Source organism: Acomys russatus, chromosome 3, assembly GCF_903995435.1.
Source record: "Acomys russatus chromosome 3, mAcoRus1.1, whole genome shotgun sequence".
Lineage (NCBI taxonomy): Eukaryota > Metazoa > Chordata > Mammalia > Rodentia > Muridae > Acomys > Acomys russatus.
This window is the reverse complement of record NC_067139.1, coordinates 37,906,252-37,963,074: the sequence shown is the minus strand read 5'-3', so window position 1 is coordinate 37,963,074 and position 56,823 is coordinate 37,906,252. Positions and strand designations below refer to the sequence as shown.

The following is a 56,823-nucleotide window of genomic DNA, read 5'->3' as shown; positions in this document are numbered from 1 at the left end:
TATTTTAATGTATACATACATTAAAGCATTATCGGTTTCCATCTGTAAAGGCATTTCTTTCTTTCTTTCTTTCTGCCTTTCTAATTTCTTTTTTTTTTTTTTTTCATTTTTCGAAACAGGGTTTCTCTGTGTAGCCTTGGCCATCCTAGACTCACTTTGTAGACCAGGCTGGCCTCGAACTCACAGCAATCCGCCTGCCTCTGCCTCCCGAATGCTGGGATTAAAGGCGTGTGCCACCACTGCCTGGCTGTAAAGGCATTTCTTTTTTTTTTTTTTTTTTTTTTTTTGGTTTTTCGAGACAGGGTTTCTCTGTGTAGCCTTGGTCATCCTGGACTCACTTTGTAGACCAGGCTGGCCTCGAACTCACAGCGATCCGCCTGCCTCTGCCTCCCGAGTGCTGGGATTAAAGGCGTGCGCCACCACGCCCGGCTTGTAAAGGCATTTCTAAGACAGTATAATCTCTAATAAATGTGCAATCTCAGAACCATCTTTTTCAGAATTCAAGGCAAAAGCCCGTTGGGATTCTGAATAGAAATCTGTGGCATGGTGCACAGTTCTTAGTTTTCCAAACTTTACAAAATGAAACATGTAAGGTATCGTATGACATTTCTCTAAGGTAACATCAGTGAACAGAATCTGTATTTTAATTCAGTATATAGATCTTTATCTAGTAATTGAACCTTAGCAATATAAATATAATATCTAGTCTGATTAGGATAGTTTATAGCTGAAGCTTTTTTATCTAGAATTTCTATGAGCTGCCATTCTGTGACTTACTTACACCTTTGTGGATTTCTCTCACCTGGAACTACTTTTATGCTGCGGCTGTATGTTCCAGATTGCATTCCTCTGAATATTTTTATTCTGATTAAAATAATCATCAAATCTCTGTTCTGTGGCCTCTATTCTAGCATTTAATTCTTCAATCTTTTTCTTCTGAGCTCTCTTAAAGAAGATATGTAAAAATCATAATCTTTATTGAACTAAAATTATTTCTATACTGACAGTCAAAACAAAATTATATAGGGCCCATGTGCCCTCTTTATACAGTTGTCCACTTTTTAGCACGGAAAATACTTTTCTTTTTTTTTTTTTTTTTTTTTTTTTTTGGTTTTTCGAGGCAGGGTTTCTCTGTGTAGCCTTGGCCATCCTGGACTCACTTTGTAGACCAGGCTGGCCTCGAACTCACAGCGATCCGCCTGCCTCTGCCTCCCGAGTGCTGGGATTAAAGGCGTGCGCCACCACGCCCGGCTTCTTTTTTCTTTTTTTTCTTTTTGGTTTTTCGAGACAGGGTCTCTCTTGTGTAGCCTTGGCTGTCCTGGACCCGTTTTGGAGACCAGGCTGGCCTCGAACTACTTTTCTTTTTAACATCTCTAATTTTGGTTTTTCAAGATAGGGTTTCTCTGTGTCGCCTTGGCTGTCCTGGACTCACATCCTTTGTAGACCAGGCTGTCCTGGAACTCACAGAGATCCGCCTGCCTCTGCCTCCCGAGTGCTGGGATTAAAGGAGTGCATCACCACCACCTGGCCATTTTCTCCTTTTTATAGAGACTTTATTATTTTAAACTCTGTATTACTTTTAAAAAATTTTTTTGGCCGGGCATGGTGGCGCACGCCTTTAATCCCAGCACTCGGGAGGCAGAGGCAGGTGGATCACTGTGAGTTCGAGTCCAGGACAGCCATGGCTAACACAGAGAGACCCTGTCTCGAAACCCCCCCAAAAAATTTTTTTTTAAATTTAGCCAGGCGTGGTAGCATACACCTTTAATGTCAGCACTCTGGAGGCAGAGACAGTTGTATCGCTGTGAGTTCAAGGCCAGCCTGTTCTACAAAGTGAGTCCAGGACAGCCAAGGCTATACAGAGAAACCCTGTCTCAAAAAATACATATTTATTTATTCATTCACTTTACATCCTGATTGCAGTCCCCTCTCCCTCTCCTCCCAGTTAGCCCCTCCTGCCTCTTTCCCCCTTGACCCCCCCCTTCTCCTCAGAAAAGGGGAGCCACCTTTGTACCAACACCCCCACCCCCACCCATCAAGAAGCCTCAGGACTAAATGCATCCTCTTCCACTGAGACCAGACAAGGCTGCATAGTTATGGGAAATTGATCCAAAAGCAGGCAGCAGAGTCCATGTCAGAGACAGCCCCAGCTCCACTAGCTAGGGGACCCACATGAAGATCAAGTGTCCCTTCAGCTACATATATGGCAGGAGGGGGGGGTGTTGGCCCAGCCCATGCACAGTCTTTGGTTGGTGTTTCAGTCTCTGTAACCCCCTGTGGACTTAGGTTAGTCGACCCTGTTGGTCTGGGCAAAAATATAGAATGCTTAACAAATTGGCATGTTGTCCTTGCGCAGGGGCCTTCCTAGTCTCCTCTGTATTGTTCCAATCTAGTCTATGTGCTGCCAAAGCAAGCACCTCTATTACTTCTGTGTTTAGTGTGTTTATTTTCTTTAGTATCTATGTACCTTAGAAAACATTTCGGTCTAGAAGTTTCTTTTGTGTGTTCTGTCTTTCTCTGCTGTTCTGAGCTGTGAATGGCCCCGCCCCTGTCTTTCAAGGGCATAGCTTTGTGCCAAGGTTAGGGGTGTGGGGGACCTCAGCTGGTCCAGTCGTTACCCACTGTTGTCCCCAGTCACATATCCCAGCCATGCTGGACTGGGCCAGCACAACTGTGCAGGCAAGCCCTTTGCCCTGCTGGGCTGAGTGGCTGTTTGAGCCGGAAAGCACTTTAGTGAACCTCGATGAGGACCCCTGGACTCACATCCGGAAACTGGCTTTTCAGATCTGGGAAGTGCTTCTGCCATCTGCCATTTGCTGCTGCTTGTGTTGGCCTTGGGCTGCAGCATCAGCATACAAAGCCTCTCTGAGCTCTCTTGCAGTGCAATGTCCCAAACCCCACAGAACAGGACTGGCCCGCAATTTTTTTATTTTTTTATTTTTTTTTTTTATTTTTATTTTTTTTATTTTTTATTTTTATTTTTTTTTTAAATTTATTTATTTATTATTTATACAGTATTTTCCCCACATGTACACCTGCACACCAGAAGAAGGCACCAGATCACATGATAGATGATTGTGAGTCACCACGTGGTTGCTGGGAATTGAACTCAGGCCCTTTGGAAGAACAGACAGTGCTCTTAACTGCTGAGCCATCTCTCCAGCCCTGGCCCGCAATTTTAAACTCTGTTCCCAGCTACATGAAGTTGCTAGGCCCATGATGTGGTCAGCGCTTCATAGAGAAGTTGTGGTGTAGCCCTGAAACGTCCAGTTGAGTTTGCTCACGGCTCTTTAATTGTTCCACTGTATAGCAGTGCCTCTTAAGGAGCTGCTGCTGTGAAATGCAGTCAGGTCTATTGCTCAATAGATGCTCCAAAGTAGCTCCTTTTGTAGGGTTTTCTTGACTGGCTATCCTAGCTTTCTCAGGCCCTAGGCTTGGATTTCTGTCTACGTTTGGGTTATATGCCCCATAAGGGGGCCATTTGTAGAGATATGGAGGGTCATTTCTAGTCACTGCTATAGCCCCAGATAACGACACAGAGACTTATTAGATTTATTCACCAAGCTTTAATACACTAGAGCTGGGAACATATTAATTCTATTCTAACCTGTGTATGCTAGTCTTGCTATTTTCCAGCCACATTCCCTGAGTTACTCGCCATATCGCTCTCAACCTGGGTTGCTTCTGTTTCATCAGACTGTTCCATCAGCCTTCATCACAAGTTCCCCATGGCCGTCCCCTTTCTCTCCCTCTTCTTCCTCCTCCTCTACCTCGGGATCCTTACCAGAGATTCCAAGACTGGGACCGGAAGTTCTGCCTCTCTGTCTCCTCTGCCCAGTCATTAGCTCTCAGCTTCTTTATTAAGCAGAGATAATAGGGAAGCAATGTTTGCACAACACTGATACAGGAGAGTCTTCATAGAAATGACAATACTCGGTCCCTGTGGCAAGACCTTCCAGTGATGTCTTAGTTGGCACAGCATGACCAAACAACGGCACAGTGAAAGCAAACTTTTCCCTCTCATTCCTCAAAGCATATTGAGAAAAATCTTTTAAATCAATTTTTTACATCAATCATTATAACAGGCAATATTTTAGGTAACTTTAAAGGGATTCCAGATTGTAAGGAAGCCATAGGCTAAATGACTTTATTGATTCCTCTCAGCTCTTTCAGCATCCTCCATTTTCCAAATGTTGTTGTTTGTTTTCTTTGTTTTGAAGACAGGGTTTCTCTGTGTAGCCTTGGCTGTCCTGTACTCCCTTTGCAGACCAGGCTGGCCTCAAACTCACAGTGATCCCCCTGCCTCTGCCTCCTCAGTACAGACCTGTTAAGCATTGTAGTGGTAGGGCAGTCGGCACTTTATCAGCAGTGGCCCTCCTCATAAATTTGGAGAGGCAATCTGTGCTGTGTCCTGTTTATGGATAGCTTGAACAGTCTGTAACTGTATTTGATAACATTTATTTATTTTTGTTTTTCGAGACAGGGTTTCTCTGTGTAGCCTTGGCTGTCCAGGAACTCACTCTGTAGACCAGGCTGGCCTCCAACTCAGAGATCTGCCTGCCTCTGCCTCCCAAGTGCTAGGATTAAAGGCGTGCACCACCACTGTCCGGCTATAACATTTTTAATATGTTCATCAGAAACATCTCCTACTTTATAGTTTGTGCCCGAAGCTAGAGACGTGCTAATCTGTGCTTCCCACTATTGCATTAGACCTCTTCTCCATAAATTCACGGCTATATCTGCCACATATGGCTTTAATTTTCACATCTGACCTTCTGGTCCTATACATTTAATCTATTTTAGACTTTGCTTTACCTGAGACAGCGTCCCAGTCCCTAGGAGTTGTGTAGATACCTTTTGCAGTGGCCAAACTGGACTCCAGGAATTCTGTGACATTATTGTTACATCTGCTCTAGTGTCAACTAAGCCTTCAACCTCCACTCCATCCACTTGTAATTTTAATTTTGGTCTTTTATCATATATATATATATATATATAAATAATCTTCACAATCTCTTATCTATGGGAGCTGCTCTGTCTCTGTTAAATGGTTTAGTTAAGTTTTGAGCAGCGCTATTTGTTCTCTCAGGCTTTAATTTTTCTAGTCACTTTCTTAAACCATTTTTCCTCGGATGTCGGAAACGAATGGCTCGTGTTGTTTTTTTTTTTCTGGGGCCCAAACAAAGCCCCTTAATTTTCCAACAGTAAGGAATTGCCTTGAGTAGCTGTATAATCTACATTCATAAACCCTGTGTCCATTCCTTCCACATCTTTCACATAACCCAAAAAACTTCCTCCCTGGATTATCATTAAATAAAGAAAAATTATCCTTAGGAACTGTCTGTCTACAGTCCTTTAGGTAATGACCTGACCTTTCATAGCCATAGCATTGGGCATTTTGACCTCTCATATCTTTGGTAATTGTCTGTCTAACCATAACTAAATTGTGAGCATTAGGAGAATTTTTGTCCAGTTGAAGCAAACTCCAAAATGGAGGTCATCAATTGATACAAAATTTAAAGTTTTTTAAAAAATAATTTATTTAATTTTATTTTAGTGTGAGGGTGTTGCCATTGGACCTGGTATTACAGACAGTTGTGAGCTGCCATGTGGTGGCTGGGAATTGAACCCAAGTCCTTTGGAAGAACAGACAGTGCTCTTAACTACTGAGCCATCTCTCCAGCCCCTTAAAGTTATTTTTTATAGTGTATGTTCCAACTCTGGTATAAGGTACTGGACCTTTACAACTAATTTAAAAATGCAAGGTTTACTTCCAGTTATTATAAACTGTTTAGGATGATTAAATCATACAGGTTAATGGTTAGTCAATTAGACTCATGGCCATATCAGATACTAGTCTAGTTTTTCACAACAGGGTTTCTTTGTGTAGCCTTGGCTGTCCTGGGCTTGGACTTGCTTTGTAGATCAGGCTGGCCTCAAACTCACAGAAATCTGCCTGTCGCTGCCTTCCGAGTGCTGGGATTAAAGGTGTGCACCACCACACCCAGCTGCAAGGAGTAATGGTAAGCACATGTAGTCCAAGCTTCTCAAGAGGCTGGGTAGGAGGATGATTTGAGGTAGGAGTTTAAGGCCAGTCAGACAACATAGCGAGACCCTGCTTCTCCAGATTATCCACCTGATTGAGAAGTGGTGTTTACCTATTTTCTTACTCTTGATCAGGTTTTTTTTTTTTTTTTTTAAGGTTTATTCATTTTTTATGTGTATTTTGCCCACATATATGTCTGGATACCATATGAGTGCCTGGTGCCCACAGAGCCCAGAAGAGTGCACTGGATCCCCTGGAACTGGAGTTACTGATGGTTGTGAGCTTCCTGGGAGTGCTAGAACCGAAACTAGGTCTTCTGCAAGAGCTGCAAGTGCTCTAAACCACTGTTCGTTTCCACAGCGCCTGGATTAGGGCTTTTTAATACATGTTGGACACAGGTAGTTGTACAGCATTGATAGTTGTTGGGGACAGCTTAAATTGCTACACAATGTTTTCAAAGGGGAAAAAAAATGAGAAATCCAGATTTTTAAAAAGTAGATCTTTAGAATAGGGGTAGGTGTGGTGCATCCCTCTAATTCTAGCACTCTATGACAGAGGAGGACAGGGGTGAGTTTGGGGTCAGCCTGAGATGTAAAATAGTTTAGATAAAAGCTGAAAAGCAGCTCCAGGAGAATCCAACACTAGTAGAATTATCTGGCCTGAATCCAGAGTGATGGCACCTAAGCTTTGAATAGCCTCTTGTCAGTGACTGTTATCTGAAATTTTATGGGGTTGTTCTTCTGTAGGAGTCTCAGGGCCTTTGCTTAACTTAGTTTCCAGACAGGCCTGGAAAACCCGGGAGTGGCTGAGGATTGCTGAGGTAACAATCCCCAGAGGAGATGAGATGTTTCGATATGCGGAAACTGACTTGCTAACGGTGCCTCCTGAGTACTGTTAAGAAGAGCTTGTAGCAGGCTGTCAGAGTCCATCCTTCAGAGGCTCATCTCCCTCTGCTGAGAAGCCTAAATTCCCACTGCAGCATCTCTTTTTCTTCGACCAATCAATAAATCATGCAGTGGAACCTACAACACTGACACAAAACCTCTTTCTGGCCTCGCTGGGCATCCATTGACCTCTAAATCTTCAGACTTTTTCCTTCCAATCTTTGGTTAGTGAGCTAAACAAACCATTACCCAAGGCCCGGGAACCTGTGCTTCTTTATTTCAGTCTTTTTTTTTTTTTTTTTTTTTTTTTTTTTTAGACAGGGTTTCTCTGTCAAGTGTAGCCTTGACTGTCCTAGACTCACTTTGTAGACCAGGCTAGCCTCAAACTTACAGACATCCTCCTGCCTCTGCCTCCTGAGTGCTGGGATGAAAGGAATGCGCCACCACCGTCCCACCTTTATTTCAGTCTTGTAGACTTCCTTTGTTAAAAAATTTCTGAGGCTCTCTCTGAGATTTCCTGGACCACTGCACCACATAGAGGAAGACTGGGTGTTACAGTGTGAAGAAAATGAATGTTTGGCTTTCAGCTGGTGGCACCACTTTCCAAGACTGTGGAGGCTTCAGGAGGCAGAGTCTTGCTGGAAGAAGTCACTGAGCTCATACCTTTGAAAGTTAATTACAGCTGCCCCACATTCTGATCTCTCTCTGCTTGTCCACCATGGTATCCACTATAATGTTTAGCCTTCCAAGTCCAGAAACACAGGGCTCAACAACCAGAGTCTGCAGCCACCAAGGCAGAAGCAAAGGGAATCTTCCCTTCCCTAATCCGTTCTGGTTAGGTATTTAGTCCTGTCATGAGAAAGATGGCCAACACCATCTCTTGTATTTACTTTCTCAGTGAAATACACCATAAACAATAGGCCATAAGATCACAAATATAGATTCAGGGAAGGCTGGCACGAGAGGATGTAAACAACGTAGTGGGCGTCCTGTTTGTGTTTTGGCTCTTGCTTAGAACCAGGCTACTTGTCATTTCCCCTGAGCAATGGTGTGCTGCTAGCCATATCTTACGTTAGAGCACGAGAGATCAGACAGCACGGTCTGATACTCACCTGCTGTGCTATGATCAGGTCTCCCATTTCACAGATCTCTGGAGCAAGCCAGGAGCTACTTCTTGATGCCGAAGGAGGACTTAACTTTACTCAAGAAGCAAATGCTACAGTGTAAGGGCCAAAGCTAAACTATTCTGCTATATGGCCCAGGAAAAAAACTCTTTCTCCATGTATATTCCTACCAATAATGATGATAACTCTCAAATAGCTCAGTTAACTATTCAATATGATGTTACTGCTTATGTTATCTCTTATATTCAAGTCTCGTCCATCCTTCTTAGTAGTACGGAATGTGATGCATGGTAGCTTGTCTTTCACTTTGAAGGGCATACTTTTACTTTTTTTTTTTTTTTTGTTTGTTTTTTTGAGACAGGGTTTCTCTGTGTAGCCTTGGCCATCCTGGACTCACTTTGTAGACCAGGCTGGCCTCGAACTCACAGCGATCCACCTGCCTCTGCCTCCCGAGTGCTGGGATTAAAGGTGTGCGCTACCACGCCCGGCTTGAAGGGCATACTTAAGTATATCTGTTATGGTTTGTGTCCACACAAGGTTCATATGTTGAAAGGTTGGTGTCCAGTTTGTCTGTACTAGGTGGTAATAGGACATGTTGAGAAATTGTAAGCCTGCCCATCCCAGTGCTCTGGTCCCGTCTCACCATGTAATTTTTCTGTGTGGTATGTACTCGTCCACTGAGGTGCTACCCACACCATAAGGCCTGTATTGAGAGTGGATGATGTCACCGAACCTCTAGAACTATGCGCTAAATACACATCTATAGTTTACCTTTTTAAAAAGATTTACGTATTTATTTAATGTATGAGTGTTTCATCTGTATGTACACCTGCATGCCAGAACAGGGCATCAGATCAAATTATAGATGGTTATGTGGTTGCTGGGCATTGAACTCAGAACCTCTGGAAGAGCAGGTGGCACTCTTAACCACTGAGCCATCTCTCTAGTTCTACTTTTTCTTTTTCTTTCTTTTTTCCCCTGAGACAGGGTTTCCCTATGTAGCCTTGGCTAGCCTAGACTCACTTTTTGGACCAGGCTGGCCTCAAACTCACAGCGATCCACCCGCCTCTGCTTCCCAAGTGCTGGGATTAAAGATGTGTGCCACCACGCTCCGCTTTTTTTTTTTTCAAGACAGTTTCTCTGTGCAGCCCTGGCTCTCCTAGAACTGGGTCTGAAGACCAGGCTGGCCTTCTACTTAGAGATCCACCTGCCTCTGATTCCCATACATGCTGGGACTAAAGATATGTACCACCATGCCAGGCTAAACCTGTTTTTCGTTTTTCGTTTGTTTGTTTGTTTTGTTGTTGTTGCTTCGAGATAGGGTTTCTCTGTGTAGCCTTGGTTGTCCTGGACTCTGCTTTGTAGAGCAGGCTGGCCTCGCACTTACAGAGATCCACCACACCCGACTTGTTAAACCTTTTTTAAAATATAAGTTATCAGCCTCAGGTATTTAACAGGAAACAGACAAGTATAACACTCCAGACCACTAGATGGTTCACAGAATAAACAGACCCATATCTATTTTATTTTATTTTATTTATTTTAGACAGGATCTCTCTATGTAGTCCTGGCTATCTTGGAACTCACTATGTTGACCAGTCTTGAACTTACAGAGATCCACCTTCGTCTGTCTCCTGAGTGCTGGGATTAAAGGTGTGTGCCCCTGCACCCCCTGGCTATTTGTTCATCCTCCAGCACATCGCGCCTTCCTAACTGTCATGGTATTAGAACATTTGCACTCAAATAACCTTTATTTTACTTGATAGCCCCAGACACAGGAGCAGAAATGCTCGAAAGCTTATTACAGTATAATTATCATGGTTCTTTTAGTGTTCCTCTCTTACCTAATTTTCTGAGATTTATTTATGTTTCCTAACTTATACGTATGTGTTTATGATGTGTGTACGTACCATGAGAGCAGGTGCCCTCCTTCAGAGGTGAGAGTATCAGAGTCCCTTGGAGCTAGAGTTACAGGTGGTTATGAGGCATCCAATGTGGGTGATAGGACTTGAACTTAGGTCCTCTGCAAAAGCTGTATGTGCTCTTAACTACTGACCCATCTCCCCAACCTTACATAGAAATACATAAATAAATAAACTTTAAAAAAAAGAAAGTGTACTATTAAAGACTCGCCTACAGACAAATCTTATGGAGGCATTAAAAAATATATATATATATATATACATATATATATTGCCATAGTATTTATCCCAGGAGGCAACATTTTATACAGGTGGAGGGGACTAACACTGTATATGATTTCAGCCATGCACTAAAGTCTTGGAACGACAAAGGATGGCTACATAGACTACACTATTAACGAAGTCAAACCTACTAATCTGTTTCAACAACAGTGCGTGAAATTAGAGTTCTTATCAGAATGCTCTGTCATTTCCCTCCATGGTACAAGACACTGAACCTAGGGCTTCCTGCATAGCATAATAGGCAAGTTGTCAGCCACTGCACTGTATCCCCTGCCCTTAGCTTTTTTAGACAGGGCAGCTATACTATGTGGCTCATGCTAGCCTTGAACTTACCTGCCTCTCCCCTTGCTTGCTACTACTAGTGGCTCTGTCATTTTTTATTTTTTGGTGCTTTTTAAATTTTTTAAATTTATTTATTTATTTTTTTGTTTTGTTTTTGTTTTTTTGAGACAGGGTTTCTCTGTGTATGTAGCCTTAGCTGTCCTGGACTCACTTTGTAGCCGAGGCCGGCCTCGAACTCACAGTGATCCATCTGCTTCTGCCTCTCAAATTCTGGGATTAGAGGTGTGCGCCACCACGCCTGGCTTCTTCTTTTCTTTATTTATTTTATGTATATGAGTACACCGTCTTCAGTCACACCAGAAAAGAGGGCACCAGATGGTTGTGAGCCATCATGTGGTTGCTGGGAGTTGAACTCAGGATCTCTGGAAGAGCAGACAATACTCTTAACCTCTGAGCCATCTCTCCAGCCTGGATTTTGGTTTTTCTAGACAGGGTTTCTCTGTGTAGCCCTGGCTATGCGGGACTCCATTTGTAGACAAGGCTGGCCTCAAACTCACAGAGGTCTGCCTGCCTCTGCCTCCCTGAGTTCTCAGCTGGGATTACAGGCCTGCACTGGCCCAGATTGCTCTGCCATTTTTTTTTTTTTTAAAGCTACCTTATCTTGGCCTCAATAAAGATATAATGGTTATATATAACTGGAATCTTTTAATTATCTGATAGCGGCACTAGTATCTGTAATGACGTTTAGATTTTTGGCTTACATGGTAGCACCCACGGTAATTGTCACATTTGGGAGACAGAAGCCAGATCAATGCAAGTGAATTCCAGGCTAGGGATGCTACTTAATGAGACACTGCTTCAAAAAACCAAAAACAGGTCAAGTGAGATAAAAGAGGCAAAAGACCTTGCTGTCAAGCCTGATGACCTGAGTTCAGTTTCTAAAATTTGCATGGTGGAAGAACTGAGTTCCAAAAGTAGTCCCTTGATCTCCACATGCACACAGTGGCACACACACACACACACACACACACACACACACAAATGAAACAATAAGATAATAAAATAGAATCATTAAAAAAAAATTTTTTTTTTTTTTTTTTGGTTTTTCGAGGCAGGGTTTCTCTGTGTAGCCTTGGCTATCATGGGCTCACTTTGTAGACCAGGCTGGCCTCGAACTCGCAGCGATCCGCCTGCCTCTGCCTCCCGAGTGCTGGGATTAAAGGTGTGCGCCACCACGCCTGGCTAAAAATTTTTGATTTACTTTTTTGTAGTTAAAGTGACAGTGTCCTGGCTGATGTTATCAATATAAATTCCACTTGTAACTACCAGATAGTTTCAGTTTCACCGGACAAGGCATAAGAGAGCACTGGAAATTTTTTTTTAAATTGTTTTTTGGAATGGAAGGATACAAGGGATGGGCTAACAATTGAGATATAATATGAATAAATTAATTTTAAAAAATCAAAAAAAATTGTTTTTTGTTCCATGTGCCTGTATTTTTCTCTCCCTCAAAAACGGCTGGAGATGACATTTTAACAATTAAATGTTTAACTGTTTAACATTTCTAATTCTGCTTTATGGGTTAAAGTCCTCTCCTGCACACACGACTTCCCTGCCATAATACGTGCTCTAATCATTTCATCCTTGTCACACTGACTGCACTATGTATTTAAGTGAGCGCCTTTCCCACCACACCAAAAAGGACCTGAGTCCTGCAGGTCCAAGTGCAGAACGCGGGAATCCCAGTGAACGATGCTCGTTCCCTGGGTGGCTTTCGCCTCGGGCTGACCACGAGCCCATCAGCAGTGGCGGGTTGATGCCTAGCAACCTTCCGTAGGCATTTTGCAAGACTCCATGTCTCTCCATTGCAAAATGGTAATAATTCGTACCTGTCTCCAAGTGCTGTAAGGAGGAGCCAGGCGGTGACTGTGAAAGTTCGCAGCAAAAATTACTTAATTCGCACATCATTTAACGGCCAACTAAGCTACTAGGCCCGCTATTACAGTGCCAGACGAGTTTCTCCCGCAGGTCGTGGCCTTATGGACCTGAAATGAAGGGGGGGGGGCGCATAAATCTCGCCTCCGGGCTGGTCTCCCTCGGAACGCAGCGGGGACGGCCTTATTAAAAATGGCGCCGGAGGCGTCGGAGGCGAGTGCGGCGGCGCGGACTCGGCGTGCCCTCTGACCTGTTGGCAGCGGGCGGGGAGGGGTGCCAGGAGCCGCCATATTGGCTGTTGTCCTGTGAGGGGAGCGGCGGTGGAGGCGGCGGCGGCGGCGCGAGGGGAGCCAGCAAGCGGGGGAGCGGCGCGAGAGGCAGCATGACTCGGAGGCGGAGCAGGCCGAGCGGCGGCGCGGGCCGGCGGGAGCGGGCGCGGGCTGCGGGGCTGCAGAAGCCCCAGGCGCCCGAGCCGCAGCCGCCGCCAAGCCTGGAAGCTGGAGCGGGAGCGGGCGCAGGGCCCCCGGAGGTGCCTGCGGAGCCGGATCGTGACGGTCCCAAGGAGGAGGACGAGCCCAAGCTGGCTCCAGGCCCTCAGGTAGGAACGGGCAAGACGATTCCGACTGCTCGGTTGCTCACACCTCCCCGGAGCGGGAGCGGGAGTGGGGCGGGATTGGGCATGGACCATGCTGTTGGTCTGGGGCGAGACCCAAGTCCGGTGCAGAAGCTTTCAACCCCCTTGCCGGGAATGGAGGCTGGACCCCCTCACCAAAGCCAAAGCTCAGTCAACCCTCTTACGACCCTTCTAAAGCTACCCGTTCAAACCCCCCACTCCGGAGCAAAATGTTCTGACCATTCAGGGTCACCGGGACTGGCTTAGGTCCTGCGAGCACGGGCTCGGTCTCTGCCCTCCCCTTCCCCTAGGACCCACCTAAAACCCCAGCCCCTAAAAGATCATCTCAGGGCGCGGGGGACCAGCAAGGCTGCAGCGTCTGTGCGTCCCCCGCCCCCCCAGCAGCTTCATTCTTTCCCCTGCGCTGTCTGGAGCCACTACCCTCAACAGCTGTACCTCTGCATCTGCCTTCTGGGACCTCCCTCCCTTCCCAGCGGAACAGTTGGAGCAAAGAGCCAGGCTGCCCCAAAGACTGTTAAAACAACTTCACTAAGGAGGGAACCCTTGCTCTTCTCCCACCTCCTGTCCCATAAGGCGCCCCCCACTCCGATCCCCTCCCCCGCCAGTCCACTAGTTTGGTGAATCCTGCAAATGTAAGAATATTCGGGAGGGTTCTCCAAAGCTTCCAGCTTGCCACCTGGAGGGTCACTTTCTTTTGAGCAAAAGAGAAAACTGGAGAGGTGGGGTGGGGGGGTGGCGTGGGCCACAGTTGCTCAGGGAGGGTTGTGGCACCCGGGGCTGGGTGGCTTGCCCTAAGCTTGCTCTGACAAAAGAGTTTTGAGTTGGTTTTTTGGCTGAGCCTGCCGAGGAAGGCAGGCCCCTGCAGGAGTCTTGGAGGGTCGGATGCAGCGCCCGGATGAGGATGAGGCGTGGCGGAAGATGCGTTTGGCTCTGCAGACACTGCATCGGGCAGCAGGGGACTCTGGGAGGCTGGTGCAGCCTGAAGGCATGGCTCTTGACAGCCTTCTAGTAGAATCTCTGGAATTGTGCATGTGAGTGGGGTTGCCATTTGGGGTACCATTCCTGGAAAGCTTTCCCTGACCTCCCCAGTTACACCAAGTGCCCCCTCTGTGCCCACAACCCTCTTTGCTCACCTCTGGTGGCACCGCTCCTTTTGTGATGAAACTTGTTGATGTGTCTGTCCCAAGCAAGCGCTGAATTGTAAACACAAGGGACCGGGGGGTGCCATTTTTGTGTTCTTCCATGTCTATCCCAGGCTTTGCCTTTACACAATAGAACTAACTAGGTGAATGAGAGAGAGAATGAATCAGCCCCGAACCTGTTCTTATTGTAACCCAGTTTTGATGCTGGTCTCCTTTGTGTCTTGTATCACGGTGAGATTTTTAATTAATGGGAACGTCACAGCTTCTGGAATGTCAGAAGCTAGCCCACATGCTGCCTTGGAGAGTAGGCTGTCACAGGCTAGACTCCATCCTGCCAGCTCTAGCTTTCAACCAAAGATCGCTTCCCCATGCTAACCTATTTTGAGCCCCGCCAAGAGTCTTGTCATCTAGAGGAGAGCCATGGAGCTAGCTGTCTGTTGTCTTCTTTCTTTCTCATTCAGACACACAGTACTTTAGGGTGCCGGTCACAGAAAGTTTGGGCGGTGTATTAAGCATTCCGTTTTCTCGAAACACAAATTTTCCCAAAAATTAAAACCTTCATTAATTCCTCTGATCCAGGTTTTTATAGATTCTTATCTACACTACTGCTTGACCTATGGATTCATTCCTTTATTCATGCTGGGCAGTTGGCATACCTTACTTCTAACCTTTCACCTCCTCTGTGCTTCTCCGCTGCACCTAGCACTAATATGATGCATTAACCACTGATACAGCTCTTCCTCTGCTTTTCCATATAAATTCTAGCATAAGAGCCTGGTCACCACTATCCCATCCCTGTTCTTAGTGATTAACAAACATTAGTCAACAACCTAGAGGACTTAACTGTAATTACCCTGTTTTTCAGATGGAGAAACAGAAACCCACAGCAACTAAATATTTAGAAAATGACTTCCACTTAAAGATATAAGGCAAAAAAAAAAAAAAAAAAAAAAAAAAAAAAAAATCCAATCAAATAAAAATTCACTCTTCGATACTCCAGGGAACCAAAACATCAGCAAACTCTTCTCTGACTGTACCCCACTCTTTGCTGAGTGTAGGCATGAGATTCAGGATGCAGCCTTTTGTGTCCAGGTCAAAAGTACCTAGTGTCAGGAAGGTTAAGTTTGGTCATTGGTCTGTCATTGGTCAAGGCATTGCCATGCCTTTGGTTGGTAACTCCTCAGTTCTGTTTGGATGTAGAGTGGATAAGGAAGGTGAAATTCCAAGTTAATGTATCCTGTTGAAGCAAGCCTGTGGGTGGCAAATAGACCACTTCCAGTCCACAGAGTTATTCTAAGGTCCCAAACTGATACTCTGTTTTATTTTTGTTCTGAATCTTATTGTAAGCTGATATTTTGAAGCAGCTGTGTGGCAAGGTGTGGTAGTTTGTGCCTGTAGTTCTAGCAAGAGGGGCCTGAGGTGGGAGAGTAGCTTTGAATTCAAAGCTAGTCTGAGCTATACAGCAAGTTGCAGGCCAGCCTAGTCTACATCGTCCATCACCATAACAATAGGAAAAAATGAAGTAAAAGACTTGTCGTACTTGCATTTGTGCCTCTTAGAACCCTAAGCTCTTGGTGACTGAGCCCACGTCTCTACAGCAGGCACTGTAGTCTGAACAACATGTGCTTCCCTTGGGTAGCTGTGCCCCAGCCTCCTGGGTCCCTCCAGACCTAATAACTCATTCTCATAACCTGTACACTTCAGGGACAAGCCCAAAAGCCCTTTCAGTTGTTTTAGCCCTGGTCAATTGCCTGAATTCCTCAACCCTCTTTTACTCTAAGATAAAGCTTAAGCAGGTGCTGCCTTTTTAGCAAAGGGTGATAGGAAGGCAGAGGGCGGTTGACTTGCAAAGCCTAAAAGCTGTTCAAGGAGGCACTGAGTAGTTCACCGACTTGACTTCAACTCCCCACTTCTCCTGCTTTGTGCCTTTCCCTATTTGGGCCTCATCAGCAAGAGACTTTGAAGCAGCCTAGAATGCAGTCTCCTCTGGGTGGCAGGAGCTGTGATGAGTGGCCAAAGCCAGCCTCACGTACTGCCTCTCCCAGCTGAGTTTACTCCCACACCGTTCTAGTAGCCTGTGTGCGCACTTAGCCCCTCGGGGGCTTGCTAAGGAAACTGGGTGGGTGGCAATGAGCTCATCCTATCCTCTCCCTCTCATCCCTCTCCAGCATCTCCTGGGACAGTCCAGTTTAGTGTCAAGGGCCTCAGAGACCTGGCTCTTCCAATGCTGAGTAAGTCTGTTCCCCTGAGAAGCTGAGGTGATCAGTCAATACCATTATTGAAACCATTTCATTATGTTTAATTCACTCAGCAAGCTTCAAAATGATCTCTGTAACCAGGGCCTTTGAGGTACACAGAAGGTCAAGGTAGTTCCTATCCTCAGGGACCTTCCCCTGCTGGCTCAGGCCTGCATCACTTTCATGGCCAGTGGGAGGAAATGATACGAGGGGGGCAACCCCACCTAGAACCACCGAGTTCTTTTTTTGTAAGCCAGAAAGATTTTCAGTGCAAAAATGCCAATGACCTTTGAAGATAAAGACTTGCCCACTCAGTTAAAAATTTTTAATTTCCTTTAAATGTCTCAGAATAGCTTAATGTCTGATAATAGATGGATGATTACAATCAGAACACCTTCACTTAATGTAGCTAGAAATTTCTAGATCAGGACCTTTTTAATTAAATTACCTTAAGGGTATAGATTATGCATGGTCTTTATTGCTCAATACATGGCTGTTAAGCACCTCACAGTGCTAGACTCACTGGTACTCATTCAAGCCAGCTACGACACATGTACTGTCACACCCAGTAGTCCCCTTGCCTAGCATTCGTTTGTTCTGCCAACACTAAGTGGCCCCACAATGCCAGGCCCTGGACTAGCTACAAAAGCAGAAGTGAATGAAACCTGGTTCCTATCCTCGGAGAGCTAATATTGTATGGCAAATCCTGCGTCCTCTTAAGTGGCCTTTGGAAGTGTTCTAGCACCCTCGGCTTGTTTACTTCTCTATAAAATAATGGTGAATCCAGGCTTTCTAGTTTAATGTTAAGGCCCAACAAGTCCTCCCTGCCAAGCACACAGCACAAGTGTAGCTATAATTGTAGGTGCTTGCTGCTTGGGATGGTGGCCCAGGGGAAGCTGAGGCAGAAAAGCTTCTCAGAGCCTGGTCTTCATGGTTGGCAATTTCCAGAACGGAAGGTGGCGATCTAGTGGTATCTAGAGCAGTGGTTCCTAGCCTTCCTAACGCTGCAACCCTTTAGTACAGCTCCTCATGTTGTGGTGACCCCCAACCATAAAATTATTTTCATTGCTACTTCATAACTGTAATTTTGCTTCTATTATGAGTGGTAATGTAAATATCTGGTATGCAGGGTACCTGATAAGAGAGCCTGTGAGGGATGGAGAGATGGCTCAGAGGTTAAGAACGCTGCCTGCTCTTCCAAAGGTCCTGAGTTCAATTCCCAGCAACCCAGTGGTGCCTCACAACCATATGTAATGGGATCTGATGCCCTCCTCTGGTCTGCAGGTGTACATGCAGGCAGAGCACTATATACATAATAATAAATCTTTAAAAGAGAGGGCGGGGGAGAAAGGGAGCGTGCACCTGTCAAAGGGTCATCTGACCTTCCAAGGGGTCTTGACCCACAGGTTGAGAACCGCTGCTCTGCAAGTGACCACTGCCTGCCTCATCTGGAGAGCAGGGAGAAGCCGGCTGATGTTCCAAGGCAAGTCGTTTGGGCACTTGAGGAATGAGTGAACAGCGTTAAGCAGGAAGGCACGCTTGGTGTGTTAGCCCTGTGTGGTACAGCGCAAGGAGGTGGCTCTCAGGGAGAGGCTCAATACCTCTGCTCCATGTCTTTTCACCCCAGCCTAACTAGTAGCCACCTCCTTTGTTCACTCCATCCCTGACCTATCTATCCAGCCAGGGCTGGACCCACCCAGGATCCAGTTCTGGATTATTCTAGGAGATTCTAAGTGTGGCTGGATCTGGGGGCTGCTAATTGAGGGAGCCCAGCGTTGTGTTTTGTTCTGTTTTCGGGGACTAGAGTTTTGAGGATGCAGCTCAATGGTAGAGACCTTCTGTAAGGTGTAGGCCTTGTGTCTGACCCCGCCATCACTTAGAAACAAGAGTGGGCTGCAGAGTGGGCTGCAGGCTTAGGAGCGCTTGCTGCTCTTCCAAGTGATCTAGGTTCAGTTCCCAACACCTACATGTTACACTGTAACATCATTTCTAGGGGATCCAGCACACACTTGGCCTCCATGGGCACCAGACATACATGTAGCACACAGACATACATATAGGCAAAACATTCATACACATACAATTTAAAAAACAAGTCAGGCCAGGTGTGGTGGCGCAAGCCTGTAATCCTAGCATTTGGGGAGGCCGAGACAGGCAGATCGCTGTGAGTTCGAGGCCAGCCTGGTCTACAAAGCAAGTCTAGGACAGCCAAGGCTACACAGAGAAACCCTGTCTCAAAAAACAAACAAGGGGGGGGGGACAAAACAAAACTCCACCTTCCTCCACTTTCCAGTTGACTAGTCAACTGCTAGTTTTTTGTTGTATATTACCCTATGTGTCTCTGCTGAGTGATTGGAATACAGAAACTCTTGGAACACTGTCTGTCTTTGGAAGTCCCATGATATTCTAGAGATAACAGATTTAAACTATTAAGATATGTGTGCTAGGGCAATGCATGATGGTGCATGCCTGGAATTCTAGCAGAGGCAGGTGGGTCTCTGAGTTTGAGGTCAGCCAGGTCTACATAGTGAACTCCAGGCCGGCCGGGGCTATGTAAGAAGACTCTTTTAAATATAGGAGATCACCTCTACTCTAGAGAAGTATAGAGCGCATAGGGCAATCCAGAACAAAGCCCTGTTCATTCTGACTATGGACTTAGAGCATTTGACACCCAAGTTGAGTCTTCAGAAAAAAGAGGAAAAGCAGTGCCTTATGAAACTGGGGACAGGGGTATTTAATGGCCCTTTGTGGACAGTAGGAACTAAGGAAAGGTGAACTTGTATCCTAGGAGGGGTCTGAGTTTGCACTGTTCATGTCATCCTTACCCTTCCACTTAGGAAGCCATTAGCTGAGTAGCAAGAGGAACATGCTGCGTTTCATAAACCGTCTGTCTCCCTTTATCCTCTACCCAAAGCTCTTGGCTCCCTTTTTTATTTTCCCCCATTAACATGAAAGAAGTAGGTATTTCTATCCTGAAAAAGGGATGTGGGGAAACTAAGGCAGAAAGAAAGGGCCAGAGGAACTGCAAATGCTAGAGACCCTTGTAGGAAATGAGGGCCATGTTGTATAACTTGGGGGTGCAAAGATGCCTTGAAGGTCACTGTTTAGTCTTCTGTCCTATGCTTCAAGTAATAAAGTTGGTTTGGGCAAGCCTCACTTAGTAAGTTTCCCTGTCGTTTCTTCCAGGGCAGAAGAGGAAAGAAACTAACGGGTATTGAGCACCTACTGTGTGCCAGACCCAGGCCAGGTACTTTACATAATTTATTTCCTTCTGTCCTCACAACTCTGTGAAGTATGGTGTTATTCCCATTTCATAAATTGAGAAACGTGAGACCCAGAATTTGAGTAATGCTGAAAATGGCAGAACAAAGAATTGAACTTAGAACCATGTCTCCAACGTTCATGCTCTTTTCCCCGTGAGAGACCTGTCCTGGACTGCAGGGTAGTAGAGCAGCAGCTGGCCCAGGGGCCTGGGTGAACGAACAGCTTGAGCCTTCCTTTGGCTACTCCCTACTGCAGTATTTGAGTGCGTTGGAGTCTTATGGGGTCATTAGTGTCAGACAGTCTTGCTACACTGTCCCTCAGCTTACACAACCAAAGAAGGCTTTCTACCTACTGCCTAAGAGAATGAAACTGTTTTCTGCCTCCTGGAAGGGCCACACTTGAGTAAGAATTACAGTAAAAGTTCCAAACCACTGAGCTGGGGCTGGTCAGCTCCTAGAGCCTTAACTGCAGCTCTGATTTCTAGCATTCTGATAGACTTAGTTCTGATTGTCTTCTCATCAGAGCCATGCCTTCAGCACAAAATGTCAGGAAGGGGACCTGTTTTGATGTTTTAAATTCTATTCATGGTGTTAAGTAGCTGAGACACTGAGCCATAAGGGCTTTAAAATTCCATTTATTTAATGAATGCCTGCTATGTAACAGGCAGCAAGCCATACTTGGTTTCTGAGCATATGTAAATGATCAACAGCCATTCCATGCCCCAGAGGGCTCCACTCTGCCAGGAATATGGCACAATGTGACAGGTGCTATACTAAAAGAACTGCTTAACTTAGCTTAGTACAAAAAGTTTCATTGACCTGCGACTAGGATCTTATGGGATGCTAGGAATTTACCAAGGAGTTTCCAAGCGTGTAGCATGATGGTTGACATAAGAAATTTTAGCTGCTATTGTCATCTACTTTGCCTTGGTGTCAAGGAAGCTCTTGGCGTTTGGTATCTTGAGAGGATTATACTCTCATGGGCTATTTCAGAATAGGATTTGGAGCCTGTTGCAGTGCAGCTGGCTAGATACAGCATGTATCTTGGGAAATCTGGTACAAACAGCCATGAACTCTGGGGACTGAGAGGAATTCCTGGGAGAATGAGACTAGGCTAAACGTTGAAAATTCAGCCCAGCTTCACAACAGATCTTGGCACCTGTCTAGTCTAGTGACCAGAGTTATTCTCTGACACTTGCCAACTGGATAGAAAGGCCTGCATGCCCCAAAGGCTATCCAGACACACCACAAGCCATATAATTGTTATAAGGATTATTGCCTAGCACATAGTAGGCCCTGGGTTTGATCTCCAGGACTGGAAAAAAAGACTAAGCATGCTTAACTTACCACAATAATGTAATTTCCAATTTTACTAAACATAAATAGTTGGGTGCTGGTGAGATGGGCCAGCAGATAAAGGCATTTGCTGCTAAGCCTGATAACCTGAGCTCAATCCCTGGCATCCACGTGATGAAGGAGAGGAAGACTCCTGAAGTTGTCCTCTGATGTCCACATACAGAGTGCAAGTGCATGTGCCCCGTGCATGGATCATGCGCGCGCGCGCGCACACACACACACACACACACACACACACACACACACACACACACACACACAGAATAATACATGTGCTATTTTAAAAAATAATTATTCAAAATTAAAATAGAAACTGGTCCTGTTTTCAGTTTTGCAGATTTTTTAATAAAGGAAAGGTGGGAGAGGAGGCGCTATATAAGTGAGGGTCAGAGTTTGGACCCTCACCACTCAGGTAGAAAGCCCATGTGGTCATACACACCTGTAGCCCAGCACGGAACTACAGTGGCCCGTGTGAAGACAAGAGGACTGCTGAGGCTCTAGACAAGGTTCAGTGGGAGACCCCGACCTGAAGGAGCTAAGGCATGCCTCTGCGTGCAGCTCTGCGTGCAGGCGCCTGCGTGCACATGTTTACATGCACCCTGAGTAGTCTGCACAAAGCCCTTAGTGCAATGTTAAGTCCTTGTATTCATTTCACGTTAAAAATTCATTGTCTAAGCCAGCAGTGGTGGCACACATCTTTAATTCCAGTACAAGGGAGTTCGAGGCCAGCCTGGTCTACAAAATGAGTCCAGGACAGCCAAGGCTACACAGAGAAACCCTGTCTTTAAAAAAAAAAAAATTCATTGTCTGACCCTAGCACAGTTATGCACATCTTTAATCCTAGAGGTAGACGGATCTCTGAGTTCAAGGCCAGCCTGGTCTACCTAGTTAGTGAGTCCCAGGCCAGCAAAAGCTATGTAGCAAACCCTGTCTCCAAACAAAAGCAAAAAAACCCCAAAACCCAAAAAACTGTTGTGCAGCTATCACTCCAGATAGATTCTTGACCAATGTATAATAATGTGAAATCATGCTTTCATTATTTGTAAATGGATTTCATTTATCATGCCAAAAATAACATTTGTTAATAACACCCCGGTTTCCTCAGACATATTTAGACACTAAAGCTTATGGTAAGTGATACAAGCGTTCCAAATTTTTAGGTTTTTGTTTGTTTTCGTTTCTTGAGATAGATTCTCACTCTGTAGCGTAGGCTGGCCACAAACTCCTGATTCTCTTGTCTCGGCTTTCCTAAAGTGCTGGGATTAGAGGTATGAGCCACCATGCCCTGCTCTCAAATTTGAATTTTTGATTGAAAGTTTGAATTTTTATTATTGGCCACAAATACTTGGCTGTTTTTTCTTGAAGTAATGGGCTTGTTCTGTTTGCTTGTTTGTTTGTTTGAGAAAATGTCTGTTAGTACTCATGTCTGGATAACAAAGACACTCTTTTAAGGTAAAACTGGTATTGCATGAAGAAAAAAGAACTTTCCCTTTGATCTGTTCATCCAGGAACATTAGTTACTTTACCTTAATGCTTCTTGGACCAAGCAGAAGTAGCTGTGTTAGTAAGGGAGCAAAGACCCCGAATTCAGTGGCCATTCCCAGCGTCCTGGACCTGGGCATTCCCCTGCCCTGGAGATGTGCACACTACAGCATGGGCTCCACACCAGCAAGCCCACTCTACAGAGACTCTGGTATCTCTTTCTTTCTTCCTTCCTTCCTTCCTTCCTTCCTTTCTTTTTCCTTTGGTTTTTCAGAGACAGGGTTTCTCTGTGTAGCCTTGGCAGTCCTGGACTCGCTTTGTAGACCAGCCTGGCCTTGAGCTCACACCTATCTGCCTGCCTCTGCCTCCTGAGTGCTGGGATTAAAGGTGTGCGCCACCACATCCAGCCGAGACTCTGTGGTTTCACTTGAAGAGGATAGCAATTATCTTGAAGTCTTTTTGGCAAAATAGAAAATCAGTGGAGCCACTAGAAATTTTTCTTCATATTTTGCTTAAGACTAAACCTATCCTCCAGAGGCTCTGGAGTTTAATCTCAGGTGAGTGGGACCAATTAGCTGCTGCCCAGGGACTCTGATAACAATAAAGCTTGGAGAACAGCAAGTTGAAAGCCTGGGTTTACCTATTCAAGGCGTAGGGGACCATGTTTGCCAGAATTTGAAAAAATAACAGGAGATTGCAGTCAGAAGGAACCCTTAGCCAAGAGCTTTTCTCAGCCATAGCATTGATTAAAAGGAATTGTAACATCTGGGAACGTTAACAGCTTGGCGGTAGTAATTTAGCTGGATTTCTGGACCCATACAGTAGAAAAAGAATTTGCTTCTGAAAGTTGTTCTCTGACCTTCACCCATGTGCCATTGTGTGCATGTACACACACATGCATGCATGTACTATATGTAATTTCAAATTTAAAGTTGGAAAGATGGCTTAGTGGTTATGAGCATGTACTGCTCTTGCAAAGGACCTGAGTGTCCATGTTGGGGTTGCTCACAACTGCCTATAACTTATACTCAATACCTCTGGCTTCCAAAAGCATCTGTAAACACACATACATATAATTAAATTTTTTTAATATTTTCAAAAATAAATGAAAATGTCAAGAGATAGTCAGCTATGGTGGCACACCTGTAGTCCTAGTACTCAGGAGGCTGGGGCAAGAAGATTGCGAGTTCAGCAGCAGCCTGCACCATGTAGTGATGACCCTGCGCTGCCTCTGCCTTTTCTTTTCTTTTTTTGTTTTTGTTTTTGTTTTCGAGACAGGATTTCGCTTTGTAGCCTTGGCTTTCCTAGACTCACTTTGAAGACCAGGCTGGCCTCACACTCACAGCGATCCACCTGCCTCTGCCTCCCAAGTGCTGAGATTAAAGGCGTGCACCACAATGCCCAGCCTTTGTTTTGATTTTCCAACACAGGGTTTCTCTGTGTAGCTAGTGTAGCTCTGGCTGTCCTGGAACTAACTGTAGACCAGGCTAGCCACCAACTTAGAGATTCATCTGCCTCTGCCTGCAGAGTGCTGGGATTAAACATGTGTCCTACCACTACCCCACCCCTCACCCCTGGCTATAAGACTGTTTCTTAAAAGAAGAAATAGAAAATCTCCTAGCCCCATGGTACATTGTATCCAGAGAAAGTCTCCAGAGCCTAGGGCTTTGGGGTTGGCCCTTCCAAACTGCATGGTCCTGAAAGCAGGATGTAAGTGTGCTAAAGAGAGCACTGAGGACAGCTAGTCCCTCATGTAGACTTGTTAGGAACAAAATAGCCAAAGGGCCTAGTTTATAAATTAAGTGCCGCCGGGCATGGTGGCGCACGCCTTTAATCCCAGCACTCGGGAGGCGGATCGCTGTGAGTTCGAGGCCAGCCTGGTCTACAAAGTGAGTCCAGGATGGCCAAGGCTACACAGAGAAACCTTGTCTCGAAAAACCAAAAAAAAAAAAAAAAAAAAAAATTAAGTGCCAACTGTCTTTATCCCTTTGCTAAGTGTTTTCCTACTGTTATTTAGACCTTTGGGCAACTCTGTGCAATACACACAGTGTCTGTGCTTCAGCAAAAGCTTAATTAGCGTTCCATGTCTGTTTTGTCCTTTATCAGGAAAGACAGCCTGCCCTATAGGGTGACTCTCATTAATGGTTAGTTTAATTTATGGCCTCACTTAGCTCTCGAGTCACATTATTTCCTTAGCTTGGAGCATCTTATTGTAATCCTTGAAGACTGCAGTCTCTCATCTTTCCATGTTTGAAATTGGAGCCATACAGGTGGAGGGGCAGGGTAGAGAGGTGAGGACCTGCTCTATAGGAAGCAGTACTTTCAAGGATGGTCTCACCAAGCTCCCTGCCAGCTATCATGGTATGAGGATGCTTCACAAATCTGATGAGTTAGCCTTGAGCCAGGCTTGGCTGTGCTGCGAGTTTGCACCCAATAGAAAGCACAAGATTAGCAAGGTGTGGTGGCGCATGCTTTTAATCCCAGCCTCAAGAAGGCAAGCGGACCTCTGAGTTTGAAGGCAGTCTGGTCTACACAGTGACCCCCCCCTTCCTCCCCCAGGACAGCCAGGACTACATAGAGGGCCATGTCTCAAAAACAAACAAACAAACAAACAAACAGGATATAACTGAAGTGCATGGCACAATGCATAGGTGGGCATAGGGGAGGGCGGTGATCAGAGAGGACCTCTGGTATTGTCTAGAGGATATGGGTTTATGCTGGGGCCTTTAAGGCCTGCTCAACTATTTGCAGGGAAATGGGAATGAAGGGCTCTTACATAGAAGATTCCCTTGGCAAAGGGAGGTGTAGGGAAGTGCAGCCTTTGTATTAGGGGACTTAAGCATTTGACTTCATGGGGTAAAGGCAGAGATTAATATGTCTAACAGAAGCCAGGCATGGTGGTGCACACCTTTAATCCCAGCACTCGGGAGGCAGAGGCAGGCAGATTGATGTGTGTTCGAGGCTAGCCTGGCCTACAAAGTAAGTCCAGGACAGCTAAGGCTACACAGAGAAACCTGTCTCGGGGGGTGGGGGCGAAGATCCTGTCAACCGCCAACCATTTCTCCCAAAAAAGATATCTCACAAGACACCTTGTATTCCTTGTATATGACATGGTCTGCATATAGTATTTAGTAGCCATTTATTGTTTTCTTAGTTCCTGCCATGGAATTAGTACCATTTGTTCAGCCAAGTATTATAAGCTTTGCATGGAGGAGGTTCTTCGTCACATTTCGTTCTCAAAACTGACCCCACAAATTAGGTCTTAATCCCATTTTAGACAAGCAGAGGGGTTAAGGGGCCTGGCCAGTATCACACAGCTCATAGATTATGGTAGCTCAGGGTGAGTACCAAATCCAGTATGCCCACTGCACCACAACTTTTCACAGTTACTTTTACTCTGGATACAAGCACATTGGTCCCATACTTAAAACTATAAGAATTCTGTGTTTGCTTTTGAGAGAAAGCATTTAAAAATTTTTATGTATATGAATAGTTTACCAGCATGTATAACTGTGTACCATGTACATGCCCAGTGTGAGCAGAGGCCTCTGGAAATGGAGTTAAGAGACTGTTGAGAGCTTCCATGTAGGTGCTGGGACTCAAACCCAAGTCCTCTGGAAGAATAGTCAGTGCTCTTAATCATTGTGCCACCTCTCCAGCCCTGAGAAGGTAACTTTTGTGCTGTGGGGTATACACTATGCACTTGAATTATTACTCAAAATCATATATTAGCCAGGAATGATGACACTTACATTTAGTTCCAGCGTCTAGGAGGCAGAGGCAGGTGGATCATTGAGTTCAAGGCCAACCTGACTTAAACAGTGAGTTCCAGGCCACCTCAGGGCTACATAAGCCCTGTCTCAAAACAAAACAAAAGAAAACAAAAATACAAAAAAAACCCTCTGTATATTATACTTTATAAACTGTATTAAAATGTTAAGTGCACATGCCCCTGGTTTTGATCTCTAGTACCAAGAGAAGGGGAAAAGATTGGTTTTAAAGGTGTTTTTACTTTTTTCAGACTTTTCTTTCTGGCCAGACTTGCTAACACATGTATATGCCCAAAATCCCAGCACTTAAGAGTAGATGGCAGGAAGGTGAGGAATTCAGAACCACCCTTTGCTATATAATGAGTTCAAAGACAGCCTGACCTTCATGAAACTCTGACTCAAAAACAAAATGAAGAAAACACCCAGTAACAAGCACCCCATGTAGTGACATCCAACCAATCACTAGCTCTGTGACCTTGGGCAACAAAGGCCTTTAGAACCCTTGTGTCCTAGTGAAGCAAGACCTGTGTGACCATCCATGGCGTTCTCATATGCCACTAGGGACAAAACCCTGCATGCTGGTGGCCTCCTCCTTCCTAGTGCAGTCATTGTAACACGGCTTTGAAAAACATCCTAAGTACTGTTCTCAAAAAGTTCCCCTTTGGGGCCTGTGAGATGGCTGAACAGCTCTAGGAGCTGTTGAGTTCAGCCCCCAGGACCCACACGGTGGAAGGAGGGAGAGTTTCCAGTAACTTGTACTCCAACCTCCACATGGATGCCCAAGTGTGTGCACACAGACAAACAGCAAATAAATACTTAAGTAAAATAAGAACGTCTTCCTTTGCCTTAATTTTGCTAACCTTCTCCATTAACCTTCCACACTTGGGAAATGACACAGATGAGTTCCGTTTACACTTAACATTAAGCAGACCCGCACTCTTTGAGACAGCCCCTTGGCAGAGTAGTTTGGCTGTGTCTCCTATAAATTCCAGTTGTCAAGTGTCTGTCTCTGGTGCTCTTTTCCATATTCTGTACACTTCTGTAAGTGTTCATTATACTGTTGGTGTTGCTTCTGGTTCCTTTCTTTTTTGAGAAACCAGGGACCCAGGGTAGCATGGTGACAACATGGCAGATTTAAGGACACTCTGGTCCCAACACTCTGAGAAGGTGGTGTCACATGAAACATTGACACCCTTACAAACACACTACCTAGTGGAGGGTAAAGTTGAAAGTCACCTGAGTTGTCTGTGGGAACAAACCACCCTACCTAGCGGCTTAAAGCAATACCATTCATTTACTGTTTCTCCTGAATCTGCTACTTGATGGGGTGTCACTGTAGCACTGAGCAGACCTGTCTGACTTCAGCTGGGCTCACTCCAGTCTGATCAGCTGACTGATGAGGGAGGAACAGTCCCATTTTTTCCAAGTCTCACAGTCAGGAGTCTGGCCATTCCCTCATGGTGTAGCAGAGGCACAAGATCATGCCAAGCCATCCATGCAAGGATACAAGGAGAAGTGCATACACGCTATTCAGATTGGTACTGCCTACATGTCTGCAACATCCTGTTGGCCCAAAGGAAGTGACAAGGCCATGTACAATGTCAGTGGAAGGAGACTAGAGTTGGAAAAAAGAGGAAAACCATTAATTGGGATTATAAATGTAAGTAGATTCCCAGTCAGAATCCCAATGTGAAAGGAAACCTTCAAACTGAAGTGATGGGGTCCGATCTGTCAAAGGGAGAAGCAGCAGGCCAAGTAACCATGGGGCCTGGGCTGTGGCTTGTAGCACTCTGCACAGCTCTAGAGTGAGGAGGAAGCAGAGATGTTAAATAACTTGCTCAAGGTTGCTGGCTGATTTGTGCTGAGGCTGAGAAGAGAGTGCATGTCCGTCTGACCCAGAGACCCGGTTTTTTCATCACCCCTACCCAAAAGAGCACCAGGAGCTGTCTCTTCCTGCTTGTTTACCATTTCTACAGACCCTTCTCTAAAACCCCACTGCAGTGCTGAAGGAATTGTTCATCTCTGGAAAATGCACATGTTCTTCCTAACTCTCCTTGGACAGAGAGTCCATTTTCCTTCCAGGTGAGGACTGGTGTGTAGCCTGCGTAGAGCTGTGGCCCTTCCTAGGCTCAACAGAGAGGGAAGAAGTGTTCTTTGCTGTTTGAGGCCATCTGAGCATGAGTCTTGGAGTCACTCACTGGCATTCAACCAATCACTAGCTCTGTGACCTTGGGCAACTCATTTAACTTCTTAAAATCTGTGTCATCTTTTAAAAATGGGAATAAGAACACCTTGTTTGCAGAGCTGTTACAAGGACTAAAACTAAATTACATTTATGAAGTGCCTATCCCAGTGCCTGGCACGTAATAAGTGGTATTACTAATGATGTTAGCATCATTTCTAAGGACAGCCTTCCCCCTCCTGGGAACCCTGTGTCTGTGTGTTGGACAGGTTCCCCCTACCTCCAGCCAGTCTGTGCAGACATGTTGCCTGCTGTGTCACCGCGAGCGCAAAGGCTGGGAAGAAGGCCCTTCACACAATGGACTGGTGTTGCAGGGTGAGAAGCTGCCCCCTGACTTCATGCCAAAGCTCGTCAAGAATCTCCTAGGCGAGATGCCTCTATGGGTCTGCCAGAGTTGCCGAAAGAGCATGGAGGAAGATGAAAGGCAGACAGGTCAAGAACATGCAGTGGCGGTAGGTAACAGCTGACAGGTGACCCCTGGATGCCAGGCTGCTTCCTCCCTGAGGAGGTCAAGCTGTTCCCCCTAGCCACAGGAGGCTCTGCCCAAGCTGCTCTGAGGAACCATCAGGCTGCACTTTGTATCTTCAAGTTAGGCTCAGGTTTGAGGGAAAAAGAGACAGGCCTACTAGTGGATGTAGATGGTCTGGATCCTGTCCCATCCCCGACCCTGACGCCTTCATCCCTGGGCCATTTGAAAGGCCAGCAGTATGATACACATAAGTTGGAGGTCAGGTGGGCCTCCATCAGAAGACATCGGCAATAGCTAGGAGCCTTGCAAGTCTGCCGTCTGTGAGTCATGTCAGCTGGGCTCCTCGCTTTTCCTTCCCCTATAGCCTGTCATTTACCCAGCATCAATTCAGTTTCAAGATTTCTTGCTTGGGGCTGGAAATGTAGCTCAGGGGTAGAATGTTTGTCTTGGGTGTACAAAAGTTTTGGCTTGATTCCTTAGTGCTGGGGTGGGGGTGGGGGGAGGCAGGGGCACCACCTGGGAGATGACTCAGTGGGAAGAAGCGTGAGGGTCTGAGCTTGAGTCGTCAGAGTCCACACAAAGCCAGGTGGGGTAATGCATGGCTGTAACCCCATGCTCCTGCAGTACACTGGGAGGCGGAGGCAGGACCGTCCCTGGAAGCTTACCTGATTACACAGTGCAAGCCAACAGGGTGGAAGGCAAGGACCTGAATCCAAGATCGCCCTCTGAGCTCTACTTGTACACCGTGGCACATAAGCACCTGCACTTACAGACATGCACAGATACGCATCATAAACAGAAGGAAGGTATGGTGGGACTCATCCTTAGTCCCAGTGCTTGGGAGGCAGAGGCAGGCAGGTCTCTGAATTTGAAGCCAGCCTTCTCTACCTAGTGAATTCCAGGACAACCAGGGCTCCATCGAGAGCCTTATTTCAAAAAATACCACAAAAAGCTGGAGAGATGGCTCAGAGGTTCAAGCACTGACTGCTCTTCCAAAGGACCCAGGTTCAAATCTTAGCACCCACATGGCAGCTCACAACTGTCTGTAACTCCAGTTCTAGAGGATACAACAACCTCACAAAGACGTACATGCAAGCAAAACACCAATGTACATAAAATAAAAATAAATTATTTTTAAAATTAAAAAAAATACAACATAATTGAAAGTCTGGGGCTAGAGAGATGACTTGGTGGTTAAGAGCACTGTCTGCCCTTCCAGAGCTCTGGAGTTTGGTTCTCGGCACTTTATGGTGGCTTATACCCTGCTGTTTCCGGCCCTAGGGGATTTGATGCTCTCTTCTTGCCTCTGTGTACTGTATGCATATGGTGTGCAGACATATTCAGACAAACACACATACACATAAAAATAAGGTCTCAAGAAATAAAAATAAAAGATAAACGAAAGGAAGGAGATAGAAAGAGGATGAGGGAGCCTGAGCGTTAAGCCACACTTCTAACGGACAGACCTTTCATCTCTGCAGTTCTTTTTTTTTTTTTTTTTTTTTTTTTTTTTTTTTTTTTATCTCTGCAGTTCTTTACACTTGAAAATGACCACGTTCATAGACAGCTCTGCCCTGGTACATGTTCTTTGTCCACTGTCCACACGGCCATGGAACTGCGAACACCATAGTCCTTCCCAGGGCGTGGCCTTTGTGTGTGACTCAGCTTGACCTATGCTTATTGTGCCTCAGTCATCACCTAAGGGCCTGATGGAACAGGTCAGCTCCACTGTTTGACCATAAGCCTTTTTCTTTCTCCTTTCCAGATTTCCTTGTCACATACATCCTGCAAATCACAGTCTTGTGGGGGTGACTCTCATTCATCCTCGTCCTCTTCTTCATCATCCTCATCTTCCTCCTCTTCCTGCCATGGGAACTCAGGGGACTGGGATCCCAGCTCGTTCCTGTCAGCACATAAGCTCTCAGGCCTCTGGAATTCCCCACACTCCAGCGGGGCTGTGCCAGGCGGCTCGCTTGGGAGTCCTGGTGAGTCTTCAAGCTTTGGAAAGTACTGGGCCCCCTTCTATGTAGCTAGCTGTTTGCCTTTCTACTTTGGCCTGGTCAGTGAGGAATTTGGTTATTAAAATAAGTAAGCATGAACTTGTTCTGATGGCAACAGGGACAACCTAGACCTTGACTATTTCTGGAAGACGTTCTGCAAGACTGAAGTTACAAAATACTGCCCATGGAGGAAACTTTGCCCTCGTAGTTGTCCTATACTGAGGAACAAGTAGCCTGGGAAAGTCTTTAGGGAAGTGAGTCTTAGATCCTGGACACCAACCTGGGCCGCCTCTCCTTCCTCGGCCTCCCTGGACCTCTTTTTGTCTACCCAAAGGAGAGGTGTACAACACTGTGTTTACCCCACGAGAGACCGGCAGGTTGGCAGACTACAGGAATCTCCCATAAACTGCCAATGCTCAGGACCAGAGGGAAAGCCTTTGGAGTATTAATGCTGGACTTGTAATGGAGGGTGGAGCTCTTCAAATGGTGCTGTCCTCAAATATGTGAACTGACTTCATAATCCATTATCTTGGTCCATGAGCTGAAGAGTTTTCAGAGCTTTTTCCTACTTCAGTCAGAAGTCTGGAGCCTTAGGAGTCAAGCACACCTTGACTGCTCTGGTCCATGTGACCCAGAGGCAGATCCCAAGGTTGCTTCCTATGATTGCCTTTCTCAGCCTAAGGAATGCCCAAGAATGAAGGACTCAGAGAAACTGTAGGGGCATCCGCTATTCATGCAGCAGCTCGGTTGTAGCTTCCCTGGGCTTGGGTTGCTCAAGCCCCGCCCAACAGAGCTCCTACCCACACACTCTTCAGGGTGCCTTGTGCTGAGAGGCTATGCCCTCTGGCCACAGTAAACAGGAAGATGTGGCAGTGAGCCTTCCAGGTCTGACCCATCTTTTTCCCCTCCACCTACAGGTGAGGCTTTCCCTGTCTCGGAGCACCACCAGCACTCAGACCTCACTGCTCCCCCTAACAGCCCCACCGGCCACCCACCCCACCCAGCATCTCTGATTCCTTCTCACCCTGGCTCCTTCAGCTCGCCGTCCCACCCACACCTGCCGCCCACCACCCCAGCAGCACCTTTCCCTGCCCAGGCTTCAGAGTGCCCTGTGGCTGCTGCCACTGCTACCCACCCCCCAGGGCCATGTCAGAGCCCCCATTTGCCCTCCACCAGCATGCCACTCCTGAAGATGCCTCCACCATTCTCAGGGTGCAGCCACCCCTGCAGCGGGCACTGCGGTGGGCCTCTCCTCCCACCACCGAGCTCTCAGCCACTCCCTAGCACTCACAGGTAAGTGAGTGGCGTGAAGGGCACCACTCCATGCTCGCTGGAGCTTAAGAGTTTGGAAAACTTGCCAAGAACACTGTTGGGATGGAAGTCACAATGTAGAGACTGGGCTGGAAGAAGTGGCTGTGTATTTAGAGCACAGTCTTAGCATGCACATGTTTGATCCTCAGCACCAAAAATAAATAAGTTCTAAACTAAGGGGTTTTTCATTGTTTTCCCAATTATAATTTTTTTAAAGCTTAGAACAATTCAGATATAAAAAAAGAAAAGAGTCTTCACAACCTAAAGAAAAACTTCCAGCACTGTGGCCTGTTTTCTTCAAGATACTTCTGGATGTAAATGACAGCATTTGGTCTATATTTGATAAACATTTTATAATAGCAATTTTTAATTTTCATTTTGAGATTGGATCTTGCTATGTAACCCAAGCTAGCCTTCTAACTGTGGTCCTCTTGGCGTAGCTGCCTCCTACTGGGATTACAAGTGTTTTTACCCCCTCTGACCTGTGTAGCAACACTTCTTAAATATCATGTTCATTTCTCTAATTAAAACTCCTTTTAAAACTTAAGTATCCAGCCAGGTGCAGTGGCACACACCTTTATTTAATCCCAGCACACAGGGAGGCAGAGGTGGTCTGAACGCTGTGAGTTCGAGGCCGGCCTGGTCTACAAAGTGAGTCCAGAACAGCCAAGGCTACACGGAGAAACTTTGTCTTGGAGAAGCAACAACAAAACCCCTTAAGTATCCTACATCCTACTGTATACCTGTAGCGTAATTTTATGTTCTCCCATTCCTGGACATTGAGGCATTGCCAATGGTTTTGCTTTTGCTTTTGTAGCCCTGGCTGTCCTGGAACTTGCTCTGTAGACTGGGCTAGCCTCCAACTCAGATCCACCTGCCTCTGCCTCCAGTGCTGGGATTAGGGTGGATTATCACACCTGCTCATTCCCAATGTTTTAACTAAGAGAACTAGTCTTGTGACAGGCCTGTATTTGAATAGATCTGGGCTGTTTAGAGCCCTAGAGAAGCTCTGTGGCTCTGCTAGCCTGTATTTGAAAGGATATGTGCTGAAGGCAGGTGTTTTGTAGGTTGGCACTGTCTGTTGTGTATCTGTATTCCTCAGTCTGAGGTCTCAGCACTCTGCTGCCACCACTCGACTTGTCTCATGTCTTTCACATGGTGTTGATGATGCCAGTACAGACTTGGGTCTTGCAGTTTTCATTAAGTAGTACTGTGTTCCCGTGTTTTATTCTTCATACTCAATATTTGGGGCTGGAGAATATTAGTAGTTCATTTTGCTGGTCTCCAGTTGCAGAACATTTAGGTCATTCCATCATTTTTGCATTATAATCAACATCTAAAGATGTCCTGGCCTGCCAGGTGGTGACAGCCCATGCCTTTAATCCCAGCACTTGGGAAGCAGAGGCAGATTATTGTGAGTTCAAGTCCAGCCTGGTCTACAGAGTGAGTGCAAGGTTACAGAGAGCCAAGGTTACAGAGAGACCCTGTCTTGGGGGGGAAAAAAAAGTCCTGACCTAAAGCTTTTTCCTTTTTTTTTTTTTGTTTTTGTTTTTGTTTTTGTTTTCGAGACAAGGTTTCTCTGTGTAGCCATGGCTGTCCTAGACTCACTCTGTAGATCAGGCTGACTTTGAACTCACAGATATCCACCTGCCTCTGCCTCCCAAGTGCTGGGATCGCAAGGGTACACCACCACACCCAGCTAGCCTGTTTCCTTCTTACCTTGGGGAAGTATCGTTTATAAGTTTCCCAAGTCATTGCTAGAGTCTAGGCGCAGAATGTAAATGAAGGAAGGATGACCTCTGTGCACAGGGAGCCTGTGGGACAGAGCAGTCAAATGCTCTGAGCCTGTGTCTCCACAGCTACTAAGTGGGGAGAATGGCTCTGGTTCTTACAGGACTTCAGGGATGGCTAGCTGTCATGCTGAGCATGGGTTCTGGATCCAAGCAAGAGTAGCTCTTGTGGTCTGTGGCCCCAGGAGATGCATCTGCATTTCCTTATCACAGAGCTCTTGATGCAGGAGCTCTGCTGACACAGATACAAGCAAGACTCAAGTGTGTTGTGAGGACCCTGGGAAAGTAGAAGAAACAGTGTTGTCTTTGGTCATTTGAGGCTTTACCGGAGGAGCCCAATGCCCATGAGTCAGTTCAGATTCCTGTTTACTGAGCACTTGCTGGTCAGGGTTGCCGTGTTGTCTGGTGAGACTCCAGAAGGCAGGTGGCACACTGCCTAGTTTTAAACAACAATGATGAACAGCCTGTGATTACATGGCTTGATAAAACAGCAAGCTAGAGAGGTATCCACACAGTGCCCTCAGAGAGGGGCATGTGGGAAGCTTGCACAGGGTCAGTGTTTGCACTTGCAATGCCAAGAGGCAGCGGGGACTCTTACCAGGCTCTGCTCTTTACAAGAGGCACTGACATGGCAGGAAAAGGGCAGTTGGAATGGTGGCTGGGGACTGGGGGACTTTTCTAGGCTCCTGCTGTATTCTCTGCCTACACCACCCACTCTCACCTCTGGGCCCTTCTCCCTTGCAGCAGGGACCCTGGGTGCAAGGGGCACAAATTTGCACACAGTGGCCTGGCCTGTGAGGCAGATGAGGGTCTGGGCGAGGAAGAGGATAGCAGCTCTGAGCGCAGCTCTTGCACCTCGTCCTCCACCCACCCACGCGATGGGAAGTTCTGTGACTGCTGCTACTGTGAGTTCTTCGGCCACAATGCGGTGAGTGAGCCTGCCTGGGCAGAGAGGGCTGGGCAGCCAGGGGGCAGAGGACAGAGCCCTGGCTCACGGCAGTGACTGCCATACTGGGACCCGGAGTCCTTGCACCTAAGTCTGCTTGCTTCAGCCTAGAGGCACATTTGTGAGGTTGGGACTTCTTAAAGTTTTGTTGGCCGTGCTCTTTTCCTGGTTTCTCTTAAGATTGACTTTTTTTCTTTAGGCAAAAGGAAAGGAAGTGGCAGAGAGAAAGCTATGGTTCTGATGGGTATGTGTACGTGTGTAATCCCAGAGAAGCGAAGGCTTGTGCAGAGTGGAAGCAAAAATTTCCCCAAGTGTGACAGTCAGCTGAGGGACAGGCCATGAGCACAGATGGCACCAAGAAGAAGGCTTGGGTCAGGGTACATGCTGTGTCTAGATAGGGGAGCAGCTCAGAAGTCTGATAAAGAGAAGAACAAAAGGCTGCTAAACGGCTGTTAGCTAGAGCAGAGCAGTTGAGGATAGGAAACGCGGAAGTGATTAAAAATTACTAGTCACCTTTGAGCTAGGCATTGCTATCTTCATTTTAGAGGTGACAAAATTGAGGTTCACAAAGACTGAGTGACTCACCCAAGGTCATACAGCTTCCAAGTGATGAAGCCTGGGCTCAAACCTGCTTCCCTGGCTCCCCAGTCCTTGGTCACCAAGCTCTGCCCTCGTCTTCCTACCTGCCACTGCTTCAGCTCAGGGCTTACTGAGGATGAAGCTGTTTGGCCTTGGTGGCCGATGTTAGAGACAATAATTATCTGGCTTCTCACCACATACTTGGTGCCAGCGGGTGGGAGTGCCACAGGCCTCCCAGGCCCAGGGAGTAACGTCAGCACCTCCCCTCCCCCAGCCGCCCGCTGCCCCGACGAGTCGGAATTATACTGAGATCCGGGAGAAGCTCCGCTCGAGGCTGACCAGGCGGAAAGAGGAGCTGCCCATGAAGGGGGGCACCCTGGGCGGGATCCCTGGGGAGCCTGCGGTGGACCACCGAGATGTGGATGAGCTGCTGGAATTCATCAACAGCACGGAGCCCAAAGTCCCCAACAGCGCCAGGGCCGCCAAGCGGGCCCGGCACAAGCTGAAAAAGAAGGTGGGTGTGGGGGGGCGGAGCTCAGCTCTACTGCTTCTCCTCCCTGAGGAATCCCTCACCTCAAGCCCTAAGACCTCTGGGGCATGAATGGTGCTGACTGCCAAAAAACCTTGGTGTGGCTCACTGCTATGGGAAGGTCTGGATGAATCTGGGAGGCATCAGGGTCAGGGAAATCCCAGGGGCAAGTCATGTGTCTCCACCGCAGGCTGCTTGCTGGCGTCCTCCAAGCTGAGGATTTGCTTCCGTAGGTCATTTATTCATTCAGCAAGTACTTCCACAAATACTGGAAGCCAAATCTAACAGTTAAATTCTCACCAGGAGAAATTCAGTCCAGTGAGGAGACTGACACAAAACTGAACAAGCACATTAGGATGTGACAAGTAACAGGGTGAGGGAAGTACCCTATTCGCCCAGAAATGGCTTTGCAAGAGGTTTACTTATCAACTGAGTCCCAGGCAGTAAGGGCAGCTAGCACAGCAATATGGTAAAGACAAAGCTGAAAACAGCAGAGAAATAGGGCAGGTAGTGGAAGCAGAGGAGAGCCTCAGAGGCCCTGCTGGAGATGAACTTTGACCCACCTCCAGATGAGCGGTGTCCCCGGAAGGTTGACGTGGTCCCATCTGTATTTTGATTGCAATGTGGTGATGCAGAAGCCAGATTGGAATATAGAGGAAAGAAAACTTTGAGTTTGATGCTGCAGGTAGGAAAAGACAAGATCAAGGGGGGAGATGACTAGAGAGAGATTTGAAGGCAGCAGAAGTGGCAGGCTTTGGCACTCTAATGACAGCATGGCAGGAGTGTTCCCAGGTGGCAGCCAATATGCTGACGATGCTTGTTGCAGCAGTTGCAGCACAGCAGCTGCAGAAGACTGGATGCAGTTGAGGTTCCTGTGAGACATTCAAGTGCAAGTGGAGGTGTGAGACTAGGAGTCGCCAACGCAGAGATGTAATCGAAGCCATGGGAATGAACAGTCCTCAGCACTGAGGATTAAACCCAGGGAGCTATTCCTGGATGGCCCGACTGCTAGATGAGTCCTGGGGCTTCATTACTTCTTCGTCTGCCTACCCTCAGCTGCGTCTGCTCAGTGCCACACACAGGAGCCACCATCTGAGATTTGGTTTGACAGCCAGCTAGTCCCAGTTCTTGGGTGGTCAAGCAGCCCTAGGGCTCTGGAAGACAGAAGTAAGTCTCCATCTTTCCAGCTCAAGGACAACCAAGATCCTTCTGCAGCCTCAAGTAGTTAACTGAAAGGTCCTGGTGGTACCTTCAGAGAATGGTCAACCTTGCGTTGCTCCCACCCAGAGCTGCCCTCCAGGTGTGTGGAGCAGGCTGCAGTGTCTCTGGCCTCGGAACACTCCCCAGAGTGCATGCTCAGCAGTTCCAGGTCTGCTGTGCTTTTTGTAACCCTGTGCACCCTTCCTGAAAGACTCACTCCAGGGCTCAGTTCAGATGTCTCCTCCTTTACAGACACTCAGGGAAGTCTCCTGCTGTGCTTCTGCTGCATCTCTCTAGCCTTCCATTCATCACCCTTCTGATCCCAAAGCTCCCTGTGCAGTCACTGTCTACCAGACCCAGCCTTGTGGCGGGGACAAACATACACAGATGGTCTCAGTGTTAGATAGAGACTACTGTCATTATCCATTTGGATGGCAGCCTCCTCTCTGAGGTCATTCTACCCACTGGTCATAGCCGGTGTGACTAGCTTCAAAAGTCCAGATTCCCCAGTAGGCTTATTCTCTGCCACCTTGGGAGATGGGTTAAAAGGGGGGATCTTCCTGGCCCCTCATCCCACTTTCAGACCATTACTTTCTTTTCTTGCTTTTAGGCACTAATCCTTGATCCTTTGAATATATACCCCTGCCTGTGTTGTCTGCAACCTTATGACCATTCTTTGTCTACAGAATGTTGTCATCTGGCCCTTTCTCCTCTTCCCAGGCTAATCTAGCACTCACTCACTTGTGTTAGTAACTATTAGTAAAAGAGCAAGTGGATTGACCCATCGTTCAGTCACTCTTACCAGTACTCTTCAGTTCCCTGCCTGTCACCTTTCTGTCACATCTGCTTGAAAAAGTGCATCTCTGCTCCATCCTATACTATCTCTTCTGTACCGAAGATAGCACTCAGCTGGGTGCTTCCCCACTTGCTCGAATTCTCTTACTTTCTGGCTAGTCTGTCATGCCCATTCACATGGCCTTTGTCAGACCTCTGACTCTCCAGCCTTGAGACTCTCTTCTGCCCTCCCTTGTTTTTCAGCAAATAAGTTCACTTACATTTTCAACAAAGAAAACGCCATGGGACATACCTTTCATCCAAAGGAAGGGTTGTCCTTCTCCCACCCCAGCCCACACAGTCCTTCCTTGCTTCCCCAGCCCAGGCTGCCTGCGCTTATTTTCAAGGCCTTCAGTTGGTAAGCATTGATTGCCTCAGGCTCAAACGCAGACTCTTCTGGTCTGGCTGCCATCACCTGTCATTGTGCCACTGGTGAATTTCAAAGACAGTCAGTTCCTGGAAGCTGGAGCCTCTCCTGCCTCCCCGGCTTGTTTCCCTCATACACGTAAAGCCTTACACCTATGTTCTATTCTCACTCCACTTTTCACCTGACCAAAGAATGTTGTCCCCCCCCATCAGTCACTACTTTATTACCAAATCCAAGTCATGTCTTGGATATGTGCCCGTCATTATTGTCCACTAATGAACCTTGACATATATGCTCCCCTTTAAACCTTATCTTTGGCTCCTCAGCTTTCAGGCAAGCAGGGCCTAGAAAGCAGTAGAGTCACCATCTCCTTTATATTTCTCAGCTGTCTCTCTGACCTCTTTCTGTCTCCTTTGTGAGTTCCTGTCCCTCACCTAGACTCTGTGGAACGCATCTCTCTAGGAAGAGATGCCATCTAGATGGTATTTTTACCCTGTACTTTGGCATCCCTGATAACTATTGATCCTTTTGGGGGGGGCCATCCTGCAGATACCTCAGACTCAGTACATTACAAGAGAGGCCTGCCTTTTCTTCTCCATTATCTGTTAGTAAAGGGGACCACTCCACCCTGTTGCTTGGCCTCAAGCCGTGGGCACTGTCATTGTGACTGAACGCAGTGAGCCTTGGAATTGGACTTCAGTTTGAAGCGTAGCTTGATCACACTCGCTGTATGACCTTGGGCAAATCAGTTAATCTCTAAGCCTCACTTTTTCCATCTATAAAATAAGAATAACAGAAACCTAAGTTATAAATTGTTGCAAGGATGAAATGAAATGATGCACAGAAAGTTGAGTAGAGTGCCTGGCACATAGGAATGCTCAGTTCGTGGGGGCCACAGTGGCAGCTGCAGTGGTTGGAGACATCTTCTGGACACGTGTCATTTCATCTTAACACCAAAAGTCCCTGTCTATGATAAACTTCCTCAGCCCCCACTCAAACCAGCTCACTTTTCCCCAGCCACAGCAGTTATGTTTAAAGCCTTCGCTTGGTAAACATTGGTTGCTTCAGGCTCATGCCCAGACTTCTGCACAGCTGCAGACTCCCTAGGATCTAGCTGCTGCCTAGCTTCTCAGCCTCATCTCAGCCTTACTTTCTAACCTGCCATCCTGTCTCCCAAGGTCCCTCCACACCACACCTCCCCTGGCAAAAACAATTGCAGAACAGAACTCCAGGCTCCAGTTGTACCTCTGTGTGGTTTTGCTTCTAATGATGTGTGTTCCTGCTTTCCCTGATTTTACACTTATTTCTTCTACCTAGAATGTGCTTATGTCATTTTTTTCCCCAGAGTAATTCTACTCACCCTTCAGTGCCCCTCCAGGAACACTCTCAGATGGTCCAGCTGGGTTAAAAGTACCTTGTACATTCTGCCTTGTAGCACTTGACACTGTCACTCTGAATTAAGTAGTCTATTTTATGTCTTTTTTCCCTGGCTGACTGAAGATGGGAAGCAGAGGCCATGTTTTGTGCCCAGTTGTACTCCCAAAGCTTAGCCCACTGCCTCACAGTGAGAAAATGGACCTAAAAGTTCTGGAACTTATGAATCACCCCTGGTGCCTTGTCCTAATTTTGCCACTTAGTAGCCACCTAACATTGAGCCGATTTTGTATTCTTGCCAAAGCTGGAGTTCCTCATCTGTAAAGTAGGCATTTTGATGCAATGATGGCATGGTGAGGGTTAAAAGACAACTTGCTGCAAGGAGTCCAGTTTGGGCATGTAGCCGCTATGTATTTCTGTGCTTTCTCCCTCCATTGGCAATGTTTGTAACAAGGAGGTGCTGTCCACACCAGTATTTTTCAGACTTTCTGGACATACATCAAACATTTATGAGTAAAAACTTCCTAGCCAGGCTGTATGGGTTCAGGGAGAGAGGGAGAGACCATCCCTACAGTCTCCAAATGCCCCATTACACCTCTAGATACTTCTCAAGGCCGTACTGCCACTTACCTAAGTAGGCACAGTCCTGGCATAGGGAGAAGGATACTTGGTACCAACCCTTGCAACCGTCCTCAGAGCAGCTTTTTCTTTTGAATTACAAATTTGGAAGCTAGGGTTCAGAGAGAGTATGTGATTTGTCCAAGGGGCTTTAAGGAAGGCTGAGGTCAGGTGTGTAGTCAGTGTTCAGAAGAGACAAGAGAATACATGCCTGCCTGCTTGGGGCAGAAAGAAGAGCCCTTTCTTTAGGTTGATTCTGAGATGATGGCAAGTCTTCTTCCCCCAGATTAGTTTTCCACTGTCTCCCCCTCAATTTGCAAGTCACCTGTAAGCACGTGAGGTGGTGCTCTTCCCACCTGACACCTAGCTCCCTGTAAAGGCTTTGTTAGCCTCCTGGTACCTTGGGTTTAGGCAGAGAAGTGTGGATAACTCTGCCCGCAGTCGGATTTCCATTCTCCTGATTCAAGTCTGTCAAAATGATTTACAGGACCCAACCTCTTGGGACCTGCCAGGCTCCACCTGGACTTAGGGCCTTCTCTTTAGATGTGGACTTGGATGTGTGGAGCCGGGTAAACAGTGAGACACCTTTCTAAGACATGCCCCTCTTCAGTAGCACCGTGTCAGGCGATCGCTTACATGCTAGCCACACACAATGTCTTAGCTCCTATATCTTCTTTAAGACCACATAATGATGGCAATCCATCTCCCTGCCACCTCCAGACTGCCTCTCCATTGCCATGCAGCCCCCTTTGTTCACAGGCCCTAGAACTGACACAGGCTCATGATGAATAAACCATCAGAAGCTACCCTTAGGAACTTATTTGTACTTCTGCCCCCAAGACTTGTTATCTTTCTGGTTTCATCATCCCCTCATTCCTGCAGGGCTGAGGAATAAGTGAAGATCGCAAGTCTCTGCCTACAGGAGTGGCAAGGCTAGGTCCCAGGCTGATGTGTCAGGTGTCACATTGTCCCTGGTTGATAGCAGACCTCTACTGAAACTGCCTCTTCTATTGACAGGAAAAAGAGAAGGCCCGGTTGGCAGCAGATGCTGTGACGCAGGTGAATCGTGTCTCTGGAAGCCAGGAGCCAAGGCCTGCCAGGGAGAGGCTTCTAGAATGGCCGGACCAGGAGCTGGACCGTGTCAATAGCTTCCTGAGCAGCCGCTTGCAGGAGATCAAGAGCACTGTCAAAGACTCCCTCTGTGCCAGTTTCAGCATGTGTGAGCTCAGCATGGATAGCGGTGGCTTTAAGGAGGGGACTATGGAAGCTCACCCCCAGACTCTAACCCCTTCAGACCTCAACGACTCTGAGCAACAACCTGACATCAACCTTGACCTGTCCCCTTTGACTTTGGGTTCCCCTCAGAGCCACACATTACAAGTTCCAAGTGAGCCAGTTCCACCATGGGCAGAAAGGAGAGACCCTCGCCCACCATGGACAGAGGTGAGAGGCCCCTCTCCTGGTACCCCTGAGAATGGGCTGGTCAGAAGACTCAACACTGTGCCCAACCTGTCCAGGGTGATCTGGGTCAAGACACCCAAGCCAGGCAACCCTAGCTCTGAGGAAAGTTCAAAAGAAGTTCCCAGTTGCAAACAGGAGCTGTCTGAGCCTGTGGCCACAGGTGGGAAGCCAAGAAAGAGCAAGAGACAGGGAAGTCAAGCAAAGAAGAGTGAGGCAAGTCCAGCCTCCTGGCCTCCAGCTGACCCAGAGGCTCCCGCTGCCAAGAGCCAGATATCTAGCACCAAGCAGCCAGGCAAGGGCCCAGAGCCTGTCAAAGTGGGCAGTTGTGTAGAACCTGGAGAGGGTAGCCGGGGCAGCCAGCCAGGACCAAGTTGGGCTGACAGCCCCACAGTTGATAAGAAGGATAGTTACTGGCAGAACTGGGCAGGCGAAGCCAAGGCACGGACTCTGGAGCAGGAACCTGTGCAGACCCCAGGCCCAGCAAGGCCACAGAGCCTGTCCCAGGGCAAGGGCCGCAGCCGCCGGAGCCGCAACAAGCAGGAGAAGTCAGCCTCCTCCTTGGGTGAGTGCACCAGGAACCAAGTGGCTGAACCCCCACCCCAGCCAAGCCACGGGGTGGAGGGCAGTCCCCGTGTGTGGGCAGCACTGCCCCCAGCATGACCCCAGAGGCCTGGCCATGGGCACTGAGCCCTCCTGGCTGTGTCTTCCTAGACGATGTGTTCCTGCCCAAGGACTTGGATGGGGTGGAGATGGATGAGACAGACCGAGAGGTGGAGTACTTCAAGAGGTAGGTGTGTGCGGCCTGTGCTTCCCCTGTCCATGCTGTGTCCCAGGCCTTTCCAGATAGCCTGAGCCCAGGGAGCCACTTGGCAAGACGAGCATAAGAAGGAGGAGCATGTCAGGACCCAAAACTAGAGCTTTTCCCAGCTTATATATTTTTATTTCGTATTCACTTTAGACAGAGTTTCAGTGCAGCCCTGGCTGCTGAGAACTCACGTGAACTAGGATGGCCTCAAACTCACAGAGGTCCTTGTCTCTGATTGCCAAGTGCTGGATCTCTCTTGTACTGTTCTAGTGGGCCAAGCTCTACAAAAGGTCTAGACAGGGAGAGATTCAGAAACCTACAGCCCAGTGGTTAGTGCCATGAGAAACCTAAAGGTGTGATGGGGCCGCTGGGTGGGAAGCCTTGAGCCAGCTGGGTGTTAGAGGAGGCCTTTCTGAGAAAGGTGACGCTGACGTGACACTTGGAGAATGAACTGAGCTGAGCTCACCAGGTACAGTGAAGGGTATTGGTGACAGAGGGACAGCACATGCATAGCTCTAAGGGCACAGCGAGGGTAAGGCAGAGATGATGGACAGCTTGTGTCTCACAGCAGTTGTCTTTATGCATTGCCCCTGGCCTCCTGAACAGCAGGTCTCACACCTGTCGGACATGCCTGCTTAGGGCCAACTTGTTTCTTTGCTTCCTTTTCTCTCCCTCTCTCTTTCTCTTTCTTTCTTCCCGCCCTCCCTGATTTCTTTCTTTCTTTTCTTGTCTTGCCATATAATATAGCCAGGCTGGCCTCAAACTCATGGCAGTCCTGAAGGCTGGGGTTACAGTGTACACTACCATTCTGGGCTTCCAGCTGGCTTCTTAATAAATGGGACTTGCTTTGTCTAGAGGTGGGGTCCAGTGAGGACAGGAGAGAACCTCTTATGTGTTTTGCCCATATTTCCACAACCCAATAGGTTCTGTTTGGATTCTGCAAAGCAAACTCGTCAGAAAGTTGCTGTGAACTGGACCAACTTCAGCCTCAAGAAAACCACTCCCAGCCCAGCTCAGTGAGGTAGAGACCTCAAATGTTACCTGCACCCCTCCTTTCCATGCCCTGCTATTTTCTGTGCCCCTCTAAACTAGTCTGTATTCTGGGTCTGGGGAATTGCACTCAGGGCCTGCTAACCCTGCTTTCTACACTTCTAAAGCAACCACATATGCAGGGTCAGGTGCTGATGATCTATGCCCTGTCTTTTCTGTGTGTCTCCTCACCCAAGGCCTCTGTTCTTCCACTATTCCTCCCTGAATCTTGCTCTGCTTCTTGGGATGTCAGCACAGCTCAGTTTACCCCACAAAGCCTCCAGGCAGCTGTGGATGTTGTGGAGCTGCCCCATGACTGGGCACTGGGCTTACATCCCTTTCGCTTCCTCAGTGCAGAGGGTCTGAATGCCTTCCGCCTTAAGCAGTATAAGAGTGAGACCTGTAGGACATTGATAATCAGGAGGTATTAGTGAGGATTCTTCCCCAGTAGGACAGGTTCCTGAGAAAGTAGTAGCTAAGCTGCCTTTTGGGAAGTGACGGACACACAAGCAACTCTGGCCAGCCCTCCAACCACCCACCCACAAGTCCAGTTATCTCAACTGTTGACATACTGGATAATGTTTTGGGGCTGGGTGCCCAGAACTGGAGAAAGCCTCCAGGCTGAGTGCTTTAGTGCAGAAAAGACAAGCAGCTAGCCACAGTATTGGGGCCCAAGGCTATTCAGTGCCACATCCTTTTTTTTTTTATGATTTATTTTATGTGCACTGGCATTTTACCTGCATGTATGTCTGTGAGAGATGGTTGTGAGCCAACATGTGGGTGCTAGAAATTGAACAGGTCCCTTTGGAGGAGCAGCCAGTGCTCTTGACTTCTGAGCCATCTCTTCTTCAGCCCCACAGTTCCATCCATGTCTTAACTTTGTGCTATGTATCTGGATCATGGTTTGTTTGTTTGTTTCCTTAGGTCTGACACCTGTATAGCTGCCCTTAGTACAGTGGGAGGCTTGGACAAGTGGCCAGATCTCTATATACATACTCTTGAGGTCCCCACCTGTCTCTGTGCTCCTCTATTTTTTTTTTTTTTTCCTCTCTGAGCTGAAGCAGCGAGCTTCCTGGGCCTTGAACAACTCCCTTGGGACAGTACAGAGGCCTGAAGCCAGGGCAGTTTTCAGAGGTGAGGCTCCCTGTGCTATGCATATGCTGCCTCCAAGTTAAGGCTGCTTTCTTCAGAATTGCCTCAGTCTTCCTTTGCCATACCAGATAACCATGCCCCAAGGGTATCTTCTAGAGCTAAGGTTCCCTGTTACTTTTTTGCCACCACAAGAGCAAGGAATAGCAAAGACCCCAGGCACTTCATCTGTTGCCCCTCTGGGGAGAAAAAGGGTCATTCCTCACATAAGTCTAATTCCACTGGTCTCCAGGGGAACCTAATCCAGCCATCTTCTACTTTGACTGATCTCTTCCAAGACAGGAAAGCCACTGGCTTCCTCCCTACCCTCCTGAATGTACATCCCTGAGCCTGTCCATCATCTTCCAGGCAGGATTAGCAGCCTGAAGTGCTGGCACAGACTCAGGACCCAGCCCAGGCTGTTTTCTTGAACCTGAGGTAGGAGTTTGGACACAGGGCTGGCCTCCACTAGTATCAGCCCTGCCCTGGACGATGTGCTACAGGAAGGGCCTTAGTGCTCTCAAAGTCTATTCCATATATTGACAGAACCTCACGACTGGAGCTCTGTCCCTCAACAGTCTTCAACTTCATTTTCTACTGCAAAATTTCCAGTTTCCATCTGGGAAGCCTGTGGTTTGTTTTTTGCCAAAGCTTCTTACCATCACCTCCCCAGACCCAGATGCAGCAGGGGTCAAGGCAGAAGCTGGTCCTGTGATCCACAGGGACCCAAAGCCCTGCCCCACTCAGCAGGGGTTGGGGGGTGGGGAGTGGGGAGCTCTTGCTCACTGTGATCCTGCCCTCTTTTTCCCTCTTAGCCTTGCCCAGGTCCACTTCAACAGATCATCCCAAGGCTCCAATTCAAGCTGCAGATGTAATTCTCCATGTGCCCTGCCGCCTGTCTTGACCCTCCTTGCTCACACCACCCTGACCAACCAAAAGCTGAATGGATGCCATGCTGTGCTGGGCCTTTCAGGACCCCAGCAGAGCCGCTTCCTGGTGCTACGCAGCCTCCACACTCAGAGCCCGGGGAATGGGCTGGTCTGTGAGCCAAGGGCTGATGGTACTGCTGGCCCAACACCACTCTCTTTGTGTTTGTTTTTGGGTTTGTTTTGTTTTGTTTTGTTTTGTTTTTTCTTTCTTTCTTTCTTTCTTTTTTTTTTTTTTTTTTTAAATTCTTTTGATACTGTGAATATCTTTCATGTGGAAAGATAAAGCAACATTTGGACACAGAGTTAGTGTGGTGGTGATTTGCTGGTCTGAATGAGGAGTGGGAGGGATATGTGTCCGCAGAAACAGCGTTTGTCTAGTCACCAGTATGGAGCAGTACTCTGTATAGGTAGTTTGTCACAGTTTGACTTCAGCCTTAGAGTCCTTCAAGCAATCCTAAATGGAACTGATAGCCTGATGTAAAGAAGAGGAAAGTAGGGGGCTGGAGAGATGGCTCAGTGGTTGAGAGCACTGTCTGCTCTTCCAGAGGTCCTGAGTTCAATTCCCAGCAACCACATGGTGGCTCACAACCATCTGTAATGTGAACTGGTGCCCTCTTCTGACATTCAGGTGAAACACTGCTGTATATACAATAATAAATAAATAAATCTTAAAAAAGAAAAAGGAGGAGGAGGAAAGTAAGGCTAAGAGGGTAAAGTGACTAAACAGTCTAAGTACAAGGCTGTGACTCTACAAGATGCCTGTCCTGTAGGGAAGACTTAGGTACATGTACCTGGAACACACCTCAGCACATTGGAGAGGCTGATCTATGAGGCAAGTCCAGTCTAGTGCTGAATGCCTGGAGGATTTCTGGAGAGCCACTGATCTTTAATCGTTTTTATTAGTTTTTATTTATGTTTATGGGTATTTTGTCTGCATGTGTGTGTGTGTGCACCACATGCATGCTCTGCCTATGAAGGCCAGAGTCGGGCATTGAATCCCTTGGGACTGGAGTTACAAATGGTTGTAAGCTGCCATGTGGGTGCTGGGAAATGAACCTGGGTCCTCTGGAAGAGCACAGTGCTCTTAACTGCTGAGCCATCTCCAGCCCCCAAGAGAGTCCCTGATCTTTAGTCCACATTGGAAGGCTGAGGAGGCCAGGCTCTGATGTCAGCAGCAGTAGCAGCAGCAACAGAATAGATGCATTCACCACCAGTGAGGGCTGAAAACAGGCAGGCAAAAAGCAACAGCTTTTCCTTTGGATCTCCTTATGTCGAGGCTCCCGTGAGGAAAGCTCTGCCCGGTCTAGTTCTTCCTGGACAGCTCCTCTTAGTTGGTTCCAGACCTAATCAACAGCCAACTTACACTCACACTTAGTTTTCTCTTTGCAGGGTACCGGTGGCCACAGGCTGGATGTGGCCTTCCTACACGTGTATGAGAGCAAGTCTAGGAAAGGCCCCCAGAACTGCCCACACCATATCCAACGTAATTGGAGCAGTTAAGGGCAAACCAAATTTCTATGGATTAGATCTGATTACCCAGTGAGAATGGAATATGTACCCACAGACCTGAGAATAAAACAGATAAAGTCAGGGGATCCACCTCATCTTCCTAATTCCTATTTTAATATAATAGGTTTACTGAAAATGCCTCACGTACACTATGTCCAGGCTGCCCAAGTAGTTATTTTCCACTAAATGCCATTATGTTTTGTTTTTTGAGACAGGGTCTGTATAGCCCTGGCTGCCCTGGACTTGCTATGTAGACAAAGCTATCCCCAAACTCACATAGCCACCTGTCTCTGCCTCTAGATCGCTGTAATTAAAGTGTAACCACCACACCAGGCCAGGCCTAAATGCAAGTCTTTTTTTTTTTTTTTTTTTTTTAAAGATTTATATTATGTGTATGAGTGTTTTGCTTACACCATGAACCTGGTGTCCTAGATCAGAAGAGGGCATTGGATTCTATGGAACTGGAGTTACAAGATCTTTGTGAGGCACCATGTGAGTGCTAAGAATCAAAACTGGGTCCTCTGCAAAAACAAATGCTCTTAACTGCTCGCCTCAGCCACCTGTCCAGCCCCTCTGAACGCCATTCTTCACCACAGTGTCTAGAGGTGAACCCTCAAGTCAAAGAGCCTACACAGATGGAGCAGAACCCAGCCTACCTCCCTCCCTCAAGCTTCCCCCATAGGAATAGGTATCAGCTGTGAATTCAAGGCCATCCTGGTCTACAGAGCAAGTCCGGGACAGCCAAGGCTACAGGGAAACCCATTCGGGCTGGGGCGCTGGAATGGCTATCTAAAAGTCCAGTTGCCCCAAAAGTAAAAGTCTAGTCAAATACCTGCAAACACTTCTGCCTTTGGCTCTGGCACTCACTCCTAGCATATGCAGTCACCTGTTAGGCCCTGGTCCCTCAGGTCTCCTGACTTTAGCTCACATTCTCCTCTTCCACAATTACTCTTCCTTTATAAACTCTGGGGTTTTCGTTGTTTGTTTTCCTTAAGATAAGCTCTTAGGGAGCCAGGCTTGGGGGTGCACACCTTTGATTCCAGCACTCAGGGAGGCAGAGTCAGGCACAGGCGGACCACTCTGAATTCAAGGCCAGCCTGGTCTACAAAGGGAGTTCAGGAAAGACAAGACTACACAAAGAAGCCCTGCCTCTAGAAAAAGGAAAAATAAAATAGAATTAAAAAGTTACTATGTAGTCCCAGGTGCTGGTGGCCTCTTAACTCAAGAGCACTGCCTGCTGAGTGCTGGGATTAAAGGCGTGTGCTACAGGGCTTCTTTTGTTGTTTCTTTTAATTAATACTTATCCCTCACACCCTACAAGAGAAGTCACTTGCTAAATCTCATGAAAATCGGTTTGCATTGTCTTTGTGATGATTCCATCCTAGGTATTGTAACACACACAACCCCTGAAGCAGAACGATCATCACAAGTTTTAGGCCAGCCTTGGCTACATGGGAAGACCCTCTGTCTTAGAAAAAAAAAAATCCATATATTTCTCCCAATCTCAAAACAAATAAGTTCTCTTTGGCACTGCGTAATGATCAGTGTTCCTATTACAGACGTAGGAAGGGGCAGCCAGCACTAGTTCTGTCATTGCTCCTTAAAAGTGCAGTTGGATTCCTGACAACCTCTACCAAGACTCCTTTCCCTGCCTACCTCACCCCAGCCCCGGAAATCCCTATGCCCTGAGGAATTTGTGTACTTGCTCTACACTGGCAGCCCCCTTCCCGCCTTCCTGATGCTGATTCCTCCACTTACACGGAAACGCAGAGCCAGCAACTCCTTTGAGCCATCTCTAGCTTCCCAGGCGATCGCTCTGGGGTTTACATCATTTACTCCTGACCCTTTGGAGCAGAGGTGCTACCTCACCCAGACATCCGAACAGTGCCGCCCGGGGAACTCCTGGCCACCAGAGGGCGCAGCACCCTCCCCAGGAACGTGCTGGGTAGAACGTCCTGCTCGGGGCGGGCATTCAGCCGGCTCATCCTTTAACGCAAAACTACTGCGCAAGCTTCAAGTCCTCCGACTACCCACAAGGCTTCGCCAGGCGTTTTCAGTGAAGTCCAGCGCCCGCCCACAAAAAGCGCTCGATGAAGTTTGTCCCAGTTCGCGATCCGGCGTTCACGCCGTTGTTAGGCAACTACGATAGGTTTTGGGGCTTGTTTGTTTTTTCTCATCTGATTGGAGCTCAGAGGAGGCGTGGCTTGTTGGGTTTTGTCCCCCCCCCCCCCACCTCCCTTTCCCCCGGCATTGCGCGTGCGTGCAGCCAGCGATGGAGGAGTCGGAACCTGAGCGGAAGGTGGGGAAGAAGTGGATCCACGCGAGGGGGAGCGGGAAGGGGGTAGAGGGGGAAGGAGGAGGGGCCGCGGGCTGACTCGGGTCTCCGCAGCGAGCTCGCGTGGACGAGGCGACCGCGGGAGGGAGCCGCTCCGAGGACGAGGATGAGGAAGACGAAGACTACGTGCCTTATGTGCCCTTGCGGCAGCGCCGGCAGCTACTGGTAAGGGGCCGCATTCCCAAGAGCAACGGCGGCCGAGGCCGTCAGCGGGAGGGGGCGGCCTGGGGAGCGGTGGTAGTACCTTGGGTCGTGGTTCTGAAGCAGACGAGGGACAGCGAACCTGTTCCGGACAGATGTGCGCCTCAGCGCACACAACCCCCCTTCCCGGAAAAAGCCAGAATCCTGGCTCCGACCCTCCCCGACTGCTATGCCCCCCACCTACCGGGTCTTGAGGTTGACTCTGAGGGACACTGCTGGAATCTCAGCTCCAGAAGCTGCTGCAGCGAAGACGCAAGGGAGCTGCAGAGGAAGAGCAGCCGGACAGCGGCAGCGAGCCCCGAGGAGATGAAGACGACATCCCGCTGGGCCCTCAGTCGAATGTCAGCCTCTTGGATCAGCACCAGCACCTCAAAGAGAAGGCTGAGGGTGAGCTGAGCTGGAAGGAGAGAGGCTGAGCCTGGGCTGCAGTGCTCCTGTCCTCTCTGACGTCTTTGGCTTCTTTTCTCAGCCCGCAAGGAATCGGCCAAGGAAAAGCAACTGAAGGAAGAAGAAAAGATTCTGGAGAGTGTGGCTGAAGGCCGAGGTATATGGTTATAACTTGTGCAAAGAGGAGGTGGCTCAGTCTACCTCCTCCCAACTTAAAGCTGGCTCTGTCCCAGGAGGCCTGCCTTTGGGAAGCAGGAGTCCATTGAGCTATGTCTGTCTCCTCAGCTTTGATGTCAGTGAAGGAGATGGCCAAAGGCATCACATATGATGATCCAATCAAAACGAGGTATGTCTTTCTAGTCAGAATATGTGGCTGAGACTAGCACTAATCCCCTGAGGCCCAGCTGTACTGACAGCCAGTGTTGACCTCTTCTATCCACTGCCTGCCCTTAGTTGGACACCGCCACGTTATGTCCTGAGCATGTCTGAAGAGAGACATGAGCGAGTTCGGAAGAAGTACCACATCCTGGTGGAGGGGGATGGTATCCCACCACCCATCAAGAGCTTCAAGGAAATGAAGTTCCCTGCAGGTTTGTGAGAAGAGAGACACGATGCTTTTATTTATAATCAATCATGCATTTGTGAGATTAGTCCTGTTAGTGTTACTCCTCCTCCCGCCCCCCCCAGACAGGGTTTCTCTGTGTAGCCTTGGTTGTCCTGGACTCACTTTGTAGACCAGGCTGGCCTCGAACTCACAGCGATCTGCCTGCCTCTGCCTCCCGAGTGCTGGGATTAAAGGCGTGCACCACCACTTCCGGCTTAGTGTTACTTTTATAAATGTGTGTTACAGTTTCTCTTTTATCCCAGCTAGCACCCAAAATCAAGACAGGAATATGTTTCTGTTCTTTGTTATTTATTTTGTTTGTTTATCCCTAGAGCTAAGGACTGAACCCGAGCTGCTCTACCACTGAGCTAACTTCCCAACCCCCCTTTTTTTTTTAATTCTATTTCATTAGTTTATTTATTCTCTTTACATCTGAATTTTAGCCCCCTCCCTCCTCTCCTAGTCTCATCCATCCTCATACCCTCTCCTCTGAGGAGGATACCCATGGGTACCAACCTGGCCTGGCACATGAAGTTGCAGCAGGACCCGGAGCATCCTTTCCCGCTAAGGCCAGCCAGATAAGGAGAAGGGATCCAAAGACAGACAAGAGAGTCAGACAGCTCCTGTTCCAGTTGTTAGGGGACCCACATGAAGACCATGCTACATACCTGCTACACGTGTATAAGGGGCCTGGGTCCAGCCCATGCATGCTTTTTGGTTGTTGGTTCAGTCTCTGTCCGCCCCCATAGGAGAAAGGGGTTTATTTTGGTTTTGTTTGTTTTGTTTTGGTTTTTCAAGACAGGGTATCTCTGTGTAGCCTTGGCTGCCCCGGACTTGCTTTGTAGACCAGGCTGGCGTTGAACTCACAGCAATCTGCCTGCCTCTGCCTCCCGAGTGCTGGGATTAAAGGCGTGCACCACCACACCCGGCTTGGTTTTGTTTTGTTTAATTTTTGGGTTTTCTTTTTCCAGACAGGGTTTCTCTGTGTAGCTTTGATTATCCTGGAACTCACTCTGTAGCTCAAACTGGCCTCGAACTCAGAGATTGACCTGCCTCTGCCTTCTGGGTACTGGGATTAAAGGCGTGCCCCACCACCTCCTAGCTGAAAAAGGGTTTCTTTAGGCTTATTTTCAGATGCCTCGGCTATACATATTCACTGTCTTCTGCTTCGACAGAGTTTTAGTGAGAACGTTGTTAGGCCCAGTCAGCCAGTGGGCATTGGACCCAGGGTTTCATGACTCTAGCCTCGGTTTCATGGCCCTAGCCTCAGTTTCATGATTTGCAACTTACAGTTAATTCTACAGGGTTCAGGATGCTAATGAAACATTTGTTCTTTCCTACAGCCATCCTTCGAGGCCTGAAAAAAAAAGGCATCCTCCACCCAACACCCATTCAGATCCAGGGCATCCCTACCATGTGAGCATGCGCTGTGGCCAGGCCCCTTAAAGCTGCAACCGAGAAGCAGCACCCATTTGTCCTACTGTCTCCTGTTGGGCCCAGACCTGAAGTTGTCCTCTCCCCAACAGTCTGTCTGGCCGGGATATGATTGGCATCGCCTTCACGGGGTCGGGCAAGACACTGGTGTTTACACTTCCTGTCATCATGTTCTGCCTGGAGCAAGAGAAGCGCCTGCCTTTCTCCAAGCGCGAAGGGCCTTATGGACTCATCATCTGCCCCTCGGTAAGATAGGCAGGCTAGCCTGGCAGGCAGGAGAAGGCTGGGGCTAGCTTCTGGTCCCAGCCTTGTCTTTGCCTGCAGCGAGAGCTTGCTCGACAAACCCATGGCATCCTGGAGTATTATTGCCGCCTGCTGCAAGAGGATAGCTCACCCCTGCTGCGTTGTGCACTCTGCATCGGGGGCATGTCGGTGAAAGAGCAGATGGAGACCATCCGACAGTATGTACAGCCTGGCCCCACGCACCCCCCAAAGTTCCCAGAGAGGCAAAAGACCCCTTTAGTCTAGCTGCTGCAAGGCACTCAGGGTTCTTCTGTGAGTCCAGGCCTCGAGGGAAAACGAGTTGAGGTAGGATAGAAAGATGCAGCTGGGTCCTGTAGGAATGTAACAGATGGCATGTCCCATTCTCTGGGATGTAAGAAATCCAAAAAGGCTTTGCAGGGAAGGTGCCATTTGAATTTTGCATAAGGGCGGTTCAGGCAGAAAGCTCAGAGATGAAAACCTGGGGTGCCCAGAAAAAGCAGCCATTTGCTGTGGCTAAGCAAGGAGACTAAGGTACTGATGTGGGTCCAGACCCCAGTAGCACCTCTGTCCTTTCCAGGTGGTGCGGTCCTCAGAAGGCATCTCTAGCACTCTGGACCAGGCCCTGAGATCCTAAGTCATACCACAACCCAGCCCTTGTCTGAGGTATTCCCAGGCTCAGGGAAGATGCAGGCTCAGAGGTCAGCTATCAGGAAAGCAAGCCCAGCAAGGCCTACAAAGGGATACAGGAACCAGGACTCAAATCTCCAGAGGCTCGGCACAGTCCTCCCGGGGATGATATGTCAGGATGAGTGCAGGCCAGACAGGAGCATGTGCTGCACAGAGGATCGCGTGGGGAAATGCTGAGAGGCAGGTGAGGGAATGGCAGAAGGCAGGGTACAGCCTCTTAGGAGGTCGTGGGGAGGCCAGGTACCCAACCCTCAGGGTTTCTCATTGCTGTCAGTGGTGTACACATGATGGTAGCCACACCTGGACGCCTCATGGATTTGCTGCAGAAGAAAATGGTCAGCCTGGACATCTGTCGCTACCTGGCCCTGGATGAAGCTGACCGCATGATTGACATGGGCTTTGAGGGTGACATCCGGACCATCTTCTCCTACTTCAAGGTGCCTTCCAGACCCTGCTTCACTCAAGCACCCCTACATACGTCTACTCACGTCTGTGACCCCACCTCACCCAGGCACCCTTACATACGTGTACTCACTTCTGTGACCCCACCTCACTCAAGCACCTACATACGTGTACTCACTTCTGTGACCCCACCTCACCCAGGCACCCCTACATATGTCTATTCACTTCTGTGACCCTGCCTCACCCAGGCACCTACATACGTGTACTCACGTCTGTGACCCCGCCTCACCCAGGCACCCCTACATACGTCTATTCACTTCTGTGACCCCGCCTTACCCAGGCACCTACATAAGCACACTTCTGTACTGTCTGCCCTCCACTTTTCAGGATCTGTGTCTCAGCTCTTCTGTGTCCTCAGGTCCCGTCCCTTATGCTCTCCATTAGCCCTGCATTCTCTGCCTTCCTGACGCTGCGGCCCTTTAGTCCAGCTCCTCATGCTGTGGTGACCCCAACCATAACATATTTTGTTGCTACTTCATTACTGTAAATTTGTTACTGCTACGAATCATAAAAATATGCTATGTAGGATATCTGATAAGTGACCCTCCCCAAAGGGGTTGAGACCCACAGGTTGAGAAGCGTTGTCTTACCCCAATCCCTGCCTTTCTCAGGGCCAGCGGCAGACTTTGCTCTTCAGTGCCACCATGCCAAAGAAGATTCAAAACTTTGCCAAGAGTGCCCTGGTAAAGCCTGTCACCATCAATGTGGGTCGTGCTGGAGCAGCCAGCCTGGACGTCATCCAGGTAGGCCGGCAGTCCTCGTGGGCAGAGTCTTACCATCACCTATACAAGCTGAAGCTGGCTGAGGAGTGCACCTATGGCCTTTAGCCAAGGCCAGTCTTTTTCTTTTTAAGATTCATTTATTTATTATGTATACAATGTTCTGCCTGCATGTCTACCTACATGCCAGAAGAGGGCACCAGCTCTCACTACAGATGGCTGTGAGCCATCATGTCATTGCTTGGAATTGAACTCAGGACCTCTGGAAGAGCAGCGAATGCTCTTAACCTCTGAGCCATCTTTCCAGTCCCCTAGCCAAGGCCATCTTAGGCTATCTAGCCTCCATAACAAGAGGCTTCTGGTCCCCTAGCCCAGACTGGGAGCCCAGCTGTAGTGTCAGAGCAGTGACTGGTGAACCTAACCTTGGAGTAACCTGACCTGGCCCCTGTGGTGGCAGGAGGTGGAGTACGTGAAGGAGGAAGCCAAGATGGTGTACCTGCTGGAGTGCTTACAGAAGACACCTCCCCCTGTGAGTATGCTGGGCTAGGCTGGTCCCAGGGTTCCCATGATGAGATAGGATGGGAGGACATGTACCGGGGGGGGGGGGGGGTCAATTGATACCTTCTAATGCGAGTTGGCCTTTTGGGGGCAGGTGCTCATCTTTGCAGAGAAGAAAGCAGATGTGGATGCCATTCACGAATACCTCCTGCTCAAAGGAGTTGAGGCTGTGGCCATTCATGGGGGCAAAGGTCAGGATGGTCAACACATTGGCGTAGATCTGCTACCATGACAGGTCCCTCCCTGCCTTCCCCTTCCCGGCCCCTGCCATGCTAGCATGTACTGCTCCCAACATTCCTACTGTAGTTCTGACACCTACCTGACCCTCCCCAGACCAGGAAGAGAGGACCAAGGCCATTGAGGCCTTCCGCGACGGCAAGAAGGATGTCTTAGTGGCCACAGATGTAGCCTCCAAAGGCCTGGACTTCCCTGCCATCCAACATGTCATCAATTATGACATGCCTGAAGAGATTGAGAACTACGGTGGGGAGCTTGGGGTGCTGGTGGGCTGGACAGGAGAAGAGCCAGGCCTCCAGGGAGTGGGCTAGAGGCTGTTCCTTTCTTTGCAGTGCACCGAATTGGCCGTACTGGGCGTTCAGGAAACACAGGCATCGCTACCACCTTCATCAACAAGGCCTGTGGTGAGTCTGTCACCATAGCTACCATGGGTTCTCCAGGTTCTAGTACTAGGATGGAGCCTAATAGTGCCGCATTATCTTTCTCTCCCAGATGAGTCAGTGCTCATGGACCTCAAAGCCTTGCTGCTGGAGGCCAAGCAGAAGGTGCCCCCTGTTCTGCAGGTGCTGCACTGCGGGGATGAGTCCATGCTGGACATTGGAGGTGAGTGGTGAGCAGGGCCCAGGCTCCAGTATACACTGGGTGGCATTGGACTGAAATACCAGAAAACCAGTGCCCGCTGGCCAGCCTGGAGTCAAGATCCAGGACCTGAAACTTGGTCCTCGGACCTTGCTGATCCTTCTTTCCTACCCCCAGGAGAACGTGGCTGTGCCTTCTGTGGAGGCCTTGGCCATCGGATCACTGACTGCCCCAAACTTGAAGCTATGCAGACCAAGCAAGTCAGCAACATTGGCCGCAAGGACTACCTGGCCCATAGTTCCATGGACTTCTGAGCTGCAAGAAGCCAGTCCCAGGACTCAGCCATGTACACACCAGCCCTCAAGACAAGAAGCCAGCCTCCTTGGCCCAGCTGGTCTGGGCAACTCCAGTACCCCCAGAATTGCTATTTTTGTTTTCCTTTCCCGCTGCCATTAAAGCACAGTCCTGTGTCTATTGGACCAGCTCTTCCTCTTTCTCAGCCACCTGGCCCCTGGGTCCTGGATGGGCCTCAGCCACTGCCTTAGCACCCCCCTGAGGCAGGACATCAGCATCTCGCAGGATTGCCACCCTGCTGTGGAACAGACTGGTTTGCTGTTGTCTCCATTTTGGGGCTCAGAGTATCTGAATAACTCAGGAGCCAGCCACCATCAGGGGTCACTGGGAAATGGTGTGTCCCTGCTCTCCTGCCTGTCTGACACTGCCACCAGCTTTCCCTTTCTGTAATGGCTTCTGAAGCCCCTGCCCATGCAGGCTGCAGCTAGAAATCCTGGCCTCCACCTGCTGAGGAAGAGGTCGATGCCTCAGAACTGCCATTCTGGCCACAGACACAGTCCTCTCTTCTGCCCTACTTTTTCCT

At 48.1% G+C, this 56,823-nt stretch overlaps 2 protein-coding genes and 1 non-coding gene across 8 annotated transcripts; 2 read left to right on the top strand and 1 right to left on the bottom strand.

The window, feature by feature from the left end:
* Positions 1 to 2,311: 2,311 nt before the first annotated feature.
* On the bottom strand, positions 2,312 to 2,417 carry LOC127187335 (U6 spliceosomal RNA). The gene has a single exon (XR_007830480.1). It is a non-coding gene; the product is annotated as a U6 spliceosomal RNA (small nuclear RNA).
* Positions 2,418 to 12,857: 10,440 nt separating this feature from the next.
* Positions 12,858 to 45,920, top strand: Fam193b (family with sequence similarity 193 member B). Of its 6 annotated transcripts, XM_051172022.1 has the most exons (12): positions 14,006 to 14,140; positions 16,420 to 16,482; positions 19,675 to 19,735; positions 28,811 to 29,053; positions 30,836 to 31,055; positions 31,988 to 32,363; positions 34,916 to 35,099; positions 35,971 to 36,210; positions 41,636 to 42,641; positions 42,791 to 42,866; positions 43,808 to 43,905; positions 45,857 to 45,920. In XM_051172022.1, the coding sequence occupies exons 4-11, from the start codon at positions 28,940 to 28,942 to the stop codon at positions 43,902 to 43,904; spliced, it is 2,313 nt and encodes a 770-aa protein (XP_051027979.1). In that variant the 5' UTR covers positions 14,006 to 14,140; positions 16,420 to 16,482; positions 19,675 to 19,735; positions 28,811 to 28,939; the 3' UTR covers position 43,905; positions 45,857 to 45,920. The 6 variants fall into 6 exon arrangements, with proteins under 6 accessions (XP_051027971.1, XP_051027992.1, XP_051027989.1 ...); XM_051172017.1 differs by lacking the exon at positions 16,420 to 16,482 and having other exon boundaries at positions 13,992 to 14,140; XM_051172014.1 differs by lacking the exons at positions 14,006 to 14,140; positions 16,420 to 16,482; positions 19,675 to 19,735 and adding an exon at positions 12,858 to 13,073.
* Positions 45,921 to 49,717: 3,797 nt separating this feature from the next.
* On the top strand, positions 49,718 to 56,618 carry Ddx41 (DEAD-box helicase 41). Its single transcript, XM_051172460.1, has 17 exons — positions 49,718 to 49,778; positions 49,869 to 49,979; positions 50,243 to 50,402; positions 50,485 to 50,559; positions 50,688 to 50,748; positions 50,856 to 50,992; positions 52,350 to 52,422; positions 52,533 to 52,686; positions 52,765 to 52,901; positions 53,666 to 53,828; positions 54,465 to 54,596; positions 55,030 to 55,101; positions 55,225 to 55,321; positions 55,464 to 55,613; positions 55,700 to 55,771; positions 55,860 to 55,970; positions 56,124 to 56,618. The coding sequence occupies exons 1-17, from the start codon at positions 49,752 to 49,754 to the stop codon at positions 56,258 to 56,260; spliced, it is 1,869 nt and encodes a 622-aa protein (XP_051028417.1). The 5' UTR covers positions 49,718 to 49,751; the 3' UTR covers positions 56,261 to 56,618.
* The last annotated feature ends 205 nt before the right edge of the window (positions 56,619 to 56,823 follow it).

What these genes read in the sequence shown, in the direction of transcription:
- Ddx41 (XM_051172460.1), top strand. Translation starts at nt 49,752, where the DNA reads ATGGAGGAGTCGGAACCTGAGCGGAAG. An exon ending in GATGATCCAATCAAAACGAG is followed by an intron (nt 50,749 to 50,855) that starts GTATGTCTTTCT and finishes GCCTGCCCTTAG; the next exon opens with TTGGACACCGCCACGTTATG. An exon ending in TGAAGAGATTGAGAACTACG is followed by an intron (nt 55,614 to 55,699) that starts GTGGGGAGCTTG and finishes CTTTCTTTGCAG; the next exon opens with TGCACCGAATTGGCCGTACT.
- Fam193b (XM_051172014.1), top strand. Translation starts at nt 12,858, where the DNA reads ATGACTCGGAGGCGGAGCAGGCCGAGCGGCGGCGCGGGCCGGCGGGAG. An exon ending in AGTTCTTCGGCCACAATGCG is followed by an intron (nt 35,100 to 35,970) that starts GTGAGTGAGCCT and finishes CCCCTCCCCCAG; the next exon opens with CCGCCCGCTGCCCCGACGAG. An exon ending in GAGGTGGAGTACTTCAAGAG is followed by an intron (nt 42,867 to 43,807) that starts GTAGGTGTGTGC and finishes ACAACCCAATAG; the next exon opens with GTTCTGTTTGGATTCTGCAA.